The sequence below is a fragment of the Rana temporaria genome, chromosome 3 (assembly GCF_905171775.1).
Source record: "Rana temporaria chromosome 3, aRanTem1.1, whole genome shotgun sequence".
In the NCBI taxonomy this organism is placed as follows: domain Eukaryota; kingdom Metazoa; phylum Chordata; class Amphibia; order Anura; family Ranidae; genus Rana; species Rana temporaria.
Window position 1 is genome coordinate 294,693,155 of NC_053491.1, and position 72,089 is coordinate 294,765,243.

Genomic DNA, 72,089 nt, shown 5'->3' on the forward strand with positions numbered 1-72,089 from the left:
CATCAACGGTTGCTGCACAAATGCACAATATAGTCCAAACAGTCCCAAAGGATCATTGAAAAATTAGTGTAGTGAACAGACTGGGTGTTAAGCAAAAAACTCCATAAAAGTGAATGAATTTTAAAGCCACTAAGTTGATACTGAGGCCTCGTACACACGACCGAACATGTCCGCTGAAACTGGTCCGTCGGACCAGTTTCAGCAGACATTTTCGGTCGTGTGTAGGGCCGACCGGACAATTTTCCGGCCGACCGGACAGGTTTCCAGCAGACAAATGTTTCTTAGCATGCTAAGAAACATGTCCGCTGGAAGCCTGTCCGCCAGACATGTCCGATGGTCAGTACGACTCATCGGACATGTCCGCTGGCCCGAGAACCCGCGCATGACGTCAAAGTGATTCGACGCATGCGTGGAAGCATTGAACTTCCGGGTTCGCGCACGTCGCTGCGTCATCGTTGCCGTCACGTCGCCGCCACGTCACCGCGTATTCTGTTCGCAGGGATTTTGGTGTGTACAACCATCGGACCAAAATCTGCTAGAAGACATGTCCGATGAAAACGGTCCGCGGACCGTTTTCATCGGACATGTCCGCTCGGAGATTTTGGTCTGACGGTTGTACACACCATCAAACTGAAATCCCCACGGACAGACAGCGCGTTGACGTGGCGGTGACTTGACGCCGCCACGTCCGCAAACCCGGAAGTTCAATGCTTCCACGCATGCGTCGAATCACTTTCGACGCCATGCGCGGCTTCTCAGGCCAGCGGACATATCCGATGAGTCGTACTGACCATCGGACATGTCCGACGGACAGGCTTCCAGCGGACAAGTTTCTTAGCATGCTAATAAACATTTGTCCGCTGGAAACCTGTCCGCTAGGCCGGGAAACTGTCCGGTCGGCCCTACACACGACCGAACATGTTCGGTCGTGTGTACGAGGCCTGAGAGGTCCTCCTAAAGGTATGTTGGTGACATCAAACCACAGAACACCCAAGAACAGTGCTGTAAGATAGAAAAGAGATTCTCCACCTTCAGATCCACTGCCGCTTACCAGAAGTAAAGATCCCAACTAGAAATCTGTGTTTGCAGATGGCCTATACCCCAGCCTGGGCCTCTGTATAACCGAATCTGATGTCTCCACTCCAGCAATACTTCTGTTCTCAGCCTCTCCCATAAGGTGAAATATGCTCATAGCCAGATGAGGAAAGAAAGAGCCATCATAGCGTAACCCAGTTTAAACATTTTAATAAAAAAGTTAAAATTACACTTACAGTGTGGAGATAAATTTGCGTGTAAAAATATATGTATAGCCGGCCGGCTTACACTGCCTGTTCCTTCCGGGACCTTGCGTTGTAATTGTGGTGACATCAGCATGCCGCTCCTCCCTTTCCTCACATATGATCTCATATATACGATATTTGTTTAATCAAAAAACACTCACCCCCAATAGAATGCGGGGATCAGAGCGCTCACCTCCAGTGCACGGTGGGGGACCCAGACGCAACTGCAAGGCATCTAAGATGCAATACTTCGGCGTCCGCTGGGTGGCGTTCATGTCGTTTTCCGTGTCGGGTATGCAAATTAGCTATTTCCGTCGATCCACGAACGTATGAGCGGCCGGCACATTTTTTTCCGGTGTCTCTAGTCGGCTTTTTCCGGCGTATAGTTAAAGCTGGTATTTTGTCGCGTATAGTTAGACCTGCCATGTTAAGTATGGCCGTCGTTCCAGCGTTTATTTTTTTTGTATTTTTTTTCGTAAGTCGTTCGTGAATCGGGATGGACGTAATTCATGTCTAAGTTAAAAAAAATGACATCGTTGCGACGTCATTTAGCGCAATGCACGGCGGGAAATTTAGAAATGGAGCATGCGCAGTTCATTCGGCGCGGGGACGCGCTTCATTTAAATGAAACACGCCCCCTAATTGCCGATTTGAATTCCGTCGCCAGAGATAGACTACGCCGCCGTAACTTACATCGCAAATTCTTCCAGGATTCGAACTAAAGCCAGGTAAGATACAGCGGCGTAGCGTATCTCTGATACGCTGCACGGGTGCAGATCTCTGTGGATCTGCCCCAGAGTCTGCATATGATGGGCAGAGTGACTGCAATTGATGTTTTTGTTTCAGTATTTTTCAGTTCGCCCCCCCCCCAAAAAAAAAAATCAATCATAAAAACTGTACGAAAAAACTATATTGCATTTAAAGAAAGTGACCTTTACGAACATAATGCAACAAGTTTCACTTGAGCAATTCATATACAGATACCTGCATAATCACAAAGCGCAGTGTCAGTCAAGTGATTTAATAATTTTTAAATGTGTGTGTTCTATTAGTAAACATTTTTATCACAAAAAGAAGCAAATAATTGCACCTGCTTAGAAAAAAAAGATTATATATTAACTAGATATAAAGTAAATAACAGAAGGCAAACAAATTAAACAGTGTCACTGCCTGATATGTGTTTGAATGTTAGGCTATTAATAGATACATGTCTGATCATTATTAAAACCAATTTGAATTTTCATTTCACTTTAAGCTAAGCTCTAGTCACCATGATTTTTTATAGCTTTAGATGGTCAAATAGATGTTTACATTTTCATTGTAGTAAACCAACAGGCTCCATTATACAACCTAAAAGGGGTGTTTTTATTTCTCTGAATAGAACAATTCACATTTTTGCCTCCCTGCTTCCCTTTTAGGTATGATAGACACTAGAACTTGTGTTGTGTCTCTGTGCCAAACTTCACTTGGCCATTTACACAATGCAGGGCTACAGAATCACCACAAGCTGCATTTTCTGAATGACCATCTATTTGCCCTTCTTTACATTGCTAGAAAACTGCAAATCCAGAACCCAAATATTTTACTGTGCACACTACAGCCAATGCACTGAATTTCTCTATGGTTGACAGTCACGCAGCATGTGCTTTTTTTTTTTCTTTGGCCACCGCCCTATGCTGCCAATCTTCAAACTATCCCTGAAGTCCAATGCTACCTAGAAGAAGGTCAGGACATATTTTGTACTTCTCTAATGGCCACATGTTGACCTTGATAAAGAGGAATTCCAACTTTCCTCATTTAATAAACGGTTGCAAACCTATGAGTTGGAAGCTCCATAGTTAAGAAGTAGAATTTTTAATTGTATCCTGTCAGTAGTAAAAAGCTGATGCAGAAACAGACAAGAGGGTGACAGAACTTGAGCAGCAACAAGTGAAATATAATTTGAATTGTACAGGATGCCAAGGATATGCCCTGGACGACAGATATATTTCTCCTATTTTTGATTCATTTTAAAGGGAATGGCTTGTATGCAGTTTGGGTAATTAGCGTTTCTGGGAGAGGACTAAGTGCTGTCAGGGTTGGCAAGTCCCCATTTGAGACCTGGAATTCAGAGGTTTGGAGAGACTTTTGGGTGGGAAAAACAGGAACAGCAAATCATGAGCTGCTGACTGTAAAGTTAAAGTGGTTGTTAAGGCAATCATATAAGTCTATGCCAGCCTTCTATTAGAGGCTGGCATAACACACTGTGTACGTGGTATTTAAAAACGGGACCTGTAAATACTGAATTTCAGCTGTCTTCAGGCCAGGAACATTACTCACAGCCGCTTTCCAGCTCTGATGGATGTCTTCTGTGGGTGGGGCCGCAATCTCCCTCTGACGCCAGCCAGGGAGATCATATTGCCGCTCGTCTCCTCCACAGAAGCCACCCATCAGAGCTGGAAAGCGGCCGTGAGTCACGTGACTGGCCTGAAGACAGCTGAAATTCAGTATTTACAGTGCTTGTTTTTAAAAACAACATACACAGTGTGCTATGCCAGGCTCTAATAGAGGGGCTGGCAGTAACACTTTTAAGTTTTTATTTTTAGAATAATAGTGGCAGGGACAGGGCCGGGCCAGAGACAGACAGAGAGGCAGATGACAGCCAGGAAGGAGGGGGAGAGGGGGGATAGAGGAGAGCAGAGCAGGGCAGCCTTCAATGGAGGGCACTTTGGCCACGGTGATCAGGGTGGAGCAGCCCTGGTTATTGTGGTCTGTTTAGAGTGGCCATACAGGAAATGCAATGTTCAGGTTTTTTTTTTTACTGTTTAGAGGGGTGTAGATTACATAGCACAAACACTGTGCTGTGTAATCTTCTTTAAGGGAACATAATCTATATATTTCTTTGAGGTTAACAAATGCTTTAGGTATGCAGCAATGCACACTGATGCGTTAGAGTGATAGACTGGTTGTATCTGAGACTCTGCATAACAGCTGGAAAATGTCACAATGTCCAGAGACAGATCCCAAAACAGCTTCCCTGCAACACTCTTCAGTGAAAGGGGTCCTTCTCCAACTCAACTTTCTAAGGTAGTATCCTCCAGCTAATTTTTAAGACCCTCAGCCTAGCACATGCTGAGGCCAAATACCAGCATCTCTTCAGTAACAGTGGCTGCCTCCCAGTGGTAGAGGGCCTAGGAGAGAGAGCTCAAAACTGTCCCTCCCAAACATTTATCTTCTCCCAAACCACACCTTCTTGGCATTCCCTCCCAGGAATTGGCTGAGGTCAGATAAATATTCCTAGCCCAAAGATTGTAACTCCTATTCTATTTCTGGAAGCTTCTTCCAGTGGCAGGCAGTAGTACTCAAACCCAGGTTTTGAGATAGACCTGACTAGACTTGGACAATTAATTGGTGCTCAGCTGAAAACAGCAGAGCCAAAAACTAATTTTGTCCAACGTAGGGCAGGGTGCTACATGTACAAATTGTATGCACTGAACATTAGACTATGCTTTTGAAAGTTAGTTAAGGAATCGCATTTAGTGGACACAAAAGTTTGTGCACTCAAAAAAACCTGCAAGAGATGCAATTATCTTTGTTACAATATCACTCTGCTAGTTTCTGTTAGTAAATATGATTCACTGCATACATGGAATGTATATGTCTTCTTCTGGTAATGCTCCAGATTTCTCATAAAAAAATATGAAGTTAGTTGGCATATGTTCAAGTTGGCTCTGGTAAGAATGTGTATAAATTTGGAATGTAGTAGGATCTTTTAATTGTGAGATCCTTCAGGGAAGTGATTGCTGAGAATGATTATATTACTTTGTAACATAGTGCCTAATATGTTGACATTATATAAAAAGCAAATAAACAGGAATAAAAATAAAACTATGAATAGTATAATAATATGTTCAAAGGCAAAAACACAGACGTTTAGAAAGCTGTACACACTCATATCATTAAACTGTCATGTTTTCCAGAGTTCCAAATATAAAAAAGATTAAAAATAATTGTAAAATAATAGAAATATTAACAGCAGCTGATTTCTGTTTAATATTATCTCTTATAGAACTTCTCATATGATCTTAAAATAAATGAAGACCAGATACATGGTTATTAATATCATCTTTTTGCTGGACTCAAAAATTATTTTTCCGTCTGGCTTTCTGATGGGTGAAGTAATCTGCAGAGACATCATTACTCAGCCATGCATTATTTTCTCGTCATGTATCACAACAAACCTAGCATGCTGATTATTTCTCACCTTAGCTTTAAAAAAGCAGATACATATCTAATGTATTTAGCTAGGGATCAGTCAGTATTAATTAAACTATTAGTACTTTATTTCATATTAGCACAAGCTGTATACTGTATATACAAGATTACACATGCTATACACTGTCTTTCTAAGTTCCTAACACAGTTAAGCATTGGAGCTCCGCCTTCAAAAAGTTTTTGCTTCCTGGCTGATGAACACATGTGCTTGCCATTACCCACGTTTCGCTTTTTTTTTATCCTGATTCCATATCCCAATAGTCATTATTACAGTTAATTAAGCAACTTTAGCCAAAAGTGTATCCATTTTTGAAATGTGTAATTAGGCTTTTGGGGAATTTGTATTGAAAGGTGGATTATGATTCATTTATTTTTGAAGTTGTAATTCAAAGCACATTGCTTGTGCTTTTGATGAACTAAGCAGTGAAACATGATAAAGCTTGGATTTATGAAGTATTGCTAAATGGATAGGTGTAAGTTACAATGTAACACAAAAGCCAAAAATCAAATGTATTGTACCTAATTGAAAAGTCCTATACAAGGTAGAAATAGAAACTCATCCAAGTTTGCTTTGGGATTTAAACTGCTAGTTAAAATGTGGTACTGTTAATACCCCAAGTGGATCTTGCGCTGAAAACATAGACTCATTAGCTAAATATGTAGTCAGCTTAGACACTGATGAATAAGTGTCATACTGGTTTGATTATCTAAATCAGTAATGTCAAACTCTTATGAAAGTAGTAAGGGTAGCTTTGCACAAGGCCACATTAGCTCTACTTAGAACATCACCTGCCAGCAAAATAAAAAAAATACTACAGAAAGCAATAGTTAATGGGTTAAGATCATTTTATGTGCAAATGTTGTAAAAGTGCAAAGCAGCATTTTATTTTTTATTTATTTCATCAGAAAAAGCCAGTTTATTGTACAAACCATCAAGTATACGTCAGCAGATAAGGCAGATTACATTGGTACAACACAAAAATAAAGGATATCTCAGAAAAGTAACGGCCTGATGATGAGAATAATGTGTATTTAGATATGTAAAGTATATAGAATACTGACATAATCATAATGACAGAACATGAAAGAACAAAAACTTAAAACTCAAAAGAACCAAACCCTCAGAGCCCAAGAACAAGTATGATCTGCCAGGTCAAAAATACTATGGAGCTCCAATACCTACACAAAACCTAATGACAAAATGTGCTTAATTCCCAATAGCGATCTACCCCTGAAGAAGTCTGTCCCTAATCAGCTGATGAGGTGTGAGACAAGGAATATCTAGCCATGGCTGCCACATTGTGAAGAATTTACGGGAAACCTTTTTAGGTTGCTGTGTCAACTTTTTTCATATTAGCAGATTATTCATTTGTTCCACCCATTGTTGTCTGGTAGGCACCCTGGAGACAATCTAATGTTGAGCAATCAGTTTACGAGCTATATATAACAGATGCAAAACTGCAGTATGGGCTTGTGGAGTTAAGGATTCCCCTTCCAAGGCACCCAACAGACACACAGCAAGATGTAAACATAAACACTTGTGAAATTGTATTCAGGACCTCAGTCCAGTAGCAAAAAAGTTTAGGACCTCTCCAAAGCACGTGGACAAAGTCACCATGATCACGCTCACATTTTTGGGCATAAAGGGGGACTGGTGTTCTGTAAACGCTGGGCCATATTCTCCTAGATTTCCCGCGGGCGGCGCGTAAGCCATTTACACTCCGCCGCCCCAACCTACAGGAGCAAGTGCTCTATTCCCCAAACACTTGCTCCGTAGTTTGGGGCGGCGGAGTGTAAATGGCCCGGCGTAGCCACGCATATCTCCAAGGGGGCGGCTTCTATTTAAATTAAGCGCGCCCCCGATTCTAACGAACTGTGCATGTGCCGGGCTTAAAATAGCCCAGTGCGCATGCTCCAGTTCTCGGCAAAACGTCAATGACGCAGACGTGTGCGTCATTGACGTAAAGTCGTATTCAAGAACGACTTAGGGAAACGACGTAGCCGACGGAAAAACACAACGCGGACCCGACGCCATACTTAACATGGCCTACGTGGGACTTGCGTAAACTTACCCCTCATATAGCAGGGGTAAGTTTACGCTTACGCAAACGACGTTAGCGACGGTTACGCGACACAAATTCGTTCGGGAATCGGCGTATCAGGCTCATTTGCATAAACAAATGAGACCTGAATGTAAACGCCATCTAGCGGCGGGCGGAGTAATTACATTTCAGATCCGACAGTGTAAGTGACTTACACATGGCGGATCTTAAGTGTATCTATGCGAAAATGATTCTAAGAATCAGTCGCATAGATACACGGGCCAAAAAAGAGAGATACGATGGAGTATCCTGAGATACTCCATCGTATCCTTACTCAGAATATGGCCCGCTGTGTAGTAAATATATATGGGAGCGTTTTTGAGAGGTAGACACTGAAAGGAATGGAGCAGAAAATAAGAAAAGGTCCCACAACTCACCATCAATGGTGCCTATGTTTTTCTCCCAGCCCTTTCTGCAGGGTAGTATAGTACAGGCAGTCCCCGGGTTACAAACATCCGACTTGCAAACGACTCCTACTTACAAATGAAGGGAGACAACAGGAAGTGAGACAAAATCTACTCCTAGGAAGGGCAAATTCACTCCTGTAAGTTATCACGGGGAAAAAAAATTCTCCACTGAAGCTTTATCACCAATCCTTGTTCCCACAGCAACCCAAAAATTTCAAAATCCAATTGTCGTAGGGACAGAAAGTGAAGTTTAATTCTGAACAGGGGCTCAGACAGCAAAACAGACATTATAGGGGTGTTAACCCTTCCCTATGCTATCCAAAAAATGTAAAATGTATTTCTTTGGCTGGAGCTACACTAAAAATGTACCTACAAACAAATTCAAATTAAGAACAAACCTACAGAACCTATCGTGTTTGTAACCTGAAGACTGCATGTAGAATCCTGGAGGGCAATAAAAAGGATGGGATAGCTTCTGTATATCAAAGCTTTTGTGTCTCTCTCCAAAAGAACCTTGTGAATCAACGGATGATCAGTTAGACAGAGCCGAGAGTACCATGATTGTGATTGCGCGTGCCTCTGTTGTAAGCACGTATTTAAAACATTGACTGCGGGGAAGGGCAAACTCTGCTTGTATGTATGTATGCTTGTATGTCTGAAAAGGATTTAAGGATCGAGTCATGATACAGCTGAGATATATAACAGAGTCCAGCCCTCTCCCACTCCTGGAACACTTAAGAAGCCCTGTATCCCTAGCATATTTTTAGTTTCTCAACAAGACCAATGTGTAAACCTGACTATTTTATCCTTCGTGCGTAGCTGTGATGCCAGGGGCTCTAAAGCTAGAGCCAATAGCAGGAGGTGACAATGGACACCCCTGTCAGGTGTCCCTATAAAGTGCAAAAGGTTCTGATAACTCTCCATTCACCCTAAACCTAGCTGAGAGATTTGCGTACAGCACCCTGACCCACTTAATAAAGTTGTCGCAAAGGCCCAGACACTCCAAAACTGTCAAAAGCCTTTGCTGCTTCTAAGGAAAAAATGTCGCGATTACCAACAGGTAGTTGCAAGTTCAGGAAGAGTCTCTGTAGATTCTGGGCAGTGGATCTAGTTGGAATAAATTTGGACTGGTCCCTGTGAACAAAATTTGTGCACCACTTTAACCTGGTTGCCAGCACCCTTGCCAATAACTTGACATCAGTTGTAAGGAAGGAGATAGGTCTATACTAGTCAGGCAGGAGAGCATCTTTCCCTGGTTTTTAACACAATAATTACCACAACATTCATATACGCAGGTAAAACCCCAGTTTGGAAATCATAAACTTTTAATAGAATAGGTACCAGCTTTTCTGTATACCTCTTGTAAACCTCAGATGGGAGGCCATCTGTCCCTGGAGATTTGCTATTATGAAGATTGTGCCAAAGCCAATGTGAGTTCGTCCTCTGTCAGTGGGGCATTCAGCTGTTTGATATCCGAGGGTGACAAGCAAGGCAGCACACAACCATCAAGAAAATTGTCAATTTCCAAACCGGAGGCTTGTACTTTAGAAGAATTTAAGTCAACATAAAAATGAACGAAAGATTCTGACAATATCAGATGCCTGGTTTTGAAGGGAGCCCTGGTCATCAGAAATAGTTGTAATTACAGAGGAAGCCAGCTGGACCCTCGCCAGCATAACCAGCATGTGCCCAGTAGCCCCCCACCCAAATGATTTTGCTGTAGAAAAAAGCTTGTATTCTCCGCTTGCTGTAATATCAAATGTCTGGACATGGATTGGGCCTCTAAGGCCTTGTACACACGGTCGGACAAAACCGATGAGAATGGTCCGACAGACTGTTTTCATCGGTTCACCTCTGAAGTGGCCGTACGGCCTGATATGTGTACACACCGTCAGTCCAAAATCCGATCGGGTCAGAGCGCGGTGACGTCAAACACACGACGTGCTGAATAAAACGAAGTTCAATGCTTCCAATCATGCGTCGACTTGATTCTGAGCATGCACGGGTTTTGAACCAATGCTTTTCTGTACTAACCATCGGTTTGGTCCGATCAGGCAGCGGTCCATCGGTTCGGTTTTGAAGCATGTTTTAAAATTTTGGACCGAAGGAAAACAGAACGATAGCCTATACCCACGGTCGGTTTGGTCCGATGAAAATGAACTTCGGTTCATTCTCATCGGACCAAACCGACCGTGTGTACGGGGCCTAACCAGGCCCATTTGGTGTCTTAATTGGGGTTATCACTTTATAGGACTGAGGTCCTGCTAGCCTCATTAGCAATAAATGTTTCCCAGGATTTAGTTTCCGATTTAATAAACTGTCCTTGTAAACAGGATTTAGCTGATTTCCCCACAATACCCAACTCCGCTGTATCTAGGTTACAATGGAAGAAAGTATCTAGCAGACAATGTATAGGGTCTGGCTCAGGGAACAGGGACAGACAAAAAGGATTCAGCTTCCAGCCAACAAGCCTGGGGGTATTAGGTGGTAATAGGTCCACCAAATGCAGTGAGTGATCTGAGATGTATCTATCTTCATAATTAGAGGAAACCAGCAGTGGAAGTAATGCTGCGTTACCTAGGCCCATATCTATCCTGGATAACCCTCCATAAATAGCTGAGTAGCAAGAGAACATTTTAGTGCCTGGGTGTCTAACCTTCTACACATCCATCAATCCGAACTCCACAAGTAGGTGAGCAAAAGGAGTAGGTCTTCCTCTTACAGAGGAAGTGTGAGAAGGGGCTGGTAATTTGTCCCATCCAGGGTCTAGGTAAGAAGATCTGGGAAACGTGCCATAAAGCTTGCCAAACCTCAGCCATCCTGATTGGCTAAGATAGAGCAGCGGCGCTATTGGCTCCCGCAGCTGTCAATCAAAGCCAGTCAGCCAACCAGGTAAGAGAAGGCGTGGGGCCAGGATGGGACTCTGTGTCTGAATAGATACACTGAGCTCTGACTCGGCTTGGGTGACAACCTGTAACAAGCTGCTGGCTGAGGGGCACTCAAAGGAGGGAGAGACTATGAACAGCAAATAGGTACCCTAGAAAAGGAGGATCTGGGCTGCACCCAACAAAAAACAAAAATGCCCTTGGGACTTTTAAAAAGCACACCTCAAGTAAAAAGCATAAATGATTTAAACAAACATTTAAAAACAACAATTTATACAGAAAATAAACCACATATTAAATGTCAGGAGTCTCGCTACTTCGGGAGAAGCACAGATAGATACCTGGAGATCAAAGGTAAAAATTAAAAAATATGTATAAAATTACCCAAGGAAAAAAAATATATATACTGTATATATTTCTAATTCACTCACAGATGATGGAAAGCTCCTGGCCTATTTAGCTGATATGTATCACTCGTTTTAAAAATCTAAAAATGTGTATAAATGAGTATATAAAGAAATGGATATGATACCCTACACTTATAAGAACATTAAAACATTTTTAATAAACTGTCTGTAAGAATGAATGCATACACTGCCACCCATGCCACAAAACTGATCTCACCCCTGGGAGATGTGGAAGGGCGGGGAGATGAAACCAGTGAGAAACCGCAATACCCAGAACTGGAACGAAAGACACATGTCCCAAACTGAGAAAGCCCACACCTGTCCAATCAAGAAAAATGAACCATGAAATAATTCAATAGTGAAAAATGCTTAACTGTTGTGTGATAAATGCTGGTATGTTCACATATACAGGCTAATGTGATAGCTAATTTAATAGATCAATCTAGTCCCAAAAACAAGTAAATGGGTGAAGAAAAAATACTTAGGGCCAGATCCACAAAAGGGATACGCAGGCGTATCTGCTGATACGCCGTTGTATCCCTGTTTCTATCTATGCGGCTGATTCATAGAATCAGTTACGCCATGAATTCAGCCATGAATAAGCACTGAAGCCAGTGCGAAACGTCGGTATTCTCCTGTTCCTATTGCTGTGATCTGCTGTGTTCTTGCTGTTGATTTGAATAAAGACAACCTGTTTGGTTTGGAGTGCGGCTGTCCATCCCTCATCTTTTTACCAATATTTGCCTTAGTGCATTGCCTGCACCCTTGGAGTCCTATATTTTTGAAACGACCCTACAATAGACCTACCTTGAGCGGTGATCTTCTCTCTCATACGCATAGATATTCCTAAGGTCCGGCCGGTGTAATAGTTTTACACTGTCGGATCTTAGGATGCAGTACCGCGGCCGCCGCTGGGGGCATTTCTCGTCGAAATTCCGCGTCGGGTATGCAAATTAGCACTTACGGAGATCCACGAAGGTTTTTCCCTTCGTTAATTCTCTGTAAGTGTTAGTTTGCCATCGCAAAATTAGGGCTGCTTTTACAAAGTGTAAACTTAGTACACCATGTAAAAGTATACCCTTCTTTCCCGCGTCGCTGTCAACAAATTTTTTTAATTTTTTTTTCCCGCTGCATCTCTTTTTTACCCGTCGCGATTCACAAAACCCGGCGCAACGTAACGTAACGCAAAGCACGTCGGGAAAATAGCGTCGGGAGCATGCGCAGTACGTCCGGCGCGGGAGCGCGCCTAATTTAAATGGGTCTCGCCCCATTAGATTGGGCCCGCCTTGCGCCGGACAGATTTAAGTTACACAGCTGCAAATTTCTAGGTAAGTGCTTTGTGGATCGGGCAGTTAGGTAGAAATTTTGCGGCGGTGTAACTTAAATCAGAACATTTAAGTTAAGCCCGCTGGTTGTGGATCTGGCCCTTAGTGCATATGTATACTATCATGAAAATGTAATATACTATATTAACCACTAGCTGCTCGCCCACCGTCATACGACGGCGGGACGATGCAGCTCTCATTCTGGGCGGACGTCATATGTCTTCACCTTCCCGATCCACTAGGGGACGCGCATGCCCCCGCCTGGTCACTGATGTCCGCCGGGCACCCATGATTGCCCAGTAACTGAGCAGGACCGGGGATCTGTGTGTGCAAACACACAGATCCATGTCCTGTCAGGGAGAGGAGACTGATGGTGTGTCCCTTGTACATAGGGACACCGATCTGTCACCTTCCCCAGTCAGCCCCCTCCCCCTACAGTTAGAATCACTCCCTAGGGAACACATTTCACCCCTTGTTTGCCCCCTAGTGTTAACCTCTTCCCTGCCAGTCACATTTATACAGTAATCAATGCATTTTTATAGCACGGATCGCTGTATAAATGTGAATGGTCCCAAAAATGTGTCAAAAGTGTCTGATGTGTGTGCCGCAATATCGCAGTCATGATAAAAATCGCAGATCGCCGCCATTACTAGTAAAAAAATAAAATAATAAAAATGCTATAAATCTATCCCCTATTTTGTAGCCGCTGTAACTTCTGCGCAAACCAATAAATATATGCTTATTGCGATTTTTTTTACCAAAAATATGTAGAATACCTATCAGCCTAAACAGAGGAAAAATTGTGTTTAACAAAAAAAAAAATGGATATTTATTAGAGCAAAAAGTAAAAAATATTGTGTTTTTTCAAACTTGTCCCCCTTCTTTTGTTTATATCTCAAGAAATAAAAAATACAGAGGTGATCAAATACCACCAAAAGAAATCTCTATTTGTGGGGAAAAAATTATAAGAATGTCATTTTGGTACAGTGTTGCATGACCGCGCAATTGTCATTCAAAGTGTGACAGCGCTGAAAGCTGAAAAATGGCTTGGGCAGGAAGGGGGTGGAAGTGCCCTGTATTGAGGTGGTTAAACACACCTATGTATGGTTGTTGTAAAAAAAAAAACATTCCCCATTTATATTATATATTATTATTATTATTATTATTATTATTATTATTATTATTATACATGATTTATATAGCGCCAACAGTTTACGCAGAGCTTTACAATAGATAGGGGGACAACAACACATTTACAGTACAGTTCAATACAAAAGGTACAGGAGAGCCCTGTTTGTAGAGCTTACATTCTAAAGGGAGAGGGTGGTGGTACATAAGGTAATGTCTGCAGAGAATTTGATGGGGGTGGCTCGGGGATAGTTGTTAGGTGGGTGTGGGATAGGCTTCCCTGAATAAATTAGTTTTCAGGGATCTCCTAAAGGTGGACAAGGTAGGGGCTGATCGGACATACTGGGGCAGGGAGTTCCAGAGGATGGGAGAGGCTCTGGAGAAGTCCTGAAGGCAAGCTTGAGAGGAGGTAACAAGGGAGCTAGAGAGCAGGAGGTCCTGGGAGGAATGAAGGGGACAATTTGGGTGATCTCTGCAGATGAGGTTGGTGAAGTAGATGGGGGCGATTTTGTGAATGGCCTTGTATGTTATGGTTAGCATTTAGAATTTTACACGGTGGGGTAGGGAAAGCCAGTGAAAGGATTGGCAGAGAGGAGCAGCAGTCACGGATCGGTTGGTGAGGTGTATTAGTCTAGCAGCAGAATTCATAATAGACTGAAGGGGAGGATAGCCTGCTTAAGGGTAGCCCATTAAGGAGAGAGTTGCAGTAGTAAAGGCGGTAAATAATCAAGGAGTGAATAAGTTGTTTTATGGTGGCATTTGTCAGGAAGAGTTGAATTCTGGAGATGTTGCGGAGGTTAAGGCAGCAGGATTTAGCCAGTGATTGAATATGGGGGCTGAAGTAGAGGTCTGAGTCAAGGATTACACCCAGGACCTTGGCATGTGTGGAGGGACCAATAGTTGTGTTGTTTATATAAATGGTTAAGTCTCATGGGGGGGAGGTGGGAGGACCATGAAGGAGGAAATATAACAAGCTCAGTTTTAGAAAGATTGAGTTTGAGTGTCATCGGCATAGAGGTGGTATTGGAAGCCACGGGAGGTTATCAACTGGCCCAGGGAAGAGGTATAGAGTGAGAAAACAGGAGAGGCCCAAGGATGGAGCATTGGGGTACCCCAACAGAAAGAAGAAGAGGACTGGAGTTGTAAGTGACACTGAAAGTGTGCTGATATAGGTAGGAGGAGAACCAGGATAAAGCAGAGTCATGAAGGCCAAGGGAGTGTAATTTGCTGAGGAGGAGCAGGTGGTCAAATGTGTCAAAGGCAGCAGAGAGGTCTAAAAGAATGAGTATGGAGTAATGGCCTGGTTTTAGCAGTTATTAGGTCATTGTTGAGTTTTAGTAGGGCAGTTTCAGTAGAATATTGTGGGTGGAGGGTCGAAAAGGTTGTTGTCCGTGAGGTAGCCACTCATTCGGTCATGACCAAGGCGTTCAATAAGCTTGGAGGCAAACGGGAGCAGGGAGATGGGTCTTAAGTTATTCAAACAGGTGGGGTCTAGTGAGGGTTTTTTAAGTATGGGGGTAACCAGTGCATGTTTGAGTGGAGAAGGAAAGGTGCCAGAGGAGAGGGAGAGGTTGAAGATGTGGGTTAGGAAGTTAAGGATAGAGCTGGAAGGTGGTCGCAGTAATTGAGAGGGGACAGAGTTCAGGGGACAGGTAGTGAGGTGGGCCATGGAGAGGAGTTTATCAACTTCATCTCTGGTAACTGGGCAAAATGAGGAGAGTATTGAGTGTGGTGTTGGACCCAATGTGTTGGGTAGGGGAGGAATTTGAATGTTGGATATCTCCTTGCGAATTGTGTCAATTTTGCTATTGAAATGGTTGGCAATCTGTTGAGCGGTAAGCAAGTTGGAGGGTGAGGGCAGTGGGGGGTGAAGTAAGGAATTAAGGATAGAAAAGAGTTGACAAGGTTTGGATGAGAGGGTTTTTATGACAGTGTTGCAATAGGTTTGTTTAGCAGTGTGGAGGCAGGAGTTGTATTTGAGTCTTGCAGATTTGTAAAGGGTAAAGTCTATATATATATATATATATATATATATATATATATATATATATATATATATATATATATTGATGGTATAGGTATAAACTGTGTAAGTAAATGTATAGTGGGCAAATATCCCCATACTATATAAGTGTGGAAAACCAAGGCCCATCCCCCTACCCCCATCCAATGAATAAAGTGACAAACAGATACAAATTAAGAGCCATATAAATAAAGTGCAAAACTTTAAAGTAAAATCAGACACCAAAAGGAGACTTAGGCCCAGATTCACGTAGATGGGCGCAAAAATGTGCGGGCGTAACGTATCTCATTTACGTTACGCCGCCGCAAGTTTTTCAGGCAAGTGCTTTATTCACAAAGCACTTGCCTGTAAAAATACGGCGGCGTAGCGTAAATCACCCGGCGTAATTTTAAATTCGGCGGGTCCCGGGCGTGTTTCCTTTAAATGAAGCGCGTCCCCGCGCCGAACGAACTGCGCATGCGCCGTCCGTCAAATATCCCAGTGTGCATTGCTCCAAATGACGTCGCAAGGACGTCATTGGTTTCGACGTGAACGTAAATGACGTCCAGCCCCATTCACGGACGACTTACGCAAACAACGTACATTTTTAAATTTTCGACGCAGCAACGACGGCCATACTTAACATTGGCTGCGCCTCATAGACCCAGGGGCAACTTTACGCCGGGAAAGGCCTAACGTAAACGTCGTAACTTTACTGCGTCGGCCGCGCGTACGCTCTGGAATTCGCGTATATAGCTAATGTGCATACTCGACGGGGAAATCGACGGAAGCGCCACCTAAAAATGGAGTTAAGATCCGACGGCGTAAGAGACTTACGCCTGTCGGATCCAATGAATATCTATGCGTAACTGATTCTAAGAATCAGTCGCATAGATACGACGGCGCTAGGCAGAGATACAACGGCGTATCTGGAGATGCGCCGTCGTATCTCTTTTGAGAATCTGGCACAAAATATCTCCCCTAAGGAAAAAGTCAGGCTGGTATCAAAAACCTGATAGGATATGGAAGAGCTTACCCCGTGAGGGAGACACACATACCCAACAGTGACTGGTGTATGGCAGGCTGCACTGGAAACATACCGTGTCCTGGGCTATATAGACCAGACAATGGTGTAATCCCTGCCCCACCAGTGTCCTCATGGTGTGAACACATCAATCAGCTTGCAATCTCTAAGTCCTATCAGACAGACAGAGTAAATAATAGCATCTTTATAGTATTTAACACCTGTTAAACGATCCCTATATGGATATAAAAATATAAATTAACTCAACATTAATCTATAACCAAAACACACACACAAATATATATATATATATAAATATATAAAAAAAGAAGGGCTTGGTGTTTTCCACCATACCTGTATATCTGTTAACCATTTAAGACCCAGACCATTATGCAGGTTAAGGACCTTGCCCCTTTTTGTGATTTGGCACTGCGTCGCTTTAACTGACAATTGCGCGGTCGTGCGATGTGGCTCCCAAACAAAATTGGCGTTGTTTTTTTGCCATAAATAGAGCTATCTTTTGGTGGTATTTGATCACCTCTGCGATTTTAATTTTTTGCGCTATAAACAAAAATAGAGCGACAATTTTAAAAATAATGCAATATTTTTTACTTTTTGCTATAATAATTATCCCCCAAAAATATATATATATAAAAATTTCCCTCAGTTTAAGCCGATACGAATTGTTCTACATATTTTTGGTATTTTTTTTTCTCGCAATAAACGTTTATCGATTGGTTTGCGCAACATTTATAGCGTTTACAAAATAGGGGATAGTTTTATTGCATTTTTAATAATAATTATTTTTTACTACTAATGACGGCGATCAGGGATTTTTTTCGTGACTGCGACATTATGGCGGACACATCGCACAATTTTGACACATTTTTGGGACCATTGTCATTTTCACAGCAAAAAGTGCTATAAAAATGCAGGGGCAGATCCACAAAAGCATTACGCCGGCGTATCTCTTGATACGCCGGCGTAATTTAAAATTTCCCGTATTGTATCTTTGTTTTGTATCCACAAAACAAGATACGACGGCATCTGGGATCGATCCGACAGGCGTACGCCTTAGTACGCCGTCGGATCTTCGATACAATTTTTCTGGCGGCCGCTAGGTGGCGTTTCCGTCGAAATTTGCGTCGAGTATGCAAATTAGCTATTTATGGCGATCCATGAACGTACGTCCGGCCGGTGCATTTTTTTACGTCGTTTTCGGTCACCTTTTTTTGGCGTATAGTTAAAGCTGCTGTTATGAGGCGTACTCAATGTTAAGTCTGGCCGTCGTTCCCGCGTACAATTTAGAATTTTTTACGTTGTTTGCGTAAGTCGTTCGCGAATAGGAATTTGCGTAGAATGACGTCACCGTCGTAAGCATCGGCTGGTTCCGGTTTAATTTCGAGCATGCGCACTAGGATACCCCCACGGACGGCGCATGCGCAGTTAAAAAAAAACATTGTTTACGTCGGGTCACAACGTATTTACATAAAACACGCCCCTATTACATCCATTTGAATTAGGCGCCATTACACCGGCGAAGATACACTACGCCGCCGTAACTTACGGCGCGGATTCTTTCAGGATTTGAAAATGCGACGCTGTACGATGATCTCCCCCGCATTGTTTACTGTGAAAATGACAATTGAAGTTTAGAAGTTAACCACTAGGGGGCAAGTGTGACCTCATATGTGTTTCTAACTGTAGTGGGGTGGGGCTGGATGTGTGACATCATTGATCGTCTTTCCCTATATCAGGGAACAGACGATCAATGACATTGCCAAAGTGAAGAACAGGGAAGGTGTGTTTACACACACCTCTCCCCGTTCTTCAGCTCCGATGACCGATCGCGGGACACCGGTGGCGATCGCGTCCGCGGATCCCGCGGGCGCGGTCACAGAGCTTAGGACTGGGTCGCGAGCGCGTCACCGGCTGGGCTTAAAGAGACACGTACAGGTACGTGATTGTGCCCACGGCTGGGCTTAAAGAGACACGTACAGGTACGTGATTGTGCCCAGCCGTGCCATTCTGCCGACGTATATCGGCGTGAAGGGGTCCTTAAGTGGTTAAAGATGACGTTGAGGGGGGGCTTGGCCGGATGTGATCGAGGCTAGACGTGTCTTTTCAGAGCTCCGGCTGCCATCCGTTACATCCATCCTGTTTATTGCGGCCAGACCGAGCGAATAACACCGTGGTGAGGTAGCCTGGCTGGGGGAAACACAGGGGATCACGGGGATGTCCTCTTCGGCGGCCAAGAAGAAGGTGAAGCAGAGATCTCAGCCTCCAAAGGAGCAGCGGCAGCTCCGTTCACAAGGCAGCATGGCGACTGGCCCCACCCACGTCTCCTTGGTCTCCAGTTCCTATGCCCAGCGCGCCTCTTTACTCCCGGGCAAAATGGCGCTGCAGCAAGACGCTCCGATGCCCACACCTGAGGGGTCTTCCCCTATCTCCCAGAAGGTTGAGGTGGATACAGCGGCGATCACGGGTCCCATCCTGGAAGCCATAGCGGCCTCAAGAACTGGTGAGTCGCATTGATTGCCTGGCGACCGAATGTAATCTCATCCGCCACGATCTGGACAAGATCAGGGGACGGCTGACCGCTGCGGAGGACCGCATCTCGGGGGTGGAAGATGTCTCCCACACACATGCCTCTCAACTAGCGGAGCTGCATGACATGGTACAATCCCTACAACACTGTGCGGATGATGCTGAAGACAGGCAAAGACGCAACAATATCCGCGTGGTAGGCTTGCATGAGGGGGCAGAGGGGATGTCTACGGCCACCTTTGCTGAAGGTTTCTTTAAGACCCTGCTTGGTCTGGGGGATCTCCCTCCCACCTATGTAGTTGAACGGGCCCATAGAGTACCAACTGCGGCTCGGCCATCGGGTGCTCCTCCCAGACCGTTCCTGGTCCAGTTTCTCAATTATAGAGACCGTGACATGCTACTTGCCAAGGCAAGGTATGACAACGTCAGGATCATGCTTTTCCCTGACTTCTCGGCGGAGACTCAGAAACGCCGGCGATCCTTCACGGATGTGAAAAGACGACTTAGAGAAAGGGAGCTAAAATACAGCATGCTGTATCCCAGCCGTCTCCGTGTACAATTCAAGGGGTCAGTGAAATTCTTTGACAACCCGCAAGATGCCTGTGAATGGTTGGATCGGTCGCGGTGAGGCCTGCAGCGTGTTCCTGATAGGTGCCTCGGATGGTTTCATCGGCGCCCCGAGGGGGTTTGTGTTCCTGATCCTGAGGTTCTGCTTTGCCGCCGGTGAAGCCTCTTCATGCTGGTTTGTTGGCTCCCCCCTCCTTGTTTTCCATTTTTGATTTTGATTTTTTACTTTTATTTCTTTTTCTAAAGGGGGGGGGAAGGAGGGGAATTTTTATGCTACCAGACTTCCCTGATCTAAACCTCGGTGGGTCATGTTCAGTTTCCACGGCCTGCTAGATCTCCTGAGGGACTTGGCCACCAGGCCCTTACTCTACTCATTTTTTCATGTGGCCACAATCTAACTGAATTTGATCAGCCAATGGGGCTCTGGCGATGGGCACGAGTTTTCTTTTCTTTTATGTACACGTCTACGCCGAACTATAGTCACCTACGGTGGAACTCTGACAGATTTGTTTGTTTCAGGGCTAAAGCTGCATACCGGACAGTTTTTGTTTTTGTTTCTGGTATAATGGCAGGGGGGGAAGGGACCTTTCTTATATTTTACACCTTTGATATCCACGGACAATATGGCCTGTTGCAGGTTGCTTTTGCCCATTTTTCAATGCTCCATGGTCATGTCTCTGAGAATGTATTGTTTTGAATTGCATAATGGATAGTCGAATTAAGATACTTTCATGGAATGTCAGGGGGTTGAATAATAAGTTCAAGAGGGCGGCGGTCTTTCAATACCTGAAACAAGTCAAGCCACACATTATCCTCCTTCAGGAGACCCATCTAGAGGGTAGTAAGATTCTAGCACTGCGCAAGAATTGGATACAGAGGCGGTTCACTCCACCTACTCCACCTATTCTAGGGGGGTTTCAATTCTAATTAGTAAGGCTGTGCAGTGTGTGGTTCACCAGGTATTTACTGACCCTGGGGGGCGATACGTGGCACTCCTCTTGAACTTATCGGTTCATAAGCTTTTATTGGTAAATGTATATGTGCCTCCTCCATTTCAAGCTAAGATGTTATATGACCTGTTGGTGACATTGGGCCCTTATCTGCATGTTCCAATGTTGCTCATGGGAGATTTTAATGCCATCCTTGATCCGGCACTGGACTCCTCCAATGCTGGTAGGACAGCCTCGGGGGATCTCAGCTCCTGGGTTTCGGTGGCGGGAATGACGGAACTGTGGAGGTGGAAGCATCCGGGTGTCATCTCCTACTCTCACTTATCAGCTGCACATAGGTCGTCAGCTAGGATAGACTTGGCATTTGGCAATGCCCATATCCTACAAAATATAGGTAGGATGGAGTACTTAGCGGGGGGCCCCTCAGACCACAACCCACTTATGGCCACCTTGGCTTTCCCAGACGGGGGGACGAGGGGGAGTTGGAGACTGTCACCAGGTTGGTTGGTGGAGGATCAGGTTCTAGAGCACCTTAAGACTTCCATGGCTACTTATTGGGAGACCAACGTCGGCTCGGCTGAACCCCCGGTGGTGTGGGATGGTTTCAAGGCAGCGACCAGGGGGGAGTGTATCTCGGCTATTAAGGCAGCCAGGAGGGACCATAATCAGGAATGTGAACTCCTGACGGCTAAAGAATGGGAGAGTGCTAAAACACATGCTGACTCTCCCTCGGAAGCCAATTATGTGTCCCTACTGGAGGCTAGGCGTGCAGTAGCCTTACATTTCTCAGACCTAGCACACACTGAGGTAAAAAGGAAGGCGGAGACTATCTTTGCAGAAGGGGACAAAAACGGCAAGCTGCTGGCGAACCTTGCTGCGGATCCGAAAACGACGGTCAGTGTGCCTGTGGTGAGGGGGAGGGACCCTGATTACGGATTCCGCGGAAGTACTAGGCGAATTTGTGAGTTATTACTCGGCTCTTTACTCGCCCATCTCGGCATATGACTCTGCTGGGTTGGACGAGCTATTGAGGGGAGTTGCTATGCCCCGTTTGTCGGACGAAGATGCTGAGTCCCTGGATAGGCCCATTTCGGTTCTAGAGATAGAGGCAGCAATGCAGGCGTTTCCTCCACAGAAGGCGCCGGGGCCGGATGGTTTCCCGGCAGATTTCTACAGGACCTACAAGTCCCTGTTGGCTCCTAGATTAAACCTGCTATTTAGACACTGCTGGGAGTCGGGGGCCTTGCCAGAGTCCATGATGGAGGCGTACATGGTGCTCCTATTAAAACCAGGCAAGGACCCGATGGAGTGCTCATCCTACAGGCCTATTGCTCTGCTCAACATGGACCTCAAGATCCTTACTAAGGTCTTGGCGTCGAGATTGGCTGGGGTCATATCGACCCTAGTGGATGTTGACCAAACAGGGTTCATGCCGGGTATGTCGACGGACACAAACTTGAGGAGGCTGTTCACGCATCTCCAATTGGATAATGCTGATTGCCCGGCCAATGTGATTGTTTCCATTGACATAGAAAAAGCTTTTGATTCCATAGATTGGCAGTACATGCACAAAGTACTAGAGGAAATGGGGTTTGGTCCCGGTTACCGTAAATGGATTAAGATGCTATATGCTAAACCCTGAACGGCTATTCGGCTGGGTTTTAAGATATCTCCATTCTTTCAGATTGGTAGGGGTACGAGACAGGGTTGCCCACTCTCTCCTTTCCTTTTTGCGTTGATGATGGAGCCTATAGCCAGGACACTTAGGAAATCGGGGGAGGGGGGGGGTTCGGATTGGAACAATTGTAGAAAGTGTGGCGCTCTATGCAGACCACCTGCTTCTATTCCTTAGGGATCCGGGGGTGTCGCTAAAGGCAGCCTTACAGATCCTGGACACGTTCGCCTCCTTTTCAGGCCTGCGTGTGAATTGGAGCAAGTCTTCTATATTGCCTCTAGGTCCTGAGGCCCCGCTGCAGCGGGACGATTCGCTGCCGCTGCTGTGGGTCTCCTCTATTACGTATCTGGGGGTGAAAATCACTACAGATATTACCGATTATATGGATTTAAATCTTCTCCCGCTCGTGGGTACTCTGAAACAAAGGGTTCAGGCCTGGAAGAAATTACCCCTCTCGCTACTCGGAAGAGTTAACCTGCTTAAAATGAAATTCTTACCTGTTCTCCTCTACTATCTGCGTCACTCCCCGGTGTGGATTCCCAAATCGTTTTTTACATCGTTGAATGGTATAATAGGGGCTTTTATCTGGTCGCCTCAGTCTCCCCGAATAGGTGCTAAGGTCCTCCAAGAACCTTGGGGTCAGGGGGGGCTGGCGCTCCCGGATTGGCAGAAGTATTATCTGGCTGGCCAGATGGTGTTCGCCAGGCGCTGGTTGTTGGCAGACGAGGGGGACACGGCCACTATTCTGGAGGCGGCACTGTTGGGGTCCTATGAAAGCCTACGGTTGGCTCTGTACAGAGGCCCGAAATCTACCCTACCATTGACTTCCACCATGAGAGCTACCATCAGGGCATGGGAGGTTGCAACCACCATGGTCTCGCCTTCGTATCTGGGCGTGTCGCCCTCGGCTCCTCTATGGCTAAACCCGAATCTGCCAGACTTTTGCTCTCTTCCGGACCCAATGATTTGGGCCCCTTGGGGGGGTCAAACTGCTGGAACATATTAATAGGGAGGGAGACCTTATTTCGTTTGACCAATTAAAGGCCAGGCATAACCTGCCTAACTCCTTTTTCTTTAGATATTTACAGCTGCGTCATGCCTTTCAGGTGCAATTCGGGAGTCGACGGGTGGAATCTCTTCCCTCGGCGCTAGAGAATTTATTAACCAATGAAGACTTGCCAAAAACCCTGTCCACGGTATATAAAGCCATGTTTACCAAAACGCCAATCGGGGTGTCCAGATGTAGAGAAAGATGGGAGAGTGAGATTCCTGACATTCAAGGGGAGGACTGGGAGGATATGTGGGACCAACCCTTCAAGCATCTGGTATCCGCTAGGGATCGTCTGATCCAATTTAAATTTTTACACCGCATTTATTATACACCAGCCAGGTTATCACGTATTTACCCTGCTAGTACTGGTCAGTGCTGGCGGTGTACTTTCTCCCCGGCGGGCGCAGAACACATATTTTGGACGTGTCCTCATATACAGAACTTTTGGGCAGGGGTGGTTGAATGTTTGTCGGGAGTGCTGAGTATTCCGGTTCCTCTGACGGCTAGGGTCTGCATTATTGGGTTAGTGGAGGAAGTGGTACCCTCCCTGGCACATCGTACTCTTCTAAATATTGGGTTGTTTTATGGCAGGAAGGCTATTCTACTGAAATGGAAGAACTCCAATGCCCCTACATTATCATTCTGGAAAGGGCTGGTTAACTCTGTGATACACATGTACAAGGCCACATACAGATCGAGGGGTTGTGATAAGAAATTTAAGAAGGTTTGGCAGGCATGGTTAGACTCCTCGGACACTGTGGGTTAGAGCTACGGTTTAACTTTCTGAAGGTCTCAGCCACCTATTAGAGTCTACGCTACATAGATATGCTGTATAAGCGATTCATGCTCCTATGCTATTAATGGAAGGTTTTTGTTTATTTTATTATATTTCTTCTTTATTTGCTTAACCGGAGTGTCTAGACATGACCTGACCCTGAACTAGTTGAGCTAATATTACATGTGGGCGTTATGTTATCTGGATATCATATGGTGTTTCACTGGTTGAATGCTATGGGGGGGTGGATGGTCTGGGATGGGGTTGGTGTGGGGGATACAGTGATAAGTTGTACATACTGTTAGTAGGGGTGTCGGCCCTGCGTGGCCTGTGTCAAGGAGGGCATGTTGCCTTCCTTGGGTGTGTAATTGTCTGTTTGTGTTTGAAAAACCAATACAAAGAATTTTCCAAAAAAGATGACGTTGAGCTAGCCCGATATGGGTGAAGGTGATGCTCAGTCCCCAATAGTATGCACACAACAAAAAACAAAAATCCCCATGGGACTTTTAACTACTTGCCGACCTGCCGCCGTCATTCTACGGCGGCAGGTTGGCTCTCCTGCGCGAGAGCCCGTAGCTCTATGTTGGCTCTCTCGCAGGTAACCAGGGGCGCGCGCGCGCCGCCCGCTCGCCCCTGACCCCCGTGCGCGTGCCCGGCGGGTGCGATCGCCGTCGGGCACACCCGGTCGCTCGTTACAGAGCGGGGATCGGGAGCTGTGTGTGTAAACACACAGCTCCTGGTCCTGTCAGGGGGGGAAATGCTAATCCTCTGTTCATACAATGTATGAACAGAAGATCAGTGATTTCCCCTAGTGAGGCCACCCCCCCACAGTAAGAACACACCCAGGGACATACTTCCCCGCCCCCTAGTGTTTACCCCTTCACTGCCAGTTACATTTTTATAGCACTGATCGCTATAAAAATGCCAATGGTCCCAAAAATGTGTCAAAAGTGTCCGAAGTGTCCGCCATAATGTCGCAGTACCGAAAAAATCACTGATCGCCGCCATTACTAGTAAAAATAAAATATTAATAAAAATGCCATAAAAATACCCCTATTTTGTAAACGCTATAACTTTTGTGCAAACCAATCAATAAACGCTTATTGCGATTTTTTTTTACGAAAAATATGTAGAAGAATACGTATCGGCCTAAACTAAGGAAAAAAATTATTTGTTTACATATTTTTGGGGGATATTTATTACAGCAAAAAGTAAAAAATATAATTTTTTTTCAAAATTGTCGCTCTATTTTTGTTTATAGCGCAAAAACTAAAAACCGCAGAGGTGATCAAATACCACCAAAAGAAAGCTGTATTTGTGGGGAAAAAAGGACGCCAATTTTGTTTGGGAGCCACAACGCACGACCACGCAATTGTCAGTTAAAGCGATGCAGTGCCGAATTGCAAAAAGTACTCTGGTCTTTGACCAGCAATATGGTCCGGGGGTTAAGTGGTTAAAATGGTAAATAGTAAACACTGCAAGGTTCACTGCAACCAAATACACATAATTATCAGTTGTGCACTTTAATAGCATGTGCATCTACAGTATTTCTATTTTCATTGCATCCACATGTGGATAGAGTTCTGGATTTAATTTTAGGTTTGTGTGTACTTTGCCTTCAAACCTGATAGGTGATAAATGTATTTACTAAAACACTGGGAAAGTTGTGATAGATCTGGCTCTTAAGTGATACTCTGATAGTTTATTATTTTACATGGCAGAATTTTTTTTGCATGATAACGGTGTTTAAAAACTCAAATTTCTTGATAGCAAGTGTAATGCTTAGTGCTCTACAGCCAGCATGTAATTATGTGAATCAGACCCTTTTAACCAGAAGGGATGTTATTAGATCACATTACTATAGACATCAACAACCTGAAGTTATTTTGTTAGAAACTTGGTAACATTTTAAAAAGCAGAGTATGAGTCAGCTTTAATTGATGATCCTAATTATGAGTGATTGCTACAGACAAAAAAAGTGTTCCATAAATCATTGCAATAGTGTCTGCCTCTGGCTGAGGAATAATCAACAGTATTTTACACAACATATTCAGGGTGAATGTGGTTTCCAAAAAATGGTCTCCATCTCTGACATCAGCCAAAAAGATTTCCTTATAAGCATTTAAAAAATGACATCTGGGACCATATTGTTTTTTTATTTATTTATTTTTTATGCGCTACATAGGCACTTTGCTTTCCCGTACTTTGATAATGTTTTCAAATATGCTGTAGCTTTCAAAGAGTTCTGTCACTAACAAAAGAGCTCTGGAACACACAATCATTAACAAATTAGGTAAATAGTAAGTTTCCACCAATCCCATCAGTGTCTGGATTAAAGTTCAACTTCAAACAAAATTGTTTTGCTAGTTTGGGATAGAATAGGAAAGGGTTACAACATCTACCAGACTTTTATTGATGTATGTGTCCCCAGAGGAAGGTTTCCACTTAATTCCTGTGCAGGTTATATGTGTCAGGAAATATCCTCAAAAGGAGACACAGACAAAAATAAAACCATTGATGAGCTTTTCACTAAGGTAATGGGAGTACAATAGAACAGACCACAATGAAAACCTTTTTTCCCCCAAGTTGAGTAGGAAAGTGTTATGCAACACTGTACCCATATTCAATTTGTGTATTTTTTTTCACACAAATAGAGCTTTCTTTTTGTGGCATTTAATCACCACTGTTTTATTTTCTATGAAGAAAAGACCAGAAATTTTGTAAAAAAAAAAAATGAAATGTTCTTAATTTCTGCTATAAAATGTTGCAAATTAGTTTCCCTGAAAATGAGCCCTACCCTGAAAATAAGACCTATTGTGATTATCAGAGAGGGCTGAAATATAAGCCCTAACCCAAATATAAGCCCTAGTAAAGTTCATAAAAAAATGGAATCGGTTTTGTAAAACAAACACACTGGCATAAGGTTCAGTGTGTCCCCCCTGCAACTATCATGCAAAATACCCCATCCATAGTCGCCACTGACCCACCAGAGGTCTTCTCCTCTCCTCCCGGCTGATAGCCCCTCCCTCTTCAGTGCTTGGAGGTGGCTGACGTCAGCGGAAAGCTCAGTTCTTCCCTCTTCTCTCCTCCCAGCTGATGTCTGCGACCCCTACCTCTGCAGTGCTCGGTGCGGGCTGACGTCAGTGGGAATCTTGAAGAAGAAGAGCTCAGGCAGGTCACATGAGCACCCAGGGTTGCTGTAAAATACTTACTTCTCATAAAACTGCCACAAAATGGAGACACACTGCACCCTACACCAGCACAATCCTCCCACAAAAAAGACTACAGAATCCTAAAAGTACTTTAACCAAGATGTTTTTTTGGGGATTATAATTATGTCAAAATACTGATACTTAGCCCGCATTCACACCTAGGCGTTTTTACGCCTGTAGCGCTACGCCGCTGCCGCCAGAGGGCTGAAAACAGATGTCCCTCTATGGAGATGGTTCACATCTCCACGCCGAACGCCGGACGCCTGTCGCCTGCCGCGTGAAAAAAGGTCCCGGACCTTTTTTTCAGGCGTCTTCGAGCGTTCGGCTAGGAGATGGGAATCATCTCCATAGAGGGGGTCATCTTGGGGCACATCTAGGCGGACAATACCGGCGCTTTGTCGCCGCAAATCGCGATTTGCGGCGACAAAACGCCGTGATTTCGTCCGCCTAGATGTGAATGGAGCCTAATAAGGCATCCCCTAAAATAAGCCCTAAGGTCTTTTTTGATGCCAAAATTAATGTAAGACCCAGTCTTATTTTCGGGAAAACACAGTAAATGTTCTTCATAAATTTTGGCCAAAATGTATACTAATAAATATCTTTGGTAAAAAATAACCCAAATCGGTGTATATTTATTTGTCTTTGTGAATGTGATGGAGTCTACAACTTTGGTCCCAATCAATGAAAATTGCTCACACCTGATGTACTGATGACCTATCTCATGTCTTGACACTCTAATGGCAGGAATACACAATAAGAAAATTGGGCGAAAATGTTGGTTCTGCGATTTTCTACTCATTGATGCCCAGCAAGTAATACCCAATATCGATATTGTGAACGAAACAGACCAATTGAAAAAATGTGGTCGTATAGATGGTGAATTAACGATATTATATTCATTCAAAAACATCTCTTGAACATTATCACGCATGAGCAGAACTAGTGGACAACCCCACTTGTATTGGAGACGTCAACACTACGTTTAAAATTGATTGCTCTTTTAAAGATTTTTTTGATTGAATAATGTTGGCGATGATTTCGACCAACGTAGGCTTTTTCGTTGGTCAGCGGTCGAGCGATCAGTCGATTTTCAAACAATGTATATCAAGCCAGGAAAGTACAAATATCCCCCAAATGACAGCTTTTTGGAAAGTAGAAATTCCAAGGTATTTAGTAAGAGGAATGGTGTTTTTTTTAAAGTTGTAATTTTTTCCCACATTTCTTTGCAAAATAAAGATTTTTTTCCCACAAAATCGTCATGTTAAACAGGTTATTTCTCTCACACAGCATATGCATACTTGCAACTACACCCCAAAATACATTCTGTGGGAAACTGCTTCCCCAGAAGCAGAAGGAAATTAGGGAACATCCATTCCCCAATCCATCCTGTGACTAATGAACCCAGAAGCGACATGCATTACACATATTAAAGAGTACCTATCACCTTCCCATACCATCATATAGGTATCTTGTTAGCACCCTGTCACTCCTGTACACACCCCATATACAGTAAATAGTGCAGTGTAGGGAGAGCAGGTTTATGTAGACATCAATTGTGCTACCAGTGGTGGATGATGTTTTTTTGGGGGGAGGCCGGCAAACAACCACTTATCCTTGAAGCCGTTTTTATTCTTTGCACTATAAACAAAAACGGCCGACAATTTTGAAAAAAAAATAAATAAATTTAACTTTCTGCTATGAAACATATCCAATAAAATGGCAAAAATCTAATTTCTTCATCAGTTTAGGCCAATATGTATTTTTCTACATGTTTTTTGAAGAAAAAAAATCCCAATAAGCGTTTATTGGTTGGTTTGCGCAAAAGCTATAGAATCTACGAACTATGGGATAGATTTTTTTTTACTAGTAATGGTGGTGGTCAGCGATTTTTAGTGGGATTGCAACATTGCGGCAGACAAATCTGACACTAAGTGACACTTTTTTGGGACCAGTGACACCAACACAGTGATCACTGCTAAAAAATGCACAGTCACTGTACTAATGACACTGGCAGGGAAGGGGTTACTATTAAGGGAAATCAAAGGGTTAAATGTGCTCCTAGGGAGTTCTTTCTAACTGTATGGGGGGTGCTTTGGCTGTGAGAAGACAGAGATCCGTGTTCCTGCTTAGCACTGCTAAGTTTACATAGGCAGACCATTCGTTCTGCCAATCTTGTGAAAGATCCTGCTGTGTCCAATCACAGTGGGAGTCGGTCGCTGGCAGTATGCATGAATGACGCAAACCTGAAAAAGGGCGATCATGTACAGGTACCTGACTTTGCCTGTAGGAGCCGCCGCCCCGCAGTACATATATGTGGGATGGTTGGCAACCGGTTAAACTGATGACCTGTGAGGCTGGGTTCAAATTTAGTCCGCATGTGGTTCACAACAGAGGTCCAGTGCGTTCCTGTTCTCCGTTTCAGGGACGAATCAGGCCCGAATTTTTGCCTGAATTCGGACCTGAAACTGAGCCAAAGAGGCACAGGACCCCTGTGCAATCCGCTTTGTGGCCGGAACAGAGATGTGTGAACCGGCTCCATTGAGAGATGGTCACAGTCTCCTGTCATGCAAATTGGATGTGGAGAAACCCAGCCTAAATTGATTTTTAAATAGTCACCACTGGAGAATTTTAGGTACCATCATTTTTTGTAACTTGACACGTTTAGTATCCATTTGGTAGACACAACCCCATCTTTCATATATATTTTTTTTTACATCAAAGTTTATTGAAGAAAATAAAATGTACAAGTAAGTATGGAAACTGCATCATAAGTGCAATATGAATAACATAAAAACATGTTTAGCACACTAAAAACAAATGAAGGATTGTATTCAGTTAGATAGGTAGGCAGATGCTTATATGTGGTCCGTAGACAATGTCCGCGACCTTAAATGAGTGAGAAGTTGCACCACCTATAATCATGTAACATTTCCAAATATTACTCAGGTCAAGAGAAATTGTGGAAAGTGGGACAAAAGAAAGGTAAAATGTAGAAGAAAGAGAATATAGAAAATAAGAGAGAGAGAGTTATTCTCACCTAAGGTTTTCATGTGTCACTGTAAAGAAACATCATAAGGTTCGAATGAACTAGTAATGATAGCTGACTATCAATCTGTAACCAGGAAAGTGATTAGTCGATTTGGACTATGGGAGTAAACATGGTGAAGTTTAGGAGACACAGGGGGCATACTTGTCAAGATTTTAGAACTATCAATGTTAGAGTTGCAAATCAGCTAGGTTGAACATTTTTGCTCGATAAATAACTGCAAATTTCATGCAACAATAAAAAAAATTGCATCTACCACCGTTTTTTTTCCAGGATCTCTATATTCAGAAAATGATATATTTTTGGAGGCTTTACAGTTATTTCTAGCACAAAATTAAAATTTTAACGTGTGTGCAAAAAATGAAAAAAATAAAATAAAAATCAATAGCCCAAGTGGTGGACAGACAAATGGTTAAAGGAGTTAGCCAGTCAGAAGTCTTTTAAGTGTTTGGCAGTGAACAGGGACTTAGCACAAAACATGTAAACACTTCCAGCGCATAGAGTTCTGTCTTAGGCTGGGTTCAGACTGGAGAACACAGCGACTCACAGCATGTCTCCATTTACAGTTTCAGGTCCAATTTCAGCCCAAAATTTTGTCTGAATTCAGACCTGAAATGGACCAAAAGACGCACAAGGCTCCTGTGCAATTTGCCGATATGTGTGAACTGGCGCTATAGAGAAGCCAGTCACAATCTCCTGCTTTGCAAACTGGATGCGGGCAAACCCGCATCCAATTCACAATAGTGTGTAGACCCAGCCTTAAGGTCTACATGTGCAATGGATCGTCAAAAGCAACAGAATAGCATCATTCTGGTATGCTTTGTCGATGCATTAAAAACAAAACATACAGTCAAATAGATACTCACAAAAAAACAGATGTATACAGGCATTGAATGACACCAAATCTTAATCCATTACGGGAGTAGCGTGGCCAAGCACACCGTGATGCTGCACTGGCAATCTGACACATTTTGGAGGATCCGCCCCCTTCTTCAGAGCTTCATTTTTGTATCCATTTGTTGTTTGTCTTTTACAATGTAAGGTAACGTCGCTTTGCCCAGCCGTGCCATTCTGCCGCAGTAAAACTGCAGCGGATGGTCGGCAAGTGATTAAAGTCAGAGGTTACATAATTTAAAGTTCTATCTACAGCAACCTATATAAAATACTATACTTAAACATGTGAAAAATGCATCTGGTGCACCCTGGCACTGAAGCAAGCCATGGTATGATCCTGTTGTGTTCTGCTTCTATTAGGTTGCCACCTTATTTCTTTAAACCCAAACACATATGAATTACACAGCTTCTGAGGCTAATTTAATGTAGATAAGGCTCCAAGTAAGTTTAATTACCACCTTAATCAGCCACAAAATCTGTGTAACTAATGTGTTTAGTTTTAAATGGACGAGGGGGGCAACCCTAGACTCTATGCCCCATCTGCTTATCACAGTTCTATCATATGCACATTCCAGCAGGTTTTATGTGTCAGGACTACTTTTTATTTTTAGCTGAGCATTGAGTTTCTTTAAGTGTTTTAGTTATTTATCCTAAATAACGCACACAATGCCTTCAGTTGCATCTGCATTCATTCTTTAACCCTCCAATTATAAAGACCTACAGTTCTGCAAAGACAAAACTATTGCATCTGCTCTTAAACAGAGACCTCCCAATATGAACTGGGTAATCTGTATAAAATGTTGGCTGTTTCCAAAGACTTTAGCTTCTACAGGAGGGGGAAGGGGCTAGTCTACATTTAAAAACTGCCAAGCAAAATATTTTCATTCATGAGTTCACCCAGCCTAAACATGTACCTAATCCTCCTTGATACCGGCAGTTCAGAAAAGGATAACACTGCTACGACAGACAGTGATCAGTTCAAAGGCAAGATGGACGTGAGGATTACTTGTATTAACACTTATCACTGAGTGACCATCAGCTTCGATATAAAATAGTATTAGCAACTCTTTCAGCAGTTCAAAAGGTTTTCTCTGAATATGGATTTAAAAGGATAAAACCAGACTTTGTAGTTCCCTGCATTATGCAAAATGTGATGTTTTTCCTATAGAACAGGTATATAAGGGAGTAATCTTGAAAAAACATGGCAAATTAGATTACAATGAAATCCATACTTGACCTTCTGCCTAAATTCTTTCCATTTTCCTGTTAATTTGTTTCACATTATGTAGAAAGTGGGAGAGAATGTTTCCATGCATTTGTATTCAAACATAAGTCTGCATATTAAGCTTAACTGAATTGTGATAAGAAGAAAAAGAGAAATGTTTGCTGTGAAACGTTCCTTTCTAAAAAAAAATAGCAATAGGCAGAAATTTGTGAGTTGCATTGTGGAAGAATTTGCTCTTTCCTTTGATGACAGATAGAAACGGGATGGGCTGTGAGCTTGGAAAGGAAGATCTAGATGAGACAAGATGGTGGATGGTGCAAAAGCATTGCGTTAGATCAGGGGTGGGCAACCTTAAAGAGGTGGAGATCTACCTGAACAACATGGGCAAAGTCAAAGATCCCTAGGCACAGTGTCGCCTCCTCACACCTGATATTAACCTCTTATTGCCGCACTACAGTATTGCAATTGCGTGCATTGCATGGCAATCATGGGTTTAAATCAGGTTGAGAGGAGGCAGCATAATGGGATTGATTTACTAAAGGCAAATTCACTCTGTACTACAAGTGCACTTTGAAGTGCAGTCGCTGTAGATCTGAGAGGAAGATTTGAAATTGGGGGAAGCTCTGCTGATTTTATCATCCAATCATGTACAAGCAAAAATGCTGTTTTTTATGTCCCTTGCATGTCCCCCTCCCATCTAAAGCGTCTGCACCTCCAAGTGCACTTGTAGTGTAAAGTGGATTTGCCTTTAGTAAATAACCCATTGAGAAGTCACCACATGTCAAACACACTGGGGCCTGCTGAAATTGTGAGCCCTGTGTACACGCTATACGATTGTTGGCAGGGGATTGTCTGTTGACAGACTGTTGTCCTAAAATCTTACCGTTAGTATGCTCCTTTGACAATTGTTGTCCAACTGTCGGCCAACAAATGTTGGATGACAGGCTAGTAAATTTTTGGCGGACAGTGACTGCATGTCTAATTTTCATATGGTCAGTACACAAATCCGCCACACAAAAGTTGAAAGTACGCGCATGCTCGGAATCAATGCTCACCAAATACAAAATTACCAGAAGGGGCCCTAAGGGTGTCACTCAAGAGCAGAAATTCCTTGTAGTACGTCACTACGTTCGTGTTTGTGGCACGACAATTGTGTACCATTAGTATGCAAGATAAGATCCTGGCACACGCCCTTTTGACAAAAATCAGATGCTCAATTGGCCAACAATTATATCGTGTGTATGAGGCTTTAGTTGCGTTTGGCAGCACCACCCTTAGGGCTCATTTACATGTAAAGTTGGGGTGTTGTAAAACCCTGCAGTTGAGTCACGGTTATACCACCCCCAATCCTCACCCCCTTTAGCTGCTGAGGTACATATGCCACAGCAGGAATAAAGCCCCTGTTGCCTTTTGGTGGGTGCTACCGCCTGCTAATCGCGACCCATTCAAGTGCTAACCAAGTGCCCCACAACTGCATGCTTCTGCAGGGTCCAATGGGTTAAAGCTGGTGGTGAGAAAGCAACATAACTGCTTGATTTAACCCCTTTTTGCTGTACTGCACAAGGTTGTAGAGCACTTATAGACTGGCCCCTTTCACTTGAGTGGGTCATGCTTGGCAAGTGCTACACCCACTAACCATGACAGTGTGCATGACTCCTTTTGTGGCTGTGACATGTATACTCTCCTGGACACTGCAGGAGTGTACACATGATAAGAATGCATCTTATGTATGGGGTTTTACCACCCCCCAAACTGCAAATATAAATGAACCCTTACTGCTCTGAGCCCCCTATAAGGCTGCTTTCACACTGATGCACTGCAGTTTACCTGCACCATGGGTGCAGGGCAGCACATCTGCAACTTTCCAGGCTTAGCTGCACTTTGCCATAGACTACTATTATATCCTGTAGGTGTGATGCAATTTTGAAAAATCAATTAAACATGCAGGATAAAATAGAAAGCTATGGCTAAATGCAGCAAACCCGAAGGAAAGCTGCAGGTATCCAGTGTATTGCTTCACACTAACCTCAATATCTCTTCTTTCCTGCAGCTGGCACCACTCTAAAAACTGCTAACTGGGATAAGAGGTTGAGTGCAGGTGGTATCACTCAGCATGGGAAAGAAGCCAGTACTACAGAGGAGGCATCGGCTTATGCAGCCCATGCTCCCTACTAGAGCTACAACTTTACAAGTAGCCCCTCTGCATTGCACTCTGATGCTCTGGAACGGTGGGTCAGCAAGCCCAGATCCACAATCAACAAGTCACCTGTGTGCGCTCTACTGGTAGATCGCCATCTACAGGTTGGTGATGGTATAGATGTTAGATGATGGTATCTTTTAAAAGTGCTAGAAAACTTACACCTGGCTACACAAAAAATGTCTTTCATACAAGACCTGTCATATGGGTATAGTTGGAAGATGACAGTCATACATTGTCTCTGTTTACAGCTACACTGCAATTGTATGTGGTTGCAGCCAACACTACAGCCAATAGATGACCTCAAAAAGACAATATATGTAAATTTGTCTCAGTGACCTTATACAGTTTCCTGAGTGCTTGGGAAGTTATTCCTGTAATTACCGTATATACTCGAGTATAAGCAGAGTTTTTCAGCACATTTTTTTGTGCTGAAAATGCCCCCCTCGGCTTATACTTGAGTCACCTTTTTGTGCCTAATCTACCGAACTTTGGGGACCTGGTACTTGGCACACATGTAGCCCCAGTTTTCCTCTACAAGTGTGCAAAGTTTGCTGTCTGGGAGACCTACGGCCGGGGAGTACCGATTTTTCGAAGCCGGGCACCCCTTCTATATACTCCCATGTTAAACGTAAGTCTAGTCATGGACACAGTGAGGCATGGACACAGTGAGGCATGGGCACAGTGAAGCATGGACACAGTGAGGCACAGTGAGGCATGGACACAGTGAGGCACAGTGAGGCATGGACATAGTGAGGCACAGTGAGGCATGGACACAGTGAGGCATGGGCACAGTGAGGCATGGGCACAGTGAGGCATGGGAACAGTGAGGTATGGGCACAGTGAGGCATGGACACAGTGAGGCATGGGCACAGTGAAGCATGGACACAGTGAGGCACAGTGAGGCATTGACACAGTGAGGCATGGGCACAGTGAGGCATTGCCACAGTGAGGCATGGGCACAGTGAGGCATGGACACAGTGGGGCATGCATATGGACACAGTGAGGCACAGTGAGGCATGCAGATGTACACCCTAAGCTTATACTCGAGTCAATACATTTTCCCATTTTTTTTTTGTGGTAAAATTAGGTGCCTCGGCTTATATTCGGGTCAGCTTATACTCGCGTATATACGGTACTCTCATTTGCTAATCTGGTTATGATTTGGCTAGTTTCATTTATCTTTTTTTATTTTATTTAGCTCCAACCCACTATTTGTACTTGGATTGTCTTCAGATGACTGCAGACAACACTTGCCATCTGCCCTTTTTACTCCTGTCTCTATTTTAAGCATGAATTTGGGAAGCCAGGTGGTTGCCTAGGGTCACATTGCACTGACCTGAGGTGAATTAAATTTGCACTATCCGTTTTTTTTTAATCCCAGGCACTTCAGAGACTGTACCACAATGAGCAGCTTCTTTCACCTGAGGATCCACATTATCTGTGACAGCAGCTAAGAAAATTATATACATCCAATAATCTATATATATAAAACTCAACGTGTGTATGTATGTTCCAGCATCACGTCCAAACGGCTAAAGATATTAACATGAAACTTGGCACACATGTTACTTATATGTCAGCAACAAACATATGATAGGTGGTTTAACCCTTACCCACCCCCATTTGCCATGGTCGGGGTTTTTCTTTAAAGTCCCATTCAACTCTATGGGAAATACATGTTCCAGCATCACGTCCAAACGGCTAAAGATATTAACATGAAACTTGGCACACATGTTACTTATATGTCAGCAACAAACATAGGATAGGTGGTTTAACCCATACCCACCCCCATTTGCCATGGTCGGGGTTTTTCTTTAAAGTCCCATTCAACTCTATGGGAAATACATGTTCCAGCATCACGTCCAAACGGCTAAAGATATTAACATGAAACTTGGCACACATGTTACTTATATGTCAGCAACAAACATAGGATAGGTGGTTTAACCCTTACCCACCCCCATTTGCCATGGTCGGGGTTTTCCTTTAAAGTCCCATTCAACTCTATGGGAAATACATGTTACTTCATAACTTCCAAACGGCTGTAGATATTTCGATAACACGTGGTCACATGTTACTTATTTGTCCACTTAAACTATAGGATAGTTAATTTATCCCTTAACTACCCCCATTTGTGAGGGTCGGGGTTTTTATTTAAAGTCCCATGCAAATCAATGGGAAATGTATGTTCCTACATAACTTCTGTACGCCTGGAGATATTTCAATAATACCTGGTACACATATTACTTATATGCCAAATAAAAATATATGACAGTTAAATTAACCCTTACCTACACCCTTATATAAAAGATGGGTATATTTATATTACTATGATTTTTCTCCCCAAAAGGTTAAGATAGGAAGACCGGGCAATGCCGGGTATTCAGCTAGTATAGTATAAAAATGGTTGAACTTCAGTTATTCTCTACCTAGGCATATTTTTAAACACTTTTGATTGTCTACCAATCTTTTTGGAGTTTCCTACTCCTCGATGCTTTTCTAACTTCTTTCTTCATTCTCTTTTCTTCTTGAATGCATACTGTATATAAACTAACAAAAAAAGTTTTTATAGTGTAGGCCTATATGACCCTTCCAGAATCAAGGGCTGAGTATAAAGTAGAACCAGGCTTTAGCATGACATCTGTCCTGTTGGTGGCACTGTGTCAATGCCACAAGGGAATGGGAGTCTGTTAATGAAAACTGTCTTCTTAGAGCAGGGGTCCTCAAACTACGGCCCGCGGGCCGCATACGGCCCGCCAAGGCGATTTACCCGGCCCACGGCACGGACTGTCCCTTTTTTAGGATTGCAGCACTTCCTCTTCGCAGCACTTCCCCCTCCCCTCTGCTACATTAGTCACACAAGACATGGAGCGTGACAGGTCCAAACAAAGGGCGGGACTTTTCGAGTTAAGAAGCGGGTAATTGGTTACTAGGCTCTGGGGCGGTCCCAGCAATCAATCATCTGCCTTTCACTCAAAAAATCCTGCGCTTTGTCCAATCCTGTCAGGCCTTGCATTGTGTGTGAATAAGGTAGGGGGGAGTGCTGTGCTGTGATATGCGGGGGGGGAGTGCTGTGCTGTGATATGCAGGGGGGAGTGCTGTGCTGTGATATGCGGGGGGGGTGAGGGGACTTGTGCTGTGATATGAGGGGACTCGTGCTGTGATATGAGGGGACTCGTGCTGTGATATGAGGGGACTTGTGCTGTGATATGAGGGGACTCGTGCTGTGATATGAGGGGACTTGTGCTGTGATATGAGGGGACTCGTGCTGTGATTTGAGGGGACTCTGTGATTTGAGGGGACTCTGTGATTTGGGGGGACTCTGTGATATGAGGGGACTCTGCGATATGAGGGGACTCTGCGATATCAGGGAATTATGTGAAGGGATTATGTGAAATACTAATAAGTTTATGTTGATTAACTGTTTTTTGTGCACTACAAAAAAAATATGTACAGTGTGCAAAGGTATTTGTTTATATATTTTTTCAAACTATAGTCCGGCCCCCCAACAGTCTAAGGGACCGTGAACTGGCCCCCTGTTTAAAAAGTTTGAGGACCCCTTCCTTAGAGACTCCATTAGTCCTCTCAAGGGTAGGTAGGTATCAGATTTCATGTCAAATCACCACAAGGGATTCTACATCATTTGAGAGTGTTTTGAGCAAGTGGTAGACTAGGGTGAGGAACCCTGTTATTATGGACAGTGCTTAACACTACTGAAAACCATACTACAATGGGCTATGTTGATACTGTTTTGTTCACAAGTGTGCTATAATGTTCATGTATTGTAATTACTACAACTCTGAACCGTTACCATAAAACTATACAGTGCAAAGACCCTGAATGTGTGTGGTTCCTACCAAGCGGTTACTGTTTTTGAAGCCTTGACTCTAAGTATGTTCAATGTCTTTTGTTGTCAGGTTGTCTATTTCTAAAGCTGTGTTAATTTACTGAGCCAAACATAATATTGCTATGCAGTTTTTCAGTTTCATACACTGTTTACATGGCATCTCTACAGATTTTCTTCTACTATTTAAACAGAATTTTCTCATTCTAGTCTGCCCAAATCCTTTGATCCTTCAAACTTACATATATAATCTACCCCCTCTTAATGCATTTTGTGTACCTTTTAGATATGTTTGTTTTTACTGATGCTGAATGCTTAGTAATAAATACAAACACCTACAAGCATACATGTTAGATATGGAAAAATTCACCTCAGTCAAAGCACTGTTGACGTACAAGAAATGGCTAGATGTCAGGCAAAACAGACAATTATAATGTTTACAAATATGAATGTAAAAGCATACATACATTGGCAAAAAAAAGTATGTGAACCCCCGGGAATTACCGTATTTATCGTCGTATAACACACACTTTTTACCCTAAACACAGAGGGTAAATCGTGCCTGCGTGTTATACGCCAATATCTGTTTTTTTTTACCAACCGGGGGCGGGGATCGGGCGGTCCACCCCGGGTGCCACCAGTGTTGTTCATCTTCCTTTAAAAAAGTAACTAGTTACAATTACAAGTTACTTGCCCGAAAAAGTAAGTGAGTTAGTGACTCAGTTACTTTATTAGCAAAGTAACTAGTTACTCGGAAAAGTAACTGAGATTGTTTTTTTTATATTCTACAATGCTATTACGTTCTATAACATCTTTAGTATCAAAGATGTTTATATTAACTGATTGAAGAATAAAAACACTATATACAGTATTTTAGAACATTTAGTACTGTGTACAATTATTATTATCATCATCACACTCCACCTGCCCAGCAATACTGTACAATATAGATTCAGTGTGCAGTGTGAGTGACACTGCTGCAGTGCACACTGAATCTATATTGTACAGTATTGCTGCCTGGGCAGGTGGAGTGTGATGATGATATTAATAATTGTACACAGTATTGCATTTGCTGGGCCTGCCCCCCACATACAGAATGCAGCCATGTGTCTTCTCCCCCCCCCTCCCCCACATACAGTATGCAGCCATGAGCCATGTGTCTTCTCCCCCCCCCCACATACAGTATGCAGCCATGAGCCATGTGTCTTCTCCCCCCCACATACAGTATGCAGCCATGAGCCATGTGTCTTCTCCCCCCCACATACAGTATGCAGCCATGAGCCATGTTTCTTCTCCCCCCCACATACAGTATGCAGCCATGAGCCATGTGTCTTCTTCCCCCCACATACAGTATGCAGCCATGAGCCATGTGTCTCCCCATACCTAGATGCTGTCCGTCGCCGCCTAGTTAATCACCGTGCGGGGAACATTACTGCTTGAATTTGAATAGCTGTCTGTTCCCCGCCCCGTATAGACACTCCCCTTGCTCGGGATTGGACGGCCGGGTGATCTGCACATTGATAGACAGGTCACGGTGATTAATTAGGCGGCGACGGCGGCGGGGGGCGGTAATCTCGGTAACGCCGCCAATGTAGTAGTAATCAGGTAGATTACTAGTTACCAGCAGAAGGGCAATCATTACGTAACGGCGTTTATTTAAACAACGTTACTTACAACACTGGGTGCCACCCATTGGGAGGGTAGCAGGCCGTCCGCCCTGCCTCTTCTGGCCCTGGGACAGCGCGGCCAGCACACTCCAAACTCCATAAAACACCACTGCCAGCCCCCTCCCACACACCTCTCGCCCCATGCCACTATCAGTGAAAATCTAACCCCTCAAATCCCTCCACCAACACTGCACTTTCTGGCTGCTCTCCTCCTCCCGCCCCGCCCCCCTCCTCTAGTGTAACTTTTGATTGGAGGAGGAGAGCGGTCATGTGACCGTCAATGAAAGAGAGGAGAACAGTCACATGACCGGGTCCACAGTGCCAATGTTGGTTTTCAGAAGCTCCGTTGCACATCGTGTGACACAGGAGGAGCGGCACATGAGAAGGGGCTGGCAGCGATGCCCTCTATACTCCAGAGCATGCTGGCAATCTAGACTGGGGGTCTCCTGGGAGTGCAGAGGAGGAGGAGGGGGCTTTATAATGAAAGAGGTCAGTGTACAATGCAGAAGTCTGTGTAAAGGTCTGTGTACTATGTGGGGGCCTGTGTACAGTGCGGGGTCTGTGTACTATGCGGGGGGCTGTGTACAGTGCAGCGGTCTGTGTACTATGCGGGGGCCTTTGTACAGTGCGGGGGTCTGTGTACAGTGCGGGGGTCTGTGTACAGTGCGGGAGTCCCTGAGTTGTGCATGGGGCCCTGTGTATCATGCAGGGGGCCGTGGAAAGTTTTTTTCCTGAAACTTCCCTCTTAAAGTTAAGGTGCGTGTTATACGCCTGTGCGTGTTATATGCCGATAAATACAGTAACTGTTTTTTTTTTTAACAGTGTTTGGCATAAAATGTAATTTGATTCCCATCTAAGACAATGTGCTTAAGCTGATAACACGCAATTCTAATTTCTTGTGTCTTTATTAGACACACCCATTAAATGTTTCACGGTGCTGGAGGATAAAGTGGTTATAAACTCTGTTACACCACCTGTACCTACAGGCAAGCCTATACTAAGGCTTACTGTGGTACTGTGAATATCTCCTAAACTTGCCCAGTTTAGGAGATATTCAGATTGCATGCAGCCAATGATATTATCCAGACAAGGTCCGGCTTACAGAAACGGTGGCTCCTGCACGCATGCGTGGGAGTGACTTCATTGCGCCATGTCCACTCATGTAGCCAGAGGCCGCAAACCTGGAAGGAAGACCGGGTGAAGATGTCAGCCATCTCAGCTATAACGAGCTTTGTTCTAAGGTAAGTTTCTCATTATGTGCTAGTATGCAATGCATACTAGCACATTATGACATTGCCTTGCCGGATTTTTTTTTTTTTTTTTACCACCAGTGGATTACAACCGCTTTAATAGCTGATTAAAACCTCCTTTTGTAGCAATAACTTCAAGCAGGTGATTTTGGTACCTCTGGATCAGACCTGAACAATGTTCAGGAGGAATTTTTGATCATCCCTCTTTACAAAACTGCTTCAGCTCGGACACATTTGGTGTGAACGGCTCTCTTGAGGTCATTTCACATCTCTATGGGTTTCTCTAAGGTCTGGGCTCTAACTGGGCCATTCCAAAGGGCACATTTTCTGACCCAGTCTGATGGATTTACTTTGATACATTGTCCTGTGACATCACCCAACTAGTACTAAGCGTCAGCTGGCAGACAGCCGCCCTGACATTATCCTGTAGGATATTCTGGGTAATTTGGAAATTAATTTTCCCCTTAATGATGGCAAGTTGTCCAGACCCTGAGACAGCGAAACAAGCCCAAATCATGATGTTCCCTGCAACATACTTCACCATTGGGATGATGTTTTCATGTTGGCAAGATGTGTCCTTTTTGCATCATACATAGTGCTGAGTGTTCTTTCCAAAGAACAACATTTTTGTTTCTTGAGTCCACAAAACATTTTCCCTGTACCATTGCGGTTTGTCAAGGTGCTCTTTGCAAACGACTGACTTTAATTAGCTTTTCCTTAAAGCAATCACTGTATATACTCGAGTATAAGCCGAGTTTTTCAGCACATTTTTGGGGACCCGGTTCTGGCCGGCCGTAGGTCCCCTGGACCCCAAACTTGGCACACATGTAACCCCATTCTTCCTCTACAAGTGTGCAAAGTTTATTGTCCGGGGGACAACAACGATTTTTCAAAGCCGGACACCCCTTCCATAGACTCCCATGTTAAACGGTCATTTCTCCAGTGATTTTGGGAACCCGGTACCGGCCGGTCGTAGGTTCCCTGGACCCAGAACCTGGCACACATATAGCCCCATTTTTTCTCTACAAGTGTGCAACGTTTGTTGTCTGGGGGACCCACGGCTGGGGAGCGCCGATTTTTCAAAGCCGGGCACCCCTTCCATAGACTCCCATGTTATACGTCAGTCTAGTCATGGACATAGTGAGGCATGGGCACAGTGAGGCATGGACACAGTGAGGCATGGGCACAGTGAGGCATGGACACAGTGAGGCATGGACACAGTGAGGCATGGACACAGTGAGGCATGCACATAGACACAGTGAGGCAAAGCGAGGCACAGTGAGGCATGGACACAGTGAGGCATGGACACAGTGAGGCATGCACATAGACAGAGTGAGGCAAAGTGAGGCACAGTGAGGCATGCAGATGGACACCCTAGGCTTATACTCGAGTCAATACGTTTTCCCATTCTTTTGTGGTAAAATTAGGTGCCTCGGCTCATATTCGGTTTGGCTTATACTCGAGTATATACGGTAGTCTGTGGTTTCATTTACTTTTACTGTAAATGTTTAAAAAAAAAACTCTATATAATAGAGTGTAAAAGTTATAGAGTCTACAAACTATGGTATATACTGTATATATTTGAAAATGTATCAATCCTGATGTACAGACTGCTTATCTTATTTGGCTCTACCACTCCCCATTCTGTGCTTTTGGTCACCACTGCCAAGAGCAGAGATTGTTCACCAATGTCACCTATGACTCTGTCATCCTGAAGAAAGGAATTTATTCACAATTAACTTGTAGCAGATTTTCTGTGCCAACATCTATGCACACCTTCTCTTATATCCCATCAGCATCAGTGAAGTAACCAGTAGTGATTTTGTGGGCAAGATCAGCTAAACTGATAATGATGAGAAGAGAAGGAGGAGCTCCCTGTTGTTTTTCACTATACTTCTCCCATGGGAGGTGACAATATTTCTTATGCAAACATCTACTTGTACTTTTTTGCTATATGTCAGCATCACTGCATCAATTAGTCGGGAATTTCTGGTAATAAGACACTGTGGGGTTGACTTACTAAATCTGGAGAGTGCAGAATCTGATGCATCTCTGCATAGAAACCAATCAGCCCCCTGCCCGCAGACCCCCAGTTGTGGGGGTTTGCAGGCAGGGGGCTTATTGAAATCTGGAAACTCATTTTAACAAGGGGGTCCTCTGATCCTGCCTTGCCCCCTATTTGAGTGAGTATGGAGTACATTGTACCTCTACCCATTCACCAAAAAAGTGTCAAAAATAAATAAAAACAGTAGACAGTTTTTTGACAATTCATTTTTTGTTTTTTTTGTTTTTTGTTTTATAATATCACCAATGTAGATCTGATGCCTGCCACCACCGCTAAACTCGAAAAAAAAAAAACAGCAATGAAGGCTGACCACCTACTGCAGGCTCCGCTATTTGACAGTTTTTATATTGGTAAGGGGTGGAGCCACCTGGTGATATCACCTGGTAGCACCACCCCCTTGTAACCTCACTGACCCAGTATGCACCTGGTGATAAGGGTCTGGTATGGATTTTGGAGCGGACATCGCGGCAGTTTTTTTTTTTAGTGAAATCATTTTTTTTCTTTCAGCTGTCAGGGGGGAAGCCCCCTGACAGCTAATCACTCATTCGTTGTTAAGGACATGGTGGCCAGTTTCCCAGCCCTGCTCCTTAACAACATATTGACTGTGTGCTGGGCGGGTGAAAATCCCACTAAACGCACAAAAAATATAGTTTGAATTCCAGTGCTCTTCTGTTCATTCCATACCTTATTAGACTCCTCATCATATTTCAAATGTGGAAGTTTTTTCATACCTTTGATCTTCCTCCATAAATATAATGTGACTGACACAGATGGAACAAATCCTCCTACATGTTACACTGTACCAGTGTAACTGCAGTCCTCCCTTCTCTACATTCCTTCAACGTGCTGAATTTATAAAGCTTGTCTGAGGCCGCGTACACACGACCGAGAAACTCGACGGGTGAAACACATCGTTTTCCCCGTCGAGTTCCTTGTTCGGCTGTCAAAAAACTCGTCGAGCCAAATGTTCCCATTGCCCAACGAGGAAATAGAGAACATGCTCTCTTTTTGGCTCGACAAGTTTCCAGACGGGTTTCTCGGCGAAAAGTGTACACAAGACCGGTTTTCTCGGCAGAATACGTCTCCCATCGAGTTTCTTGCTGAATTCTGCCGAGAAAACCGGTCGTGTGTACGCGGCCTGAGAGTTTAGAATAAAGTCTAGGAAGTCTAAGGAAGTCTACTTAGAAGGGAGGTCATTATCACCCATCTGTGACTGAAAAGATGACCAGTATTTGTCTCCCACAAAGCAATAGAAATCTAAGTATAAGACTTTTTTTTTTACATTTAATAATTAAAGTGAATATGGTAAGGTGAGTGTGATTGAGGTAATACAAATCTATTATTTCCTGTTCTGTGGCATAAACATTTAACTTCTTCTGTTATATTTTATTTATTTTATATTATGAAAGAATGCAACATGCTGAAACAAGCAGAAGTTTGAATTATGGCAGTGGGATTTCACTCTTACAGTACATTGTATAAGGTGTTTAATCAGTCAGGGCCCTCACAACCATTTCACCATTAAGTAAAATGTACGGTAATTTTGTTGACACAATAAATGTGTAATATACAGTGTATTTATTGATCTTATTTTTAAACCAATGGGAAAAGCTTTGATGAAAGATAGACCCAAATACTGTATGAGGCTAAATGAAACGTTTACCCAAACTGTAACTAAACTATCATTAGCATGTTAACAAGTGAAGTCTTTATAGAGAACTTCAGCAATTAAGGTTAAAATGACTCCTTTCTATGTTTCATTTCATACTTGACAGCATTATGAATGTCAGGCTGGGAGAACGCTGTATAATTACTCAGTTTATCTTTTTGAGGTTGACTGTCTGAGCTGCTGTCTATACCACCCACTATTATTATTATCCTAAAGTACATGGCAGTGATGAAGCACAAAGGACAGAGAGGATATTACGATTAATACATAATACAAAAATATAACACACCGAAGTCTTCCATTGATGAACAACCCGTTCACCTTTTCAATCCATTGTAAAATTGCACTATTGATGTTTTTGTTTAGGCTAAGCCTATTTATATGTATTTTGTTCAACTGCAGCGCCTCTGTATAGTGCTAGTTAGTAAAGACTTTCCTGCTCCATCTGTCCTCAGAATGCTGCTGGGTAATCTTCACTTTGGTCCTTTGTATTTAGTTCTTTAAGAAGGTGTTTTCTGTCTGCATCTGTGAGTAATACTTGCAAAGTGAGACAGTTGTTTCTTTAGGGAAACAAGAGTTTCTATACAGAACAACAGTGCATGGTATGTTACAGTATTAGAGGACTAGTGTTAACCCCTTCAGACAATAATCAACACAATATACAGTGCACAAATACTTAAAGAAGAATACAACTAGGCTGTATTTTCATCCAAACGGCACATTAGGACAACCACCAATGCAATAGCAGAAAAAATTAAAAAATAAACACTGTAGTGATTCCATAAATCTAATCATCAGTTATGTCTGTTATTTTTATAAAATTGGACCCTGAACCCTATGGGATGTTCCCTAAGTATGCACTTGGTATTCAGATTTTAAGTTTGTAAATGAATAAAAAACTGGAAAAAAGACTGTATTCAGAGAGTAGTGATTAATGATTCATACTCTGAATGGTCTAAGGTTATTAGTGGTGTACCCCAGGGGTCAGTGACGGGCCCCTTACTTTTTAATACATTAAAAAATTATATAGATTTTGATATTAAAAATACAATTTCAGTATTTCAGGTACATCTCAATTCTCTGTTTAATTGGGCAACTAAGTGACAAGTGAGTTTTAATAAATGTAAATGTATGCACTTGGGGCTAAAAATACGCTATATTGATAAAAGTGTTGGGACACCTGCATTTACACGCACATGAAATTTGATGGAATCCTAGTCTTAGTCCGTAGGGTTAAATATTGAGTTTTCCCACCCTTAACAGCTTCAACTCTTTTGGGAAGGCTGTCCACAAGGTTTAGGAGTGTGTCTATGGGAATGATTTATCATTCTTCCAAAAGTGCATTTGTGATATCAGGCAATGATTTTTTTTTTTGTGGTTGAACTAGATAGACTTGTCTTTTTTTCAACCTAACTATGTAACTATGTTGGAGGAAAAGGCCTGGCTCACAGTCTCTGCTCTAATTCATCCCAAAGGTGTTCTATCGGGTTGAGATCGGACAAGCCAGTCAAGTTCCTCCACCCCAAACTCGCTCATCCATGTCTTTATGGACCTTGCTTTGTGCACTGGTCCATATCATTTGGTGGAGGGAAATTATGGTGCGGAGTTGTTTTTCATTTCATGCTCTTAACTTTGTGGCCCCTTCCTGTTCCAACATGAATGCGCACCAGAGCAAAAAGCAAGGTCCATAATAACATGGATGAGCGAGATTGGGGGGGAGAAACTTGACTGGCCTGCACACAGTTCTAACCTAAACCTGATAGAACACTTTGGGATGAATAAGAGTCGAGACTGCGAGCCAGGCCTTCTGGTCCACCATCAGTGCCTGACCTCACAAATGCACTTCTGGAAGAATGGTCAAACATTCCCATAAACACACTTCCAAACCTTGTGGACAGCTTTCCCAGAAGAGTTGAAGCTGTTATAGCCGCAAAGGGTGGGCAAACTCAATACTGAACCCTACGGACTAAGACTGGGATGCCATTAAAGTTCATGTGCATGTAAAGGCAGGCGTCCCAATCAGTGGTGGCTGGTGCTCTAGCTGGTGCCCCCCATCACTCGGTCGGTCAAATCCCCACCCCCCCTTGTAGCTCGCCCAACTGTCCATTCATCAGCTCCACACTTACCCCATCCAGGCCATGGGCAGCTTTGGCGATTTCACCCTGCATCTGCTCCTTGGCCCCTGACTACCTGCTGCCGGCCAATAACATCGCTTCTCCTCTTGGCCAATTGTGTCTTAAGAAATGCTTCCTGATTGGCCAGAAGGAGAAGCAGGAAGACGATAGCGAATATTAATTTGCTATTGTCACACAACTTGGTGGGCTCGGAGCACACCCTTTTTTGAAGCCAATTAGAGCCTAGATTAGGGGCCCGGCGCATGGATTAGGGGCGCCCATGTGCCCCTAATGGAGCGGCCGCCACTGGTCCCAATACTTATGACAATATAGTGTATGTATGCATTATATCAAACAGAAGCCAGGGAAAAATACTTGGAAATATTCCAAGCTCTACTTACCAACCAGCCTACAACCAACCAGATTAACCTGTTTAACAGTATGCGTTTAAAAACAGGGGTTTAGCTGTAGACCCTACCTCTAACTTATAAGAGGCTCCACAGCGGAATGCATTCTGATGAGCTAGATGAATGCAGATGGACTGGATGGAGCCCACGCCTTCTTAAAGATACAGGGGTACAGTGAACACCCAGCATGTAGAATAATGGCTGCAAAGATGTCAATGCGTTGCCTGACCTAAAATCAAGCACCCTTGCTGGACCAGTAGCTTACACATGTATTTGGCTAATTTTTGCAACTAAACCCCGGTTTTTAAACACATACTATTAGACAGATTAATCTGGTTGGTCGCAGGCTGGTTGGTAAGTAGAGCTTGGAATCTTTTCAAGGATTTTAACTTGGCTTTTGTTTGACAAATGCATTGCCCTCCAATGCTCCTTGCTGCAAAGACCAGTTATAGATGAGGCAGTGGCCCTCTTTTTGCATATGTATGCATTATACATTCTAGGAGGAGTACAGCTGGGGGAGAAGGATTTGGGTGTTCTGGTAGATCTGGTAGACTTAATAGCTTGCATTCCAAGCTGCAGTTTCTAAAGCAAGCAAAATACTTTCTTGTATTAAAAGAAATGTAAACTCCAGAGAGAGATATAATTTTGCCCCTGTACAACTCATTAGTAATATCCCATCTAGAGGAGGGCGTGGCCTGGACATGCAGCGGTGAAGTCGTGTTTCTTAGGAGCTCCGGCGCCGACACAACGATAGCCTGTTTTTTTGCTACTCATCGGACCCCTAAACCCATTCATCATGAGGAAGAAGTCAGGCAAGACTCTCCCCAAACCGGGGACGTCCTCGGGCTCCATTAAAAGATTCCTTTCCATGGAGTCGGGAGATGTGGAGGTCGCGGATGGCCTAGGCCGCACTACACGTGGCATTAGCTCCGTCGTAAGACGGAGCACAGACACCATTCGCCTGCTTCTACAGCCTGCTCAGAGGGTGAGGAAAGTTCCCCTGGACGATCCGGTATTACAGCTCTGGTGGAAGACTTCCCGACCAAGGCTGAGTTTGCCTCTATGTTCCGGGGACTGGAGCGCTCAATTAAGAAAGATCTCTCCGCGGTGAGAGGTGACCTAGTGCTGGTGTTGGAGCGGGTGGAGGAATCTGAACTCTGCCTAGATCGCCACGCGGCCGCCATTAGAGACTTACAATCTACCACTAGATCCCTCACAATAGCGCATAGGATGGCCCTATACAAGATCGAGGACCAGGAGAACCGCGCCAGGAGGAACAACATTCGTCTCAGGGGTCTTCCTGAAGCAACGGGTGATGACGACCTCCTCCACTAGGTCCGTGGCATTTTCAATGGCATGCTAGGCCTCCCTGCAGACCACCCGCTTAAGTTGGACAGGGTCCACAGGGCCCTTCGTCCCCGCAATCTTCCCTCTGATACTCCACGAGATGTGATCTGCAGGCTCCACTACTACGAGGAAAAAGAGCGAATTATGCGTAAAGCTCGGGAATCTGCTTCCGTGGACTTTGACGGTGCTACTATATCCTTCTTCCCTGACCTTGCGAGGGAAACCCTGGATCGTCGTAGAGCACTGAAGCCTCTGACGGAGAAACTCGGGGCCGCCTCTATCTCCTATCGCTGGGGATTTCCATCAGCCCTAATTGCCCATCATGGGGGTAAGTCTGCAATACTTCGCTTCCCGGAGGACCTGGAAAAGTTCTGCGCGGACACTGGCATCTCTCCTCCGGAGCTACCCAGCTGGCAGGATGTCATCCCCTCCCTTCCTACTGCTCAAACTCCTCAATGGCGAAATGTAGGCCGCGGATGTCGTTCCGCTACCACGGAGGCCTCCCCGCAGCTAGAGTGAGACTTCTTGGGCCGGTTAGAGGCTTCTTTACTCATGTTTAATACTCATTTGTACAGCCCGGTCTAGTCACTTTATCTCTCAGCGTCTTCATGATACTCGATGACCGGTGATTCAGGGTGACAGTTTCTCCCTCTGGAGATTGCATTGCCCTGTTACGCTGGATTGAGTGACCTCCTTAGGCCCCTTTCTTTATTTTTATTTTTTGTTTTTTTGGGATGACTTTGTCTTTGTTTTTGCTCACTTCGACACATGGGTTACATGTTCACGTTTTTTATTTTACATTACAGGTTCTATTTCTTGACATCGCTTAAATGGTTTAGTATGTTTAAGATTGTGTTTTATGACTATTCTAGTATGCTTGATGTCGGCGCTGGGACTCCCTGACGGTCGACCATGGCTTTTTCGATGCTCGCCGCCGGTTCCCAGTGCGGTTCCGCCCCCTTTCTGAGGGAGTGCGGCGCGGTCCTGCGCTCCTGTGGCCTGGTCCCCTCGGGGGCTGTGGTTGTGGGGGGGTCGGCTCGCTTGCACTGCCCTCTCTTGCACAGCATTAACTTGCGTGCAATTTCAGGTTGCCCCCTTCCAGGGGCTGGATGTGTTTTTTGTGTTGATTCTTACTGTCTCCTTCTTCTTTTCCGTTCTTCGGATTTCTGGCTTCTCCCTTCTTTTCCCTCCCACCCCATGTCTCCTATTTTTCCCCTCCGCTGCAGGTGCCACCTTGCCTATGATGCTGGATTATGTTCTCGCTGTGAAACCCTATGGCTACACTGAATCTAATCTCCTTGAACGTTCGGGGTCTACATTCCCCAGGTAAGAGACACAACCTATATAGAGAGCTGGGTCGCCTGCATGGGGACATTGTGCTCCTGCAGGAGACCCACCTCACGCACACTACCTCTGTGAAGCTCACCTCTCCTCAATTCCCACTATGGTACTTTAGCTTGTTCACAAATCAAAGGGTGTGGCCATTGGGTTTCACAGGGGGACCTATCGCGTAATGCGTAGGGAGGAGCAAACGACACGCTGACGTCACCACCCACTACTGCTCGTACTTCCAGATGGACGGTTCGGCCTGCTTGCATCCGAATTTTTCCTTAGATTAGTGAGGCCTTGTACACATGGTCGGACAAAACCGATGAGAATGGTCCGACGGACCGTTTTCATCGGTTCACCTCTGAAGTGGCCGTACGGCCTGATATGTGTACACACCGTCAGTCCAAAATCCGATCGGGTCAGAACGCGGTGACGTCAAACACACGACGTGCTGAATAAAACAAAGTTCAATGCTTCCAAGCATGCGTCGACTTGATTCTGAGCATGTGCAAGTTTTGAACCGATGCTTTTCTGTACTAACCATCGGTTTGGTCCGATCGGGCAGCGGTCCATCGGTTCGGTTTTAAAGCATGTTTTAAAATTTTGGACCGAAGGAAAACAGACCGATAGCCTATACACATGGTCGGTTTGGTCCGATGAAAATGAACTTCGGTTCATTCTCATCGGACCAAACCGACCGTGTGTACGGGGCCTCAATGTGTTGAAGATTCACTTTGCGAAGAATACCCAATCACATGCAAGGAAAATAAAAAAATACAATATTTTGGGTTAACACATGGACAGGAATATATGAGAAATCTGCCAATAGTGACACATGTTGAGGTGACACATGTTTTACTTCCTACCCTGTTAGACAGCATTCCTTTTAAGAAAGGATTACCCTTATCTTAAAAGGAATGCTGTCTAACAGGGTAGGAAGTAAAAGGAATTTTTTTGACAGGTACTCTTTGGCATTAGGTAAACTCTTGCAGTTTAACCAATCAGAGCCATTATCCTGTATTTGCATCTACACTGGAGATCTTACAGAGCAGTTTTGCTGACTGCAAAAACAAACTGTTCAGTGGTGCTGATTTTATAAAAGCAAACAGGCCACTTACCGTGCAAGGGAATTTTCTCCAGAGATTAGTGAACATGGTGGAATTTTATTTTGCAACAAATGCCCAATGATGTGCATAGAATATAAAAAATACATTTTTGCTTGCATATGATTGGATGGTGAAAGTCAGCATAGAATAATCTCATTACTTCCCTTGTAAAATGAACAGTCCAATTGCCTTTATCAAATCCACTCATGTGCCTTCATAAACAGCCAAGATGATCTGCAGAGATCAGCAACTTTTAGCAAGACATCAGATATCGGCTTTCACTGAAATATTTACATATTGTATGTACATACCCAGATAAAAATTACTGTTGTGACAAGGATGGTTATTTTCAAGAAGGCAGAACACAACAGAAGTTATCAGCATGTAATGCCTATGACAATGATAAACATCATATAGGTAATCTAATGGCTTCTAATCATACTAATCTGACAGTTGAATGTTAGCAGCATTTTTTACATTGCTGGATTATGTCTCATAGTTTAGGAAAAAAAATCACAAAAACTTTAAAGCAGCGTAGTTTTATGGTAATATATTAGAAAAAAATGGAAGGCTCCCCCAAGGGGTTTTTAACCACTTGGCCACTGGGCACTTAAACCCCCTTAATAACCAGACCAATTTTCAGCTTTCGGTGCTCTCACATTTTGAATGACAATTACCCAGTCATACAACACTGTACCCAAATGAAATTTTTGTCCTTTTTTCCCCACAAATGGAGCTTTCTTTTGGTGGTATTTAATCACTGTTGGGTTTTTTATTTTTTGCGTTATAAAAGAAAAAACACTGAAAATTCTGTAAAAAAAAAAAAAAGTTTCTTCATTTCTGTTATAAAATGTAGAAAATTTGTAATTTTTCTTCATACATTTTGGCCAAAATATTGCACAGGGTATTGCAGGTGGTATTGGCAGGGGGTATTATGCAGAGTATTTGCAGGGGGTACTATGCAGAGTATTTGCAGGGGGTACTATGCAGAGTATTTGCAGGGGGTACTATGCAGAGTATTTGCAGGGGGTACTATGCAGAGATGGCTGAGCATGGATGGCTGGATCTGTGACTGAAATTGTCACAGATCCAGCCACAGACTGCTGACACCCTCTCTCCCTGTACCGATCGGTACAGAGAGGGGAGGGAGGAACCGGCATCATCAAATGACGCCGGTTTGTTTACATGTGATAGCTCCATCGTTGGACGGAGCGATCACGTGGTAAACGGCCGCTATCAGCGGTAATTTACTGCGATCCGTGATGCGCCAGGTCCTCTGGACCCGGCAGTCATGGACACTTCCGTGTGCGCGCCCCCGGGGGGCACGCGGGTGCGCGATTCTGGGAGGACGTCCATAGACATCCTCCCAGAGTTAACAAACCGCCCTGTAGATGTCTTTTGTCTATGGGCGGGTCGTTATGTGGTTAAGCAGTAGTGTAGCAAAATAAAAAGTATAGGTATATATATATAAAAAATTATTTGTTATTATTGTCAAATAACAATTGAAAGAGAATTATATATTCTGGCTATAAGGTACAGTACATATTCCATAAAACAACCATGCAAACATAGATACAGAATTCCATTAACTAATGTATTAACTGTGTAGCAAATTGACATGTTTCGACCTGTGCGGTCTTCTTCAGGGGAATAGTTTGCTCTAAGGAGATACATTAAACATCAACATTTTCATATCATTTTGTGCACCAAAACTAATATATACATTGGTAATACTGTATAGTTAGCATTGAGGAATGGAATGGATGATCTCATAGACAAATTAATAGTTTAAAAATCAGGTAAATGATCCGGAGTTTCTGTGGTAGTTCCCACCACCCCACAAAAGGAGAACTCATCTCAAAGGGCTTGCAAGGAGCCACACCTAAAACGCCCTCAGAGAGACGGGGGGGGGGGTGTCGGCACCTGCGTCAAATCACCAAAAATTAACAATGTAAGAAAAGCAGATAAAGTAATTAGACTCTTAATGAATTAACAAAAGTGCCTAATAGGTTATAGGTATATAGTGTCAGTGTATGGGCATTACTCCAAACATTTTTTTTGTAATTCAAGCTTTTATTATCAAACAAAATACAGTTGACAATCACCACATATAGCAGGTATACATTGCAAAGAACAAATCGCATGAATGCATATGGTCAAAAAAGGAAAATGACTACAGCAGAGAGAGAACAGCTGTAGATACACCGGCCTAGCACAGCGAGGAGGTAAGCGGTCAAGGGCTCAGGGCCTAGATAATGGCAAAGTGTACAGCTTTATAAGTATCTCAACCATAATACATATAACCGAGAGCTAACTGCAGTGCATAATATTCTACACGGATGATAGTAATTATATATTTTGTAGCGGCATGGGAAGCAAGGCAACCCAGTGGCGGAGAGGGTCCAAACACGGGGCATCCGAGAAAGTAATGCTCAACAGGATATGCTCCGTATCTGACTAAATCGCCCATGTTTGGACAAATGTGGCGGGGTGAGGAGGAGGAAAAGCATAGGGAAGGGGTCCAGGGGGAATAGGGTGGGTGAGAGGGGAAAAGGAGAAGAGCAAGAACAGCAGGGTCAGGTAAGTGAGGAAGGCAGGATAGAACAGAACACTCCGACCGGGAGACGGTGAGCGCCTACCAGGCTCAGACAGACTGCGCCACCTCCTGGAGGTAAGCGTCTGTATATATGAAGTGATGCCAGGGTCTCCAGGTCTCCCGAAAGGCCTCCTCCCTGTTATGCAGGGTGGCAGTGAGATCTTCCATATTTCTGAGTTCATTAACTTTTGCATACCACAGGGACTTAGCCGGGGGATTCTCCGATCTCCAACAGAGGGGGATGCACGCCTTAGCAGCGTTCAGGAGCTGGATAGTGAGAGATGCTTTGTATTTCTTGACAGGTCTCTTCGATAGATGAAGCAGACAGGCCGCCGGGTTCCCCCCCAGGGAAGCACCAGTCAAGTGTTCAATCGTACGGGTCACCTCGAGTCAGAAAGGAGCGAGCTTGGGGCAGGCCCAAAAGATGTGCAGCATCGTCCCCTCCGCCCCACCGCAGCGCCAACACAGGTTGGAGACCTGTGGGAAAAAACGATGCAGGGCAGTGGGCACTCTGTACCACCTGGTTGTGATTTTGTAGCATGTCTCCTGCACTCTAGTGGCTATGGAGGATTTCTGAGCAAAATGGAGAATCCTCTCCCTCTGGGCATCGGTGAAGGTAGAGCCGAGCTCCTCTTCCCATTTAGAGAGGAAGGGAGGAATGAAACCGTCCGCTGGTCGGATCAGGGAAGAGTAAACAAGCGAAAGGCAGTGACGCACCGGTTCTCTGCGGTGACAAATATGTTCCAATTCTGTAAGGGGGCGGGAGATACCCCGTTGGCGCAGGCAACCGCGCAAAAAGTTGCGAAGCTGTAGACCGCTCCAGAAGTCCAGCGGTGGCTCCGTAGCAGACACCCCAGCCTCAGGCGAGAGATGCCCGTCAGGTCCCAGAAAGTCGCACAGGTGAAGCCGACGTCCAGCCGATAGATGCTTAAAGTGGGGATTCTGGAGGCCAGGCGGAAAGTCCGGATTTCCCAAAACCGGGACCATTGGGGAGGGCAGCGGAGACACCAAGGAGTGCCGAAAAGCCTCCCTGATCACCGAGAGCGTGCTGCCCAGGGTAGGATGGGCCACCAGATTCTTCGGCAAAGAAGTAGCGATCCAGGGCCAGCTCCTAGCCGTATTACCAGAGTCCTCCATCTCCATTGCTACCCAGTGCTTTGCTTCCGCATGGCAGTGCCAATCCACCAACCTGGTGAGGTGGGCCGCCCTGTAGTAAGCCTTCACGTCTGGCAGGCCAACCCCCCCCCTGCCCTTAGCCAGGTGGAGAAGTTGGAGTTTAATGCGGGGTTTGCGGAAAGACCAGACAAACTCCCGAAACATGGAGTCAATGCGCTTAAAGAACACCGGAGGGAGGCGGATAGGAAGCGCCTGCAGCAGGTACAAGACTCTCGGTAGGATTGTCATCTTGAGGGCACTGCAACGGCCGAACCACGTCAACGTGAGGGAGTGCCAGCAAAGTAAATCCGCCTTTAGGCGAAGAAGCAGTGGGGCAAAATTAGTGGAGTAAAGGTCTGCGGGGTCAGGGGTGATATCGACTCCCAGGTATCGAATGGAACCAGATGCCCACCTAAGCGGGAAGGTCGAGCGTAGTCGCTGAACAATGTCCCTCCCTACCGTTATGTTAAGTATTGAGGATTTAGATAGGTTAATTTGAAAGAGAGAGAGGTCCCCGTATTCCTGCAGCGAGCGGAGCAAGTTCGGGAGGGAGGTAAGCGGCTTCGTCAGGAAGAAGATCAGGTCGTCTGCAAAAGCGGCCACCTTGTGGATACCCGATGATTTCTGGAACCCGGATATTCCCGCATCCGCCCTTATTTTGCACAGAAGAGGCTCCAGCGTGAGAATAAAAATCAGGGGGGAAAGCGGACAACCCTGCCGTGTGCCATTTCGAATGTCAAAGAAAGAAGACCTAGTTTCATTAACCTTAACCGCAGCAGAGGGGTGAGAGTACAGGGAAAGTATCCACCCCAGCATAGAGGAATGGAGGCCAACATGCTCCAGGGTGGCACGCAGAAAAGACCAGTCCACGCGGTCAAAGGCCTTTTCCGCGTCCGTGGACAACAGGAGCAGGGCCCGATTAGAGGTCCTAGCTGCGTGGACCAGATTCACCACCCGGATGGTGTTGTCACGTGACTCCCTCAGTGGCACAAAGCCCGCCTGATCTCTGTGTATGAGGCTCGGAATGTGAGAGAGCAGTCTATTTGCCAAGACCTTGGCAAACAGTTTCAAGTCGGCATTCAGGAGTGCTATCGGGCGATAATTCCCACAACGCGACAAGTCCTTCCCCTCTTTCGGGATAAGGGAAATGTAAGCCCTCAGGGTGTCCACTGGGAAAGAGTTGCCCGCTGGGATAGAATTGAGAGCAGAGACCAGCGGCTGTGATAGCAGGTCAAAAAAGGACTTGTAGTACGTTGGAGTCAGACCATCAGGGCCTGGAGCCTTCCGGGGTTTCGAGCCCGCCAAAGCCACTCCTAGTTCAGCCACTGTGATAGGCTCTTCAAGTTCTTCTTGTACCGAACTAGGAAGTGTCGGCATGCCAGAGGCGGTTAGGTACGATCTCGGAGAGGAACTGCCTACAGTCAAGGCATCGGTGCAGGAAGGTCTATCCAAGTTATAAAGGCCCTCATAGAAGGAACGAAACTCCGCCGCAATATCTGCCGACGTATTTAGCTTTTGCCCGGAAGAGGCGATGATGTGGGGGATATACGTTTTGGTGCGAGGACCCCGTAAAGCCCTGGCCAATAGCGACCCGGGCTTATTCGAGAATTCGTACATGGTGCGATGTGCCCAGGCCAGTTTCTGTTTCGTTTTATGGAATAACAGCGAGCGGAGTTCCTCACGTGCTCTAAGAAGGTCCTGAAAAGTAGCACTCGCCAGACTGGCTTTATGCGAGCACTCCAGACTACGTATCAACGCAAGGAGTTCCTCCACACGCTGGCCTCGCTCCCGCTTCAGGCGGGCTCCTATTCTGATCAATGTGCCCCTGACAACCGGCTTGTGGGCCTCCCAGACCACCAGAGGATTGGCAACAGAGCCCACATTGATAGAGAAATACTCCCGCAAAGAGCTCAGTATCTCCGAACGGGTTTCCTCTGATTGAAGCAAGGCCTCGTTCAATCTCCAGGATGGAGGGGATCGGGATAATGGTCCCAACCGGAGGGTCACATGAACCGGCGCATGATCCGAGAAGGACATGACATCAATGGAGGCGGACACTACCCTGGACAAATCTCCGTGGGATACCAGCAAGTAGTCCAGCCGTGAGTAGGTAAGATGTACCTGGGAGAAATAGGTGTAATCCCGACCCTGAGGATTAAGCAGCCGCCAGGGGTCCACCAAGTGTAAAGCCTGTAGGTCTGCCTTCAGCCTCCTTAGTCGCGCATAGGAAAGATGGGAAGCGCCTCGCGAGACGTCTAGGGATGGATCCATGGCAAAGTTAAGGTCTCCACCGAAAACAAGAACCCCCTCCGCGAATTCCAGGAGCTCAGGAAGAAGTCTCCGCAAGAACTGCGGGTGGTTCGTATTGGGGAAGTAGACATTGGCAAAGGTGACCCGCACATCAGAAACCGTTCCCTTCAGGAGAAGAAAACGACCTTGCTCATCTGATCGCTGTGCCTCAAACGACCAGGGCACTGACCTAGCCAGCAGAATGCTAACCCCCTTCGACTTGGAGATCGGAGAAGTGCTGTGGTAGACCGTCGGGAAAGTCCCATTGGACAGTCTGGGAGTACTATCGCTGCGGAAGTGCGTCTCCTGTAAGAAAGCTACGTGAGTTCTACTCTTGCGCAAGTCAGCCAAAAGCTGCGAGCGTTTTTCCGGAGTGTTCAGCCCACGAACATTAAGGGAGGTGACCTTGAGGAGACCCATGATGTCACCCGACGGGACAGAGATCACTCAGAGTTGTGGGGGCAAGGCCCTAACTAGGGTCCCGCCCAGTCGGAGTGCGGAACAGAGAAGAAGAGAGAACAAGAGAAAGGAGAGAGAGTGAGGAGGAAATATAAAGAGCGAGCCTAGAGCAGGAAGAAGAGATAGGCGAGGGGGGGCCACGGGGAGGGAGGGGAAGCAGAAAGAAGGGGGGAGGAGGATAGAAACGGGACGGGGAAGGCAAAGGTTGGAACAGAAGGAAGGGGAAAGATCAATCAATGTCTATCAAAAAGAAGCAGTGGTCCCTCGCAGGGCACCGTAGGGTACCCACACAAGGATCCGCCCTAAAGGGGGGTGGCAAGGGCGTAAGTGCCCACGCAGAGTCGGGCAGCCAGTAGGACTAAAAAAAAAAAAGGGTAAGTACAGATTGGTGCAATGGAGATGCATAGGAGGAGAACAAAGAGAACCTCAGGTAATGTAACTTGAGAGCCAAAACGGGACAAAAATAAAATAGCAATGAATAAACATACAAAAGCATACATTCGAATAAACAAATATTAGCATATATTAGAGACCGGAGCTGAGGAGCCTAAAGATGGTTCGTACAAGCGATCGGTACTGGAGCGCGGGAAGAGGGGCGGGGAACCCGAGGCCCAGCAAACGGAGCCCCATCCAAGCAAGAAATAACAGGGCATTCAAAGGTAACCGAGCACCCCGCGCCCCGACCCGACGCACCAGCACCGAAGGTCCAAAGGTGTACCTGGAAAGGAATTGCATCAGGATTAGGTAGAAAATACAGCACAGTGGAATAACAGTGGCATAATACAGTGTGGCCTAGTGATGCGGGCGTTGAATGCGGACTGCACACAACACATAAATACCCCACATGCAGCAAAAGAGAACCCCGAAGAAATAGGCGACCTCCGGGTGACAAGTATGTAGGGGGCAACAGGAGATAGTCTCAAAAAAAAAAAAATAAATAAATAAAAAGTGTCAAACAATCACCCCGAGTGCAGCAAAAGGGGGACCCCATAGTCAGCAAGTGTGTCCAGCGAGCCGCTCACACAAGGGGGTAACGGGGGTCCACAGGGGCGCCCCTCTACGGAGGCAAAGGCAAAACTGGCCACTGTCAAATGTATCCAGGACTTCAGGAACCCAACAGTCCGGGGAAAAAGCCCATTAAACGGGGCCAAACTGGCAGTAAATGAAACGTCTTACCAGAATCCTATACAACACGGGAAATCAGGCTTCATGGGACAACGGATGAGGCCTGACGGACTCACGGCTAGGGGCATTGGAGCGTGGTCGCCGGACACGTTGAGGCCTGGGCACAGGTGGACCGAGTGCCTCCTGGGAAAGCAAATAGTCAAACCAGTTAGGGACAGGCACAACAGGCTTGTTGATGAATCTGAACAGATCCGGGAGCTGGTCCGGGGACCGAAGGTGGAATTCGGCCCCCTGCCTTCGGACAATCAGGTGGAAAGGATGACCCCAGCGATACGTGGCCTCCGCCTCTCGGACCACGTCAAGAAGAGGCCGTAGGAGGTTCCGCATGGCTCTTGTTTGCCTGGAGATGTCAGGGTAAATCCGGACAAGCGCCCCATCGAAATCAAGTGGACCCTTCTCCCATGCTAGGCGCAGGATCTCCTCCTTGATAGTGAAGAAATGCACCCTGCAGAGGACATCCCGAGGGAGGTCGGAGGAGCCGGATCCCTGGGAGGATAGAGAGGATGCCCGAGGCCCCGGAATGCGGTGGACCCTGTCCAGTTCCAAGTCCGAGTTCGGCGGCTTACCCAGCAGCTGGTTCAGAATGCCTACAACCGTGGCACGAAGATCTTGCCCCATGGTGGCCTCGGGAATGCCACGGAGGCGCAGGTTGTTCCTCCTGCTTCTGTTCTCGCCGTCGTCCAGCCTGAGTTGGGTTTCCACAAGATGGCGGCGGAAAACCCTGTGCTCTGATTCCAGGGAGGCAATGCGGTCGTCAGTAGTAGAGGTGGAGGACTCCAGGACGGTGACCCTCTCCTCCACCGTATCCACCTTCTGGCGTAGATCCTGCAGGTCCCTGGATAGAGCATGCACTATAGAGGCTGCCATTTCCTGCAAGTCCTGCTTAGTGGGGAGACCTGCCACAATGCTCCGGAGGGAGCTCTCAGCATGGCTGCCCATCTCCTCTGCCTGCACTGAGCTAGGCTGTAGATCCGAGCAGAGGATCGCAGGGGAAGGGATGGGTGACAGGGACCTCTCCACCAATGCTGGCTGGTCACCTCCCGCTCCCCCCGCCACTCCTGTCGGCAACAGCTTCTTGCTAGCAGCGGCGGTACCTGCCTGAGCTGAGCGCGTCGGCGCCATCTTGGTCACTCCAGCGGGGGAATAAGTGGCGTGCTGCCGCGGAAAGTAGTGGTATATCTCGGGACCTCTCTGCACCCCCGTGTCCAGCGGGTGCTCACGGTCTCCCTGCATGTAGTCCCGGCTCTCAAGGGCTGCTCAACGGATCGTTCTCCGGCTCCCGACAGCAGAGCTCCAGAACAGGCGTCCTCACGCTGCCATCGCTTAGCCACGCCCCCCATTACTCCAAACATTGATTAAATTAGACATGTGCAATTTGTTTAGTTTCTAATTATTTTTTGAACGAAAATTCGGAAATTCGTTAATTCCGAATTTTCGTATTAACTAATTTTTTATTTTCGAATGTTCAAACTTCCGAAAATTTCCGGATTTCCGAATTTTTCAATTTCCGAATTTTAGGACTTCCGAAATTTCGAATTTCCGAATTTTAAAATTTCCGAATTTCCTAATTTTAAGTTTTTAAAATTTCGTATTTCCGAATTTTTTAGTTTCCGAATTTTCGTATTTCCGAATTTCGGATTTTCGGAAATACGAACATTTTTCGTTTTTTTTTTTTATTCTTGAAATTCTGAATTTTCGAAATGTCGATTTTTTTATTTTTAGAATTTTCAAATTTAGAATTTTCAAATTTAGAATTTTCAAATTTAGAATTTTCAAATTTTTCAATTTTCGAATTTCGAATATTCGAATTTCGAATATTCGAATTTCGAATATTCGAATTTCGAATTTCGAATATTCGAATTTCGAATATTCGAATTTCGAATTTTCGAATTTTTCAATTTAATAGTTTAAAAATCAGGTAAATGATCCAGAGGTTCGAAATTTCGAAAATTCATAAATTCGAAATTTCGAAAATTAAAAATTCATAAATTCGAAAAATAAAAAATTCGAAAATTCGAAAATTAAAAATTTAAAAATACGAAAATTTAAAATTTCGAAATTTCGAAAATTTTAAATTTCGAAAATTTTTAATTTTTCGAATTTTTCAATTTCGTATTTTCTAATTTTCGTATTTTTAAATTTCGAATTTTCGAATTTTTTACTTTCAAATTTCGAAATTTTAAATTTTCGAAACTTCGAAATTTTAAATTTTCGAAATTTCGAGTTTTCGTATTTTTAAATTTCGAATTTTCGAATTTTTTACTTTCAAATTTACGAATTTTTAATTTTCGAAATTTCGAATTTATGAATTTTCGAAATTTCGAACCTCTGGATCATTTACCTGATTTTTAAACTATTAATTTGTCTACGAGATCATCCATTCCATTCCTCAATGCTAACTATACAGTATTACCAATGTATATATTAGTTTTGGTGCACAAAATTATATGAAAATGTTGATTTTTAATGTATCTCCTTAGAGCAAACTATTACCCTGAAGAAGACTGCACAGGTCGAAACACGTCAATTTCGAAATTTATGAATTTTTCATTTTCGAATTTTTCAATTTTCGAATTTTTCATTTTCGAAATTTCGAATTTTCGAATTTTTCATTTTCGAAATTTCAAATATACGAATTTTCAAATTTTTTTGTTTTCGAATTTGCGAATTTTTCATTTTCGAAAATGAAAAATTCGAAAAAAAAATAATTTGTGACAGGGACCTCTCCACCAATGCTGGCTGGTCACCTCCCGCTCCCCCCGCCACTCCTGTCGGCAACAGCTTCTTGCTAGCAGCGGCGGTACCTGCCTGAGCTGAGCGCGTCGGCGCCATCTTGGTCACTCCAGCGGGGGAATAAGTGGCGTGCTGCCGCGGAAAGTAGTGGTATATCTCGGGACCTCTCTGCACCCCCGTGTCCAGCGGGTGCTCACGGTCTCCCTGCATGTAGTCCCGGCTCTCAAGGGCTGCTCAACGGATCGTTCTCCGGCTCCCGACAGCAGAGCTCCAGAACAGGCGTCCTCACGCTGCCATCGCTTAGCCACGCCCCCCATTACTCCAAACATTGATTAAATTAGACATGTGCAATTTGTTTAGTTTCTAATTATTTTTTGAACGAAAATTCGGAAATTCGTTAATTCCGAATTTTCGTATTAACTAATTTTTTATTTTCGAATGTTCAAACTTCCGAAAATTTCCGGATTTCCGAATTTTTCAATTTCCGAATTTTAGGACTTCCGAAATTTCGAATTTCCGAATTTTAAAATTTCCGAATTTCCTAATTTTAAATTTTCAAAATTTCGTATTTCCGAATTTTTTAGTTTCCGAATTTTCGTATTTCCGAATTTCGGATTTTCGGAAATACGAACATTTTTCGTTTTTTTTTTTTATTCTTGAAATTCCGAATTTTCGAAATGTCGATTTTTTTATTTTTTGAATTTTCAAATTTAGAATTTTCAAATTTAGAATTTTCAAATTTAGAATTTTCAAATTTTTCAATTTTCGAATTTCGAATATTCGAATTTCGAATATTCGAATTTCGAATATTCGAATTTCGAATATTCGAATTTCGAATATTCGAATTTCGAATTTTCGAATTTTTCAATTTAATAGTTTAAAAATCAGGTAAATGATCCAGAGGTTCGAAATTTCGAAAATTCATAAATTCGAAATTTCGAAAATTAAAAATTCATAAATTCGAAAAATAAAAAATTCGAAAATTCGAAAATTAAAAATTTAAAAATTCGAAAATTTAAAATTTCGAAAATTTAAAATTTCGAAATTTCGAAAATTTTAAATTTCGAAAATTTTTAATTTTTCGAATTTTTCAATTTCGTATTTTCTAATTTTCGTATTTTTAAATTTCGAATTTTCGAATTTTTTACTTTCAAATTTCGAAATTTTAAATTTTCGAAACTTCGAAATTTTAAATTTTCGAAATTTCGAGTTTTCGTATTTTTAAATTTCGAATTTTCGAATTTTTTACTTTCAAATTTACGAATTTTTAATTTTCGAAATTTCGAATTTATGAATTTTCGAAATTTCGAACCTCTGGATCATTTACCTGATTTTTAAACTATTAATTTGTCTACGAGATCATCCATTCCATTCCTCAATGCTAACTATACAGTATTACCAATGTATATATTAGTTTTGGTGCACAAAATTATATGAAAATGTTGATTTTTAATGTATCTCCTTAGAGCAAACTATTACCCTGAAGAAGACTGCACAGGTCGAAACACGTCAATTTCGAAATTTATGAATTTTTCATTTTCGAATTTTTCAATTTTCGAATTTTTCATTTTCGAAATTTCGAATTTTCGAATTTTTCATTTTCGAAATTTCAAATATACGAATTTTCAAATTTTTTTGTTTTCGAATTTGCGAATTTTTCATTTTCGAAAATGAAAAATTCGAAAAAAAAATAATTTGAAAATTCGGAATTAAAAAAAAAATCGAAAATTCGAAAATAAAAAAATCGGAATTTTCGAAATTGTGGAATTTTCGAAATAGTGGAATTTTCGAAATTGTGGAATTTTCGATTTTTTTAATTTTCGAATTTTAGAAATTCCGAAATCCTGAATTTTCTAATAAAAATGTATTCGTACTTCCGAATTTTTTCATTTGTGAATTTTTAGAATTTCCGAAAAAAAAAAAAAATAATAATTTTCGTTTCATTCGTTTTTTGCGGAATTTTCGTTTTTCCCGTTTTATTCGTTTTTTGCTTTTTCGGAAATCCGAAAATTCGGAATTCCGAATTTTCGAATTTCCAAATCCTGAATTTTCGAATTTCCAGAATTTACGAATTTACGAAAAAATTAAAAAAACGAATAAAACAAAAACTAAAACATTTTATTTTTTATTTTTCCGAATTTCCAAAAAAAACAAAAAACGAAAATAACATAAACGAAAAAAACGGCAGTGCACATGTCTAATTGCTTATCCTTATCCTGAGGTGAAAAAGGAATGTGCATGAAAAGGCTACCCAAATGGGGCAGTCTGTCAAAATGAAAAGGTGTTTAGTGAAAAATTTCATACTGCCCCATCTGGGTAGCCTTTTCATGCACATTCCTTTTTTACCTCAGGATAAGGATAATCAATTAGACATGTGCACTGCCGTTTTTTTTCATTTATGTTATTTTCGTTTTTTTTTTTTTTTGGAAATTCGGAAAAATAAAAAATAAAATGTTTTCGTTTTATTCGTTTTTTTTTTATTTTTTCGTAAATTCGTAAATTCTGGAAATTCGAAAATTCAGGATTTGGAAATTCTCTCATAACTCTCATAATGATATTCCACGCTTTTCACCATTCTACCAAACACAATACATTTACCACTCATACAATATTAATACAAAATAGCCCAATCTACTGCACAGGGCTTCTATGCCATTATAGAGAGCCGCCAGTGGCGTCACTAGGGTTGGTGTCACCCGGTGCGGTAAAATATGGTGTCATCCCCCCCCCCAATAACATTTTTCAAATATTTTTTACCCTACTGTTTGCTCTCTGTTCTCCTTTCTTCCCCTTTTCTCTCTCTCCCTATCCATCTTTCTTGTTCCTTCTATCCCTTCTTCTTTCTCTCCATTTTTCTTTGTCCCCTCCCCCCACCTCTCTTTCTCCAGAACCGGAATTCACATCTCAGGAGCCTATAGGCCAGGGGCGTACCTAGAGCATTTGGCACCCGGGCCTGATCCAATATCTGGCACCCCCCCACGTTAAAATGTAAAAACACCCCACTGTGCCCCCTGCATACCTCTGCATCCTTCAATATCTTTTTGTTACTACTGTGTACCCCCTCTCCACAACTGCACCTCTGGACCACTTTACATTGCACAGCACCCGGAATCACTGGACCCCTTTACATTACACAGCACCCTGCATCACTGGACCCTTTTACATTACACAGCACCCTGCACCCCTTTACATTACACAGCACCCTGCATCACTGGCCCCCTTTACATCTCATAGCCCCCTGCACTTCTGGACCCTTTTACATTACACAGCACCCTGTATCACTGCACCCCTTTTACATTACACAGCCACCTGCACCTCTGGACCCCTGCATGTTACACAGACCCCCTTCAGTGCAGACACCCCCTCAGTGCAGACACCCCCCCTTTGTGCAACCCCCCCTCAGTGCAAATACCCCCCTCAGTGCAAACCCCCTTGGTGCAACCCCCCAGTGCAAACACCCCCAGTGCAAACCCCCCCCTTAGTACAACCCCCCCAGTGCAAACCCCCCTTAGTGAAAACCCCCTCAGTGCAAACACCCCCTTAGTACAACCCCCCCTCAGTGCAAACACCCCCCCCTTCAGTGAAATCGCAGGCAGCGCCACGGCACATGGACAGAAGGTCCCCTCGGCCCCTCCCCCTCTGTACACACAAACAGAGAGGAGGGGGCTGTGCCTATGTGCCGACTGCCGAGCACTGCTAACAGCCCATGGCTGTGAGAGGAGGGGATGGATGGTGCTGCGGTGTCACTCCGCAACCCCCCCTCCTCTTGTACCGCGGCGCTCCGATTCCGTGGCGCTCATCGCTGCAGTCGCGGGGCGGGCGGCCCCCCCCCCGCACATGTCAGCTAAAAAAAAAATATATATATATTTTTTTTTTTTTAAATCGGATTTTTTTCGTGACTGCGACATTATGGCGGACATTTCGGAAAATTTTGACACATTTTTGGGACCATTGTCATTTTCACAGCAAAAAATGAATTTAAATTGCATTGTTTATTGTGAAAATGACAGTTGCAGTTTGGGAGTTAACCACAGGGGGCGCTGAAGGAGTTTTGTTTCACCTAGTGTGTGTTTACAACTGTAGGGGGGTGTGGCTGTAGGTCTGACGTCATCGATCGTGTCTCCCTATAAAAGGGATCACACGATCGATGCAGCCGCCACAGTGTTTACACACGGCTCTCCCCGTTCTTCAGCTCCGGGGACCGATCGCCGCACTCCAGTGGCGATCGGATCCGCGGGACCCGCGGTCCCGTTCACGGAGCTTCGGACCGGGTCGCGGGTGCCATTCTGCCGACGTATATGTGCAGGAGGCGGTCCTTAAGTGGTTAAGAGTCTAATTACTTTATCTGCTTTTCGGAAAATACGACGGCTGTGTTCCCTGGTCCATACCTTAGCATGAGTTGCACCTCATATATAGGGAATAACTTTACGCCGGGCATACGACTTACGTAAACCGCGTATATTATGCGCCCGGCGCCAGTACGTTCGTGAATCGGCGTATCTCCCTCATTTGCATATGTGCATAGAAAATCAATGGGAGCGGCAAATGCGCCCAGCGTAAATATGTGCCCACGATACGATGGCGTAGGCAAGTCACGTCGGTCGCAGGAAGCCTATTTTTAGGCGTATCTCAGATTGTGGGCACGGCGCACAGATACGACGGCGCATAGTTACACTTACGCGGCGTATCTCGAGAGTAAGTGCTTTGTGAATCCGGGCCAATGTGTATATATGCCCATACTTTTGATTTCGCTACACTACTGCTTAAAATCCCCTTGGGGAAGCCTTCCCATTTTTTGTTCATATACGGGGTGTACAGTCCTTACATGTGTCTTCCCTATATTGTATGGTAATATATTAGGAGCCATTACTACTTTAAAACTGATATTTTGCTTTTTAAAAGCATACTATGGGTTGTATTATCTGTAGTCTTCTTATATTTCTAAAGGACTCCAGTGGCAAGATTCCTGCCTGCACAATGGTTTAAGTTTCTGCCTCCTTTCTGAATCTCATCTGTGTATGTCGACTGACATTGTTTTCTGTAAAAGTAAAATCTGCTGCAGCTGTGCAGGACAGCACATCAGCTTCTAACTTCAGATTGTTTATGTGACGGTATTAGAATGATATCCCCGTCAACGTTCCCTTCTTCCCATAACGAAAATCACCCCAATATTCCACGAGGAGGGATATTCCTGGAGTCGCCCCAAAAAGCCACACATGCCAAGCTTACTGCTGGAACAACACAGACTTTAATGGTTTTCTTCTCAGCTTTTTATACAGTCCAAGACATTGAAGCAACAATGAAATCTCCACCCCCCCTAATCACACACTGGGGTTTCCCATACACATTATAGGAGACAAGTCGGAGCCGACCATGCAGACACATTTCTTTAGATAAAGACATCAGTGGAGTTAATTACTACACTGAAGCAATCAGAATAATTAACATACCACTTCTCTAATCATTTAGCCTGATGATACAATACACATCTTTTAAGGGTAAACACAGATCTTCTTCACACAACACAATAGATCAATTAACGTTTAGAATAGTGAGGGGACATTAGCACTTCAATAACCTGTTAGAGGAATGAATCACACATGAAATTCCTTTCTACCTCTAACACACATGGCTAGCAGGGAGCATTAAACTGAGACATATAGGCAAATGCATCACAGTTTAATTAAGCTTTGAGAACAAATCCTGCAAGCTGATTGGTTTCTATGCAGAGCTGCACCAGATTTTGCATCCTCCAGTTATAGCAAATCAACTTCACAGACTGCAAAAGCCCTGCATTGCACCCTCAATCTGCTGGTCACAGGTGCAATGCTTTGCAGCCTCCTAGTAAAAAAAAAAAAAAAATACACATTTTTTTACCTGCAAAAAAAATGTTTTTTTTTAGAAAGATAATTTATCCTTTAAACCCTGTTACAGCTGCATAATGAGTATATGGTAATGCTGGACTGATACAAGTGAAAATTGGTTCTGATGGATATACTGTAAGTAGAGATGGGCCGAACACCCCCCCATTCCCCTGCCCTGGTTTGAATATTGCAAAAGTACTTCTGACTCCCCTGTTAACTCACTAGACCTCGTTCCCTGCCTCAGACAACCCAGCCTCAGAGTGCACTCTAAAAGCTCTACTTCTCTCTCTGCAAACAGACATGCAGAAAGAACTGAAAATTTCTTTGCAACACATGCAGGGTCATCTGGAGCATATAGAGGAATGCACATATTTCCTTGAAAGGCAGATGAGAAATGTGACACAAACACATAATGCAGTAGTTGACACACAAGATGAACCATGTACAAGCTCTAAACCAACTCCGTCTTAAAATCATTGATCTGGAAGATCGCTCTCGGCAAAACATAAAGTTCAGGGGCATCCCAGAAACAGTAAAACCCGGGATCTGACACCATATCTCCAAAAGCTCTTCTGTGTCATCCTTCCCAATGCTCGACGTGACGATAGACTGAGTGCACAGGATTCATAAACCGGACTTTCTCCTGGCCACAGTCCAAGATACACTTTGGCTCATCTGCATTTCTTCCAGGTGAAGGAAAATATCGATATCTCTGTAGCATGTAAATCCTTTGATCTTGCCACTGCAATCCTGAGGGAACGTAACATAATCTACAGATGGGGATTTCCGGCAAAGCTATTGATCATCTACCAGAACCAGCCCATTCTCTTCTTGACTCCTAATGATGGTCTCAAGCAACTCCACAACTGGGGCTTTGTCTCCACAGCTCCGTCAAGCATCCCTCAGGCAAAACCTCTGCCGAGGGTATCTGATCACTGAATTGCAGCTAACAACACCTGATTGAGTCCCTAGAGGCTATTGCCCTCTCATCTCCCGGGCTGTTCTAAAACTCAGTTAATTTGTCATTGGAAGGAGTAGATGGTTCTGAGGTTGACTACCTAAGACCCTCCCAGCCCCCACAGTGCTAAGCACATTTTTGTCCTTCTATTTACTACCTGTTACTAACCGTACAGTCTAATTTTTTCTCACTGCTATATACACAGTTATGTCCTGTTCTGTATCAAGGTACTCCATTTAATGTACATTTCACTGCTTCTCTCAATGCACTGAGATGTGTTTAAAGGTTTATCCATGATATGGACCTGCTTTGTGTTAATTGTATGGGCTGTAGCCCCACTCTCAACTTGTGGTTGTATCTCCCGATTTTCTTCAACATGATACTTTCGATCACATCCATAAATGCCAAGGGCCTTAACCATCCCTTTTAAGTGCTCCTTGTTTTGGAAGGAAGCAATTTCACAAAGGGCTGGTGTCTTATGCGTCCAGGAGATGCATTTTGCAAAAGACAAAGCATCCTGCTGTATGCAACGATTGTTCTCCCACTGCTTTTTTGCCAATGCTGACAAAAAACGGCAAGAAGTCATGATAGTGGTAAGGGCTTCTGACGCTTTCCACCCAGATCATGTTGATGTTGACCCCGCAGATACAGAATCCTCTTAGCCTTTTTCAACGATCGCCCGCTTGTGAAAGTCAACATATACTCTCCCAACACCCATCAGTCTTTTTATAAAGCTATCCTGTCTAAATGAACCCCTACTCTAAAGATCAGATTGTGATACGTGGAGACTTCAATGATGTTGTTGATACCTGCATGGATTCCTCCAGAGCACACAGAAGACGATCATCTGCCCTGTCCTCCCTGCTCTTTAAAGAAAAATGGTACGATACATGGAGATGCCTGCAAAGAGGGACTGCATGCTTTTCTTTTCTACCAAAGATCATACTTCCAGGCTCAATCTGTTTCTTGTCTCTAAATCCACACTTCAATTTGTTTCTTCAGCATCTATAGGGCTGATAACATGGTCCGACCATGCTCCAGTAACCCTTATCCTAAAATTTCCACCCAACCCTTAAATTCAGCATTATGTAGAGGATGAATTCCTCAATTTTGTCCGATGCACGATACAGACAACAGATCAAGTCTGGAATTAAATCCTACTTCTGTCTCAACATGGACTCAGTTTCTAATCTCACACCTGTATGGAACGCTCAGAAATCAATCATCAGATGTCCGTTTTTGAAGTTTGGTGCTCAGGAAAAAAGAAAAAGGTCCTAAACTACCAATCAGTACCTGGCACCTATTTACACTCTTGAGAAAAGTAATAAGATTTCCCTGTCTACCCAAAATACTAGTGAATTCCGTGATCTCAGTTCCCACCTCCGACGAGGATTCAAATTTTACATTAAAAGCTTACATCTCACTTAGTATAGTATTCCCAGAGACACAAATCCAGGAAAATTTTAGCCTACCCGTATAAACGTAAAATGAGCACAGACTGAAATCCCATTCTTGAAGAGTCCCTTAGGCAATCGATTAACTAATCCCTTTCATGTAGCTAATGGGTTCAAAACATTCTATGCACAATTGTATAATTTGTCCTCTTCCAGTACTGATCCAGCCACCACAGATCAGCCAATACACTCTTTTCTGTCCTCTGTTGACCTCCCCTCATTAACTGCTACCCAGCTTGGGGCTGTCACGCCAATTCATAGTAGACAAACTCACTGAAGCCATCAAATCCCTTTCCCCTCAATAAAGCTCCGGGCCCAGACGGGTACTCCAATGAATATTATAAAGAATTTGTGGGATCTATTTGACCAATCCCCCCCCCTTGTGATTCTCTAAATAGATTTTTGACCACAGGGGAAATTCCTAAAGAATCATTAGAAGCTGTTGTCATCACTATCCAAAAGCCAGGTAAATCCTACAAAGACCCAGCTAACCATCACCCTATCTCTCTTCTTAACTCCGATCTGAAACGCTATGCTAAAATGTTAGCGACCCATCTGGCTAAGTTTATCCCCTGCTCGTACACATTGACCAAATGGGATTCATCCTGGGTCGCCAACCCTTAGACGGAACGAGGAAGTTTATAGAGCTCATCCAGTGGGCTGAGCAGCACTGAAAGCCTTCTCTGCTCATTTCCCTGGGTGCAGAGAAGGCATTTGATAGAGTTCACTGGAGATATTTAGAAGCAGTTCTCCTCAATTTTGGGATGTTGGGCAACCTCTTGCGGGCCATAATGGGCTTATATTCGGCTCCTAGTTCCAGAGTATGGACTTCGGCTACCTATCTGATCCATACTCTATAACTAATGGAACCTGTCAGGGATGCCCACTATACCCCCTCATTTTTGCCTTAATAATAGAACCACTAGCTGTGACCATTAGAGCCCACCTCCTCATACCTGGTATCTCTGTTGGCAAATTCTGCCACAAAATAGAGCTGTATGCCGACGACATTATTGTTTTTATTTCTGACCCTACACACTCTCTCCCTGCTTTTCAAAATGTGCTACATTCCATTGGGCAAATTCCATTATACAAACCCAATCATTCGAAATCTTCTATGCTGGGTATATGTCTTACCAGCACTGACAAGGAGCATATATCAGAACTGACACATTTCTCCTGGGCGCCAACCTCCACCCTCATTTTTTTTTAGGGATTCAATTGGTTTCTCCTTCCCCCTCAACTGCTCAGCATTAACCTAGAAGCTTTATACTGGAGACTCCACGACACTAGCAAGGCACTCCAATGCTACCCAGGCTTCATGGGCAGGGCAAATAGCCCTAACAAGAATGTTCCTGCTACCTCACATACTGTACTTCTTTAGAAACCTATCCATCACTATCTTACATGTCACCTTACTAAACTACAGGGAATGCTGAACTCTTTTATATGGCAACACAAAAAAACCTTGGCTAAAAAAATCAGCTTTGTATTTGTCATCCACGAGGGGTGGTATGGGAGCCCCAGATGTTAAAGCATATTGCAAGGCGGTTATCTTGGATCAAGCTAAATCCTGGTGGTCGCCTCATTCCACCTCCACATGGAAGCAAATTGAGCAGCAAGTATTGTCTTAGGACCTACGCCT